Here is a 72089-nt window from a genome sequence, read left to right as displayed (position 1 = left end):
CTATTTTTTATGCAACTTTGTGCACTAAATTGGGGTCAAAGTATATAACATTTTCTACAGTTTTGTGTTCTGGCTCAATGACAGGGATTATTGGGTGGAAAGCCTCTTTTAAAAAAGAGGGAAATACGTATCTTTTAGGAAGTGCAGTGCATCTAATCAGAAAGCCTCATAATCCCTTTCAGGCTGGGAGCTCTTCATGCTCCATTGTCTCTTCCATATGGCTTAGTGGGAGATGGATGTGCCACGGCTGAGGGACAGCACAGCGAGTGCTGCTCACAGCCCTGCCAGCAAGAGCTAACAACGAGCTGCAGATGCTGCTCACCCAACTTTGAAATCAGAGATCCTCTCCTCCTTGCTGATGATGCTTGGAAGAATGTTTGCCTCAAGGTTTTTTCAAGCACAGAGGCCTGATCTTTGATTGTTCCTTGTGTCAATTTTTGCCTCTTATTATAAGCAGAAGATGCAGTGGCTCTATTAGTTATACCGAGTGGAGTAGTGAATTTTTTTTTGTACGAGTTCTATGGTTCAAGTTGCAGCAGTACTAAAAAGGTCCTTGTTGTTGGTTCTTTGAGCTTTAGTGGCAATTTTGAGGCAAAGATGAATTTGGAATTGAGCAGCAGGCTGCAATCAGAGAGTTATATTAGGGCTCCCTTCTGCTGAATTTGCCTCGCTTCACATCTCTAGGAGCTGCTTGTTTCAAACTTGCTGATTCTGTTGCCTCATAAAAACACCATGTGAAGTCCATGGTTCCTTGTTTGGCCTTGCAGGAGGATTATGTGCCATATGGGACTAGAGCAACAATTTATAACCTGACACCAGTTCACATTCTTCCTGCAATCCCGGCAGTTCACCATGTCCAGGATCCTGGTTCTGGCTTGAAAAATTGCTGCCAGGCAGCTGACAGGAAAAATAAGTAGGAGTGATGGATAGCTCTTATATTTATAGCCAAGATTATTTATTCTTGTATAAATTCAGGGTATCATATTCCTCCTTATCCTTGCTTGTGAGGGAATGCAAATATATTGATTACATGTCACCTTTAGGTAAGGTCTGGATTCTGGATTTGTCACTGTAATTTCCATTAATCAGTGAAGATGACAAGCCATGCCTGTTCTCAGGAGCAGCCAGCACATGGTGTGTGTACACATGGGGCAGATTGAGGGCAAAGAAATTTGGCAATGACTCCCTCTGTAAATATGTGATCAATTCTTTTGTGTTATATGATGTACTTTTCTATTTAGCACTATTTCTTATTATATAATTTTAATTGATGTGTTTTATTAATGTACTAAAATGTACTCAAGCTGGGGCAATTTTTGTCATTCCATGTTCAGTACATTTCTTTATAACCATCTACATTTTTTCATTGTGCAATACTTCTCCAGTTCAGAATATTTCACTGTTAAAAAATTCTCATTTTCTGGTCCTGTAAGTCAGTATCTTCCTGCATAATATTAGTTCATATTATCCTAGATATTTCAGGTTTATAAAGGGAGCCTTGCATTATATTGATACATTAAATTAGTCATTCCTTCTCTATTCTGACATGAGCTAGTGCCTTGTTTGCCTTTTTTTTTTTACTCTAAAGCGGTCATTTCAATATTTTCACATTTACTCCCAAATCAACTTCCTGATGATTAAATATAATTTGGAATGACTATCGGGGCTTGCTTCATCTCAAAGAGAGGTTTTTTCTCGACTCCTTTAACTTTTACCCCACCTTTGGAGCTCTATTTATCCAATCTCTGCTGTGATTTAGCCAGGCAATTTAAAAGCATTTACATTGATGCAAATGGGACTGAGAAATGTTTCCTGTTATTGAATTGAAGTAGTATGGATCTAGGAATCATTTAGCAGGTGAGCAGTAGTGGTGCAAGGGTGGAGATTTAGCCCCCAGATGAATGGTTCCAATAAGGTCAGGCACAGAAGGCAAGCTGGGAGCAGAGATCCTGATTGGGAACTGAGTTAATTGTACAGCTTGTTGATTGTATAACTGATTTGACAATGCTGGCTGGAAAAGGAGGCCTGGAAGAGATGGGAGCCTTGATTAGAAAGTTACAGATTTGTGTCAGATGAGAAGATGCTGGCAGAAACTGACCTTGGGTGAGGACAGTCCAAGAGAAACAGGAGAGGATGTTGGTTGGGTATAAAGGGAGGCAGGTGACACACACCTTGGAGTACCCCCTACACCAAGAACTGAGAGTTTCCTTGCCAGACCACTGGAACTCTGACCACATTGAAGTCCCTTTGGGCTGCATTGAGGTCAACACAGCAGAGATTTTCATCTTTCACTCTGGTTGTAATTTTCTTTTTTCATTTTGCCAGTTTTCTCATCCAGTTTCTCATGCTTTCATCTAAGAAAACATATCTGTGTAGCACTGTTTGTGGCAGAAGAGTTATAGCTAGGTGCTTTTTGTGTTGGGATAAACATTTTTCTGCAAGTTGTTCAGAAACAGTATTGTTTCTTGACAAGTCAAACTGCAGTTCCTTCACAGTGCTTCAAATCAAAGGAGGCAGCCTTTAAAAGAAATTGTTATATATGTCTTTAAAGGCATCTGAAAGGCATTAACCTGGTAAAAAATAAAAAATGAATACAAGTAAAATGTGCTGTATGATAGTTGATATTACGAAAGGAATAGTAATGACATTTGAAGCAGAACAGGTAAATCACTCACTACTTTAGTGAATCAGCTCTGCTTGAAGTTTCCTTTTTTTTATAAGTGTATACGTATAGATTTAGAAACTAGTGCTTTGAGAGGAAAAAAATAATTTATCCTTCTAGCTACCTTCAATAAATGTGTGAATGAGTATTTAGGAAAAAAAAATGTATACAGTTGGAGTTACATAATGTGGTGTATATGCAGATTCCTCCATCTGGCCCAATAGACACACTGCTTTGTCCTTTAGAAGGAAAAGAAATTTTCTCCAGCACTGTAACAGTTTTATTGATAGCAGGAGGGGGTGTCTCTGTCCTGCTTTAGACAAGGAGTTTGGTTTGTGAAATTAAACTTCCATTATCTCACGTTATACTGGTTCTGCTCCTTCTTCACAGAAACAAAGAGAAACAAGGGATTGTCCCTTTGTTACATAATCCAGTTCATCTCTCCTGACACGTTGGCATATTTCTTCCTTACAGCTCATCTATTTCTTTAGCATTTTAGTCGTGTTCAACAGCTTATTGAATGTGTCAAAATGTTTTGATATATGTCTTCTCAAGTAGCAAAGCCACATCCTCCCATGTTATTTATGCTGTATAGCAGGGATGGAAAGCTTGACATACATTTAAATGTCCACATTTCTATTTCTTCAGCATTTGTCACTTTGTTCAAACATTTGTTCTTGCTTTGTGCTCTCTCATCATTGAATTTCATTTTTGTCAATTTGAAACATGGTATAAAACACTGAAGTGGAAGATGCAAAAGGGCATGGGATAAGCAAACAAGAGCTTCTCCCCCCTTCTAATTTGCAAATATCTCATTCTTAAAAGAAAGATGAGATAAAAATAAGATTCTTTTTTGTATGGCCTGGTTTGTTGGTTTTTTTGTTTTGTTTGTTTTTTTTTTTTTGGGAGGGGGAGGGGTGGTCAAAGAGGTGGCTTGTGTGAGAAGCTGCTGGAAGCTTCCACCATGTCCAACAGAGCCAGTCCCTGATGGCTCCAGAGATGGACCTGCTGCTGGCCAAAACTGGGCCTGTTAGAGAGGCTGGTAACACCTCTGTGCTGACATATTTAACAAGAAAATCAAAACAAAGCGGGGCACAGTTTTTCTTCTAGCCAGAGAAGAGGAGGAGGTGAGAACAGGTGAGGGAAACAACCTGGAGACACCAAGGGCAGTGCAGAAGGAGGGGCAGGAGGTGCTCCAGGGGCCAGAGCTGAGATTGCTCTGCAGGCTGTGGTGAGACCAGGGTGGAGCAGCTGAGCCCCTGCAGCCCCTGGGGATCCATGGGGATGCAGAGAGCCCTGCACAACCCCTGGGGATCCAGGGGGATGCACAGATCCACCCCCAGCTCCTGGGGATCCAGGGGGATGCAGAGATCCACCCCAGCCCTGGGGATCCATGGGGATGCAGAGATCCCTGCACAGCCCCTGGGGATCCACAGGGGATGCAGAGAGCCCTGCACAGCCCCTGGGGACCCAGGGGGATGCAGGGATCCACCCCAGCCCTGGGGAGGTGCCCATGCCATGGCAGGAGGATCCCAGGAGCAGGCTGTACCCCAGTGGCCAGAGGGGCCCTGCTCCCAGGCTGGAGCAGCCTGTCCCTGTCCTGGCAGCCCTGCAGCCCGTGGCAGAGGGACCCAGGGCACAGCAGCTTGGGCAGGACTGTGCCCGTGGGAGGGACTCACACTGCAGCAGTTTGGGCAGGAATGCTGCTCAGGAGAGGGGATCCATGCTGGAGAAGCTCACACAGAGCTGTGTCCCACAGCAGGGACCCCACGGTGTCACAGGGGAAGGACAGAGCAGAGCAGCAGAAGAAAACCTCAGGTGACAAACTGACCAAAACCCTCATGCCCTGTCTCCCTGAGCAGTCAGTCAGATGGAGGGAAGGGCTAGGGGAACAAAAGGTGTTTTAAGGGCTCATTTTACTTCTCATTATCGTCCTCTGACTCTGTTAGTTATAAATTCACCTTGCAACTTTAAGGTGAGCCTGTTTTGCCCTTGAACTGTTATCTCCCAATCCTTATCTCCACTCATGAATCCTTCATTAATTTTCTTTCTCTTCTCTGCCCAGCCGTGGCAGGGAGGGTGAGCGACTTCTGTGGGTGCCTGATGTTGGGCCAGTGTCAAACCACAACATTATGAAATAAAAAAATTTTAAAAATTAAAAAAAGAAATCTGTTGGCCAGACTAACAGATGAGATTTTGGGTTCAGCTCCACAAGCTCTGTGGTGGGAACCAAAAACATTTTCCCTTTATAAGGGCAGGGGCTCTCTGAACTTACTTACCAGGCGAGGTCCTGAGCTGCTTTCATCTCTCCTTGTTCTATTGCCTTCAAATGGAACATGACAGTTTAACAAATCACAGTCCAGCAAGTGCTGTGCATTAATTTGATGCTCATGCAGTTGTTTCCTGTCACAAGCAAGGCTGCTGTGTCCCACTTGCATGTACAAAGGATTTTTCTTTTGTATGTAATGAATTTTGCAAATGTTAGCTCTCAGCTCCAAATGAATAACTCAGGTTAATTTATTATGTATACACTAGCATTATACTTATAAATAAATATATAAATAAAAATAAAACTTCATTTTCTTGAGTTTTAAGTAATGGTTTGAGAGACTGGTAGGAAAAAGGCCACAGAGCTTGTATAACCTTGTATGTTATCTATTTGGTTTACGTGTTTTTTTTTTCCACTGGCTACATTTTTTAATTGAATAAATATTAATGAATGTTAAAATATATTATAATGGTGAACATAGGCAATATCAATAACCTATACATATAAAATATATATCAATAATATATCTATTTATTATATTTTATTTTTATTATAAGGAAGCATCATTAAATAGCTCTATACTTCTCTAAATATTTTTCACATAGCCTACCAGGAGGAAAAGCCCAAGTAATATGAAAGATAAGCCTGAAGACAGTAAAATGCCATGTAACTCACAGGACTGACTATAAAAGCAAGACTAGCACCACAGAATTTATTTAAAACATAGAAAAAATAATACGTAACTAATAAAAAGCAAACAAGGAACCCAAATAAATTTAGCCTATCAGTCCTCCACTTAGAAACACCGATTCAGCATTTTTCTTTGTCATGAAAGTGATGGAACTGTGAATCTGGCTGAAGTGTACCCACATCTGGGAGCAGCAGCCCGTCCTTAAAAAGCGAGCTGTTTGGTACAAGGGCTCTTGAGTAGCACCATCTGTGTAGATCTGCAGAACAGAACCCATTTGGGCTGCAGCCTGAGGTCACATTCCCTCCTGGATGACAGGAGTGCTAAACCACTGCAATTCTCAGCCAAGGAACCTGGGGCAACATTCCACACATGGCCATTTAATTTAGGATCAACTTAGAAAATTCAGTCCTAGGAATTTTATAAAACCCACTTTGTTTGTGTACTTGCCTCCTGCTTTTCCCCTGTTTTTATTTATTCAGACTGAGAACTGTGCATGCTCAAACACAGCACCTACACTTTCATTAGTCTCTGTGATGGCTTTTGAAAAGAAAAAAGCTCAAAATAGAAAGTAGATATTTTATTACTCTGACAGTGCCAGTTCAATTCTCAATGCTTTCTTCCCTTGAGGCTTAGCTTAATTGTGTATTTGCTAAAGATCTACAAGTATATAATACAGTGACAAAGGTCAGAAAGCCCCACTTTCTGTATGCAAACACTTTATGTATGCACATATGGATAATTTAAAAGGGGTTTAATAGTATGTGTGAATTCTTCTTGAGATGTTTATATGTAGGCTAATCATATATACCTCTAAAATTTGACACCCCATAAACAACTGGATTTTTTCACTTTCATCCACTAACATTCATTTGTTATTGGTGGAAAGGGATTATTGGAACTTTTGTTTTAGAGGAAACACTCATTCCAGAGTGTTCTTCTCCTAAACTTGTCTCTAAACTGAGACAAGCTCTGCTTTCTATACATCCCTATTTTTTTCTCAAGGAAACAAGCATTTTTGCATATTTCTAAAATATTTTCTTCAGGGAAATAAGAATTTGTGCATACTTCTAAACTGTTTTGGTCTGGATTGCTTGTTTTACATTACACTACTTGAGTGTACTTCTATCAATTTAGGAACAGCAAATGTTCCTTAAGTAATTTCTCCAGTCAGAGGAAATGTTTCTGAAATTTATAGCAAGCTATGCTACACAGTGTCAAAGATCAACCATCCTTGTGTGATTCCCACTTCTTCTGGTTCTTGGCACATGCTAAAAAACTTCAGTCTTCCCCATTTTGTAGAAAGAGAACTTCCTTTCTCTTCTCAGTAAAATTCCTTAATTAATCTTGATTTTCATTAATTTATGACTTTGGGTTTTTTAATTAGTACTATTTAGGAAAGGTAGACTAAAAAACTGAAATAATATATTGTCATTGCATTATCATGCCAGCATAAACATTATAAACAATAATTTAAGCCATGAGAAAAAAATTAATAATTTACATGTCTAAAAAATTGGTGTAGTATTTAATATATTATCAAATTGGTGTAATATTTAAATATATTATCATGCATACAGCAACATATTTATGAAACCTTTAAAATGGAGGCTATTAAAAATGCTTCAAAAATTATAAAACCATAAAAGGTAGTTATGAAAATACTTGAACAAGTAACTGTATTTTGAGCTTAACACAAAAAATAAGATTTGTTTCTCAGCTAAAATATATTTCTAAGGTAACACATTCTGCTGAGTTCAACCCTGTTTGCACCATTAAATTATATATTTTCTTTATTTTCTTGGTACGTTAACCATGCTTTAGAATGTGTGAAAAATCATCATTCTTTATACCTAGCATATAGAGATTAACCACTTTGAGCATTTTTGCTTGTTTTTTTTAATGTGAAAAGAAAGGGGAGGTCACCTTTAATGCTAACAAGATCATTGCCTTATTAAAAATTAATACATTAGTGAATTCTAATAGAAGAATCTATCATGAGAAAGTGTCTGCTCCTAGTGAGCATTTATAAATTGTGCTATTAAGATTACTGGTACTTATTCAAATTACTCTTAAATATTTAAAATATTGTATCATTAAATTCTTGTGTAAGTTCCTCTGGCTTGTTTTTGTTCAGGGCTCAGGTCTGGTGTTGCAGCAGGTGAGGTGAGAATTTGGGAGTTAAAGTCTGGTAAAATGATGGAAAGACACATTCTGAGTGAGTCCAAACTTCACACAGTCCTTACAGTTGTATATAGTGTCAGATTAACAGACAATTTGTTTTGTTTTTCATAATCTAAATAATAATTGATGGAGTTTACCACGTGGAAGTGCATTAAAAATGCATTGTGAGTGGCAGAAATAATTATAGGCTCATTTTCTTATCATTATCGTTGAAGATTTATTAGCATTTTAATTTTTATTCCTGTATTTTGTGATGTTTCCAACTCAGGGGTAAAATGCTACCTGATGGTAACTTTTGCAGCAGGAGGTTTTTATCCTTGTGTTGTCTCTCTATAGAGACCTGTGTGTCAGTTACACAGTGACTCACCCAGCTGATTGGAATTTTGGGTTAGAGTAGAATATTTGTATTGTTCTTCCAGAAAAAAAAATACTGAATGGAGGAGGATATGTAAAAGATAATTTTCTTGTTTTCAAGACTTACATTTCATTTTCCTGCTATAATTTGTTAAGTAACAATAAACAGCATGCATTTCAGCTCTTTGACTCTTATTTAGATGGCCTCTCTAAGGATATTTTCATATCTTTTGTCTAATAAAGGATATACATCAAAGAAATAAAATAATTCTGATAGCATTAACTGATCCTTAGAAGACTTTGGAGAAGTAATAACGAGTAAAATTATGGATTGAGTAAATAAAAGTTCAGGAGAGTGTCTCTTTAAGAGCTGAAATCTGGACCACAGTAAATTGTGGAAATGCTTAGAGACTTCAGGGTCCAGAATCTTACCTCAAGACTTCAGCAAAATGCTGATGCCTTGGGTTTTAGCTTTTATATTTTTCGGATTCATTGCTGCTTTAGTGTGCAGTTCTGAGCTTCATATTAGGGCATGGTGAGCTCTCTGCACAAAGTAGGGAGACAAAACAATTCCTGCTCTAGCTGGGGACAGAGGATCCAAATCTCAGGCCCAAGAGCATAAACCATGTGGACTGAAGAGAGAAAAACAAGAAGGATGGGAGTTAACAACCTAAAGCTGTAATTGGACAATTAACTCCAATATGCAAATGGATCAGAACTTACAAAAGTGAGAGACCCTGTGACCGGTTGTCCATTTTGGGACCATTTTGTGACCATTTTGGGTGCAGCCCTGGCTGGGCTCTTGTGCTGCCCAAGGTGGATCCATTGAGGCCTTTTAACAAATCCCTACTTTATTCTTTAACTCCATCTAGCCTCTGTTCTAGGTCAGCCTTCACAAGACATCAGTACCAGGTGTGTCACAGAGTGAAGAGATGCTGTGGAGATGACTGGAAAAAATGACTTTGTAGGGATTTGTGTGGAAAAAACCAACTGTAGACAAGCAGCTCCTTGAGGGGAACTGGAGAAAAGTGAAAGCCTCAAATTAGGAAAGTATTTCTTCCTTCCTTCTAATCTATACTTCCTAACCTTATATGTTATTTAAATCTGCTTTATTCATGTCTTCATGACATAGTAGCTCTAATTTAATGTGGTTTTTAGATCAGTGTGCATTTTTTTTTTGTTTCACTTCACTAGAGAAAGACTTTGGGTGAGTTATTTAGCAACCAAAATATTCCGTGCTGATGTAATTGAACAGAAATATTTTTGAAAAATTTCAGAATCTTAATTTGGGCAGCCTTGAGTGCCTCAAGTATTTGTTGCTCTTCAGTTTGTTCCAGGGTTTATGCATTATTGTTATTCTTTTGAGGTGTGCTTATGATGGGCTTGTGCCAGATGGCAGATGTTACATAGCTTGTGGTGCTCTATGATGTTTGAAGGTCCACAGATATAATCTTCTACAAAAATGCAGTGCAGAACAGTTTCCTTTCATTTCAACATGGATGAGTAGTTGATAGGAACAATTCAAGTATCAAGATAATTCTAAACTCATCTTTTATGGGAACATAAGCTTTACATTGCAGCAGACTCTTGGTTTATACACTTACAGCTTGTCCAGTGTCAGACAACTCAGAGAGAAAGGTCCATAAAACTGTGTAATGGAGTGAATCCAGTTACTGCCTCCTGGGTCTACTTGCTTCCCAACCACAGCAATTAGTACAAGTCTTACACTCATGAAGCACGAAAATTTAAATTCCTTATATTTATATTTAACCTAGAGTTCCTTCAGATACTTCAAACACACAATGCTGTAAGTACGTGTAAATGTAGGGTAATTTTTAAAGCTATTGTATGCTTGGCCTTCTCACTGTCTATTAAACTCCAGGGATTGTATAGCATACTTAGAATTAGATTTTTTTTTGTTTGTATTTGCATTTTTATTTTTTTTGTACTTTTATAAGAAAAGGTAAAGAACATGGAGGTGACCTCTGGGTACAGTAGAATAATTTGTTTTACTGTAAAGATCTACCCATAAAACAGATAAATCTTTTCCTTTTTCATATCCCTTTTCTAAGTATTTTTCCCTTTTAATCCCCATTTCCATTCTGAGTCAGAGAGAGAAAAACAAGAAATATATGCTTGCATTTCTAGCTCTCTTTATCTACATAAATTTTATTTTTGTAAACCCAATTTTATTTTATTGTAAACTCATTCATGTTATCTATAAAGTGTATTGTAATTTCTATTATAATGCTAATAGTGAGGACATTGTTTTCTAAATGTTTATTTAGTTGAAGATGTCCAAGGACCTGAATCAGTTGTGTATTTAAAGTACAGTGCCACATTTATCAATAGGGTCTTTTGTTTTATATTGCCTGCTGACATAGATTTCTTTTGGACCTCCCAGTTGTATAGACTTCTTAGACTTTGTTTTCTGTCTACTGGGGGGGAAAAAAAAAGTGAGACAGTACCAATTTTTTTTCTTTTGGTATGGAATACGTAAATATTTTGTACTGCCCATTCTTCTCAAAAGAGTTGCTGTACTGAGAGATTTATATTTAATTTGTGGTCTGAAATTTGACAGCAGGTTGAAAGAAGGGGAATATTGAGGCTCAAATGCACAGTGCTTATTTCTGAGACAGCCAAGTCTGTTGTCTGCCTGCCTGGGAATGCGGAGACTCACAGCAAATGGAGAGGAAAGAATTCCACTGATTCCAACTGGCTGATTGTGTAGAAAAAGTACTGTGCTTCAAACTCTATATTTTTAGAAGGAGGAGTTTGTGTTTGTGTTTCTGTTTTGGATTCAAGATGGAAGAGTGTTTTCTCTCCCTAATTAACCTCTGGATACCTGACTGTCAAAGAATTCCAGACTAGCTAGACCCTGGAGGAGTAAAATGAAGAGTGAAAAGTTCATTTTCTTGCCAGACTTTAAATATGAATCTGAATGAGAGCACTGAAATTGATTTTCAAAGTGCACATGCAGACAGAATTGTATGTATGAGCATGACTTGAAACATGCAAACATTTTCTATATCTCAACTGGGAGCTGACTAAGCTGTGTCTTGCATGAAGCCCACAGAATTTGCAGGCTTCAAAATGAGGGTGAAGTCTATCTTTTGACCATGTCTCTTTATTTCAAAGTAGTCTTGAGGACTAAGAAGCTCAACATTGCCACTAGAAGTGTCTTCAGGTAGCCTTAACCTCTCCTGAAAATTGCTCATCCTTCTTGAAGTAGTTTTTAATTGGCAAAATTCACAGGTGTTCACTTTTATCTTTTTGGAATTTTTTTAGTTTTGCCATTAAAGCATATGCAACACATGGAAGTATTATGGACCAACATGATGAGAAAGTGCTGGTTGGTAAAGGGGTGCATGAACAGCCACACTGCAGTGGCAGGCAGCCAAATGAGTGCTAGTTTGGGTTAAGTGCAGAACTCAGCAAAGAAGTCCATGTGTTGTTGCTCCCCATTGTTATGAATACTGTGCTTGCACAGAAGCCTGTACTTCCCTGAAGGGAAGCTCTTCACAGAAATGTGTTGGTTTTATAGGAGGCAGTTCTGCCAAGCAGCACTTCTGAGGTCTGGCATGGATTTCTGGAGAGAAGATGTAAAACAGCATGGTCAGCCTCAAAAATTGAGGCAGGTTAAATGGCCTCTTCCCAAGAATGCATCCTAGAGCCCCACACCTTCCAGTACTGCCAGACCCCTCCAAAAGCTAAAATGGTGTTAAACTGCTGGGTACTGAACCAGCCTCAGGCAGTCCTCCAGCCTGAGCATCTGTGCAGACACCCCAAGCTGCTTAGTGAAGTGGTCATCACAAACACTTTATGATTTAATGAAGTTTTATTATTAAAAGTTCCCCAGAACTTGCTCGTCCGCTCTTCAGGGAGCACATGGGAAAAGGAGCATGCAGGAAAAGATAAGGTTTGTCCAAAATTACTAAAGCTGCCAGTGCTTTCAGTACAATGACAGAGGACAAGAGATAAGAGAGCTTTCTAAAATAATTTTAGAGCACTCTGTGTTTCACTTGGGAGTTCTGTCTGTGCCTGGGAAAGTAAATATTCTACTCTGCCTATGCCTTCCGTCCCCACTTTTTACAGTTTATCAGTGAGAGCAGGCAATGAAAAAATGTCATTCCTTGTCTTTGTGCAGTGTGTGAGCCCAGGAGGAGCAGACTGCAAATCTTTCCCAAATCATTTGGGCAGTGTTAGTTAATATTTTCCTGAAAAAAAGAAAAGAAAAAAAAGAAAAAAAGGCAGTAGTATATTCCCTCCAGTGATCAAGGTACTTTTGAACATGTCCATCCCTCTGTTGGTAGTTCTGTTAGACTTACAGCAGAACCTGGGAATGACAAAACAGGATTAAGGGTCAAGTGGTACAGCCAAAATATAGGTGATTTCTCAGCTCACAAAAGCTGCATAAAGCCCCCACATGGACAAGGCAGTGTGTAAAGGCACCATAGCAGGGTGGTGAAATTTGTGGCACTGGGGAGTCACCCACTAACTCTGTGTGACCAGAACAGGGAGCAGAGAAAGCACAGGAAAAATGGTCCTGTTGGACTGAGTGGGTGTGTAGGAGAGGATAAATGCATTTTGGAATCCCCTTAACCTTTCTCAACCCTCACTGTCTCCTGGCAGCCTGCTGATCCAGGTATTCTGTTATTCTGTAAGATCAGTTCTGCAATTTCTGCAAAACTGTATTTTTGTCTTAAAAGCATGGACAATATCCCCCACAAGAAAAAAAAAAAAATTGCTTATATTGCAGAGAAACCCTGAGCTTAAGTCTGTAAAGATCCCCCTCCTCAGATATGAGGAGCAGAAAAACAGGCTTTAACTAGATCAGCCATGGCCTTTTCTGTGTTTGCCTCTTTCTGGTTTATTGAGGGAAATAAGCAACCCACTGAAACAAGGCCTCTAAGGTGGCTTTAAGCTTTGTTTTAATGGGAAACAGGGTCTTCCTTAGCGGCTCACTAAAGGTTTGTGTGGTTACTATATCAGTGCCAGCTGAAAAGAGGGATATCTGTTTTCCTACTGATGCATAGGGATCTCCTTCTTAGGTTAAGAAATACACTTGCTGAGGGTTTTATTGGTTTTCTTGCTAGCTATCATTAGAGTACTCTATTCATTCTGTTAAATCCCATTTGAACTTCTGCTGACTGGACTTTTCACATGGGGACAAATCAAACTGTGCTTGACATAACATTTATCTGGATGAAGTGTTTTAAATTATGTCAGTGAGTCTAATGAACAAAATTTAATGGTTCACTTGAGGCTCTGTTGAGTACATCCAAATAAATTTGCTTTTCTGGGTTCAGATGCCTTTTATAAAACTGTTGACTTAAATTCACTACAAAGTTTGGTAAATCCTTTAAAATAGAGCTCAGCTTTTCAACTAGAGTATAAAACCTTGGCAGGTCTGTTTGAAACCAAGTGCATTTTCAGCAGAACAATATTAACTTTGAAGACTTCGTATTCACACAAATGGCATCTCTATTTTTTGGACATATCCTATCTCCGTGTTACATCATCTTGCAGATGATGCACCTGAAAAATTATGGAAATTTAATGCTTAATGTGTAGGCCCTAACAATTCAGGGAACATGTTGCTAAGTCATTATGTTACCAACTTTTTGGTTTGGTTTTAGTGACAGGTGGTGGGTGACCTGTTCATCTTGGGCTGAGTTTTTGTGCTAGTGCTGCTCACTGAGTTGTCATGCTAAATTTCAAGACTTATAAGCACTTTTTACTTATGCTCTGAGTTAGGGAAGCCTGTCTTTCTGGACAGATCTTTGTTTCCATCAAAAATAGTAAAAAGCTGTGGGCCAGACCTAATGTCATTGTCATTGAGACTGCATCCCAGTTTCTTATCATCATTTTATTGTGGCATCTGCTCTAGTATGAGGAGTGAGAAGATAATAATATTTTTTTCATAATAATAATAATGATGAAAAAGTTGAATTCCATGGCAATAGACCGCCAGTTTTTGCAAAATTCTGCTGTGTAAAGCCATAGAGATGGGTTTGCTGCAGCTTCTGTCCCTGCCTGACCAGGACACCAGTTATCCAGGCAGGTTCTGCTGAGGTTGCTAGCACTGCACACAGCACCCAGCTGGGCTGATGCTCCCCCCCAGTCAGTGTGAGATGTGCCAGTGCTGCCTACTTTGACAGAGAGCTGCTTACCTGGCTCCAAGGACAGATAAAAATCAAACCCCTCCAAGTGAAATAGTTTACATTGGTATCATATAGCTATGAGTGTTATAGTGAATAATAATATTTAAAAACCAAAAAAAATCCCCAACCAAAACCCAACAAATACCACAGTGAAGCAGTCTCAGCAGTCTCTCTAATGGCTTTCAGCCAGGGCATGGCAGTCAGTATCCACCCCACAGAAAAGAAATGGGAATAACCAATACCCACAGTCTTACTGGAAGGAGTAACTTGCAGTGTTTAACTTAAAACATCAAGAATCTAGCACTTTTGAGTGTTTATGTCTTTCTCCTGGCTGTGGAGTGAAGAAAGGTTTATTAGGAAATTAGGAAATATATTTTAATGGCATGCCTACCAGACAAATTGAAGTCTTTCTCATGAGAGGCCACTGAGCAGTGTCTGGAGTGACTAGAACATCTGCCAGGAGAGGCAGAAGCAGACAAGCATTTCCCCTGGGGCAGGGAGGCACAATTTTTTCTTTTCTGTTCCTATGATCCACAATATTCTCTAATTATTAATAATCAGCATTTATGAAATGTATAAATGAATGCCAGAAACTCTCAGAAACTCAAATTACTAACAAATATCAGGCAATGAAAGCAAGAATCAATGTTTCATTCTTGAGGTACTGTGTCATTAGGCATAATTGCCAATTAACTTACAACAGGAACAATTATCCAGTGCAAAAGTGATGAAAAGGTTACTCAGAGGTAACACAAAGTGGTTCATTTCCAAGAGCTACTGTCAGTGCTGTGATTAAAACAAATCATGTTAGGAGATGTTTTCTCTGAGATGGAATATTGGGAATTTGTTCCCAAGTACAGCATGATGTAGAAATAACTGTATAGAGACACTATAGTTAATGTGTTGGGCAGTTTCTACACACATCTGATGTTCCTGAAAGTTACTAGCAATAACACAGGTGTGCTATGAAATGCACCAAACTGTAGCCAAATCACTGATTGTGAGGGAGGGAGAGGCCAGCTCTTCAAAAAGCAGTATATTTTCATGTGACATGTAAGATGGAATTCTTTTCAAAACTCAGTTATGAATCCACTTTGAGATGAGTAAAAAAACCTGAGAACTATTACAAAGGCAGAAGATTAAGGGATACTAAAGTATTCTGCAAAGTGCCTATCAGCTTTTTTTTCCTCTTATACCAGCTGTACATGGCTATGCAAAGTGTGGCACTTGTGTTGTACCCTGTGCAATATACAAAAATAATTTTGTAATAAATGGTAATTATGTATCATCACAATCTTAATACTGAGTATTTGCAATCTGAGTGTGTTGTTCTATTTAAATTTTAAATATATTTGAATACAAGTTCATTTTTCAAAGATATTTTTATGACAAGTGGGTTTTATCAAGACAAAAAGATGAGAGAGACAGAGTGTAGACTTATACAGTGTAATGGATGAGAGAATGCTCTCAGGAAGGAATTGTATTAAGGAACTACATCATTACAAACTCTCTCGTTTCCTTTTTGGTTTTAAAGAGGGACAGTTCTTCATGGACAGTTCTTCATGTCTAAGCATGTAAAAGATGAATACTATAATAAATATTCTTCCTTGCAGCAGGTGCATTAAAGAGCAGAAGTTGATGGGGTGCATTGAGCAGGATTTTTACTCTCTCTAAATGCCAGGTGTTTGGTAAATGGGCACGGCCTGCCAAGGCAGCTCATCACACGAGGAGGTGAGCTCCAACTCACCACGATGCTCTTTGCTCTGAGGAACTGCAATCCTTTAGCCTTCAGTGAGTGTTAGGGGACTGACTGAGAGCAAATCTTTTGTTTGGTGCAGCCTTGAGTACTGTGTGCACTTCTGGCCACCATAATGTAATAGAGATACATCGAGATTTTCCAAAGGAGGCTGGTGAAGAGTTTGGAGGGGAAGACTTTTGCAGGCACTTGGCTTTTCCAGCCTGGAGAAGAGGAGGCTGAGGGGAGATTTTGTTGTTGGTTGCAGCTTCCCCAGGTCAGGAAGCAGAGGGGCAAGTACTGTTCTCTGCTCTCTGGTGACCAGCAACAGAGGGAACAGCTGGAGCTGTGCCAGGGGAGGTTTAGGATGGATTTTAGGAGAAGGTTCTCCCCCCAAGAAGGTGTTGGGGCACTGGACAGGTTCCCCAGGGAATGGTCACAGCCCCAAGGCTGCCAGAGCTCCAGGACTGTTTGGACAATGCTCTCAGGCACAGGGTGAGATTGTTGGGGTGTCTGGGCACAGCCAGGAGTGGGACTGGATGATCCTTGTGGGTCCCAGCCCAGAAGATTCTATGATTTATGTTCTTTACAACACATTGAACATATCCCAAGAAGCAGAGGAACTTGGCAGGTTGAAATTTGCTTGGTCTTGATTCAAATTTTTGGGTTTTGTCCAGCAAATAAATCCCACTGAAGACCTGCCAGTTTTCAGATTTTTCACAAGTTAGCACTTTCAGACAAACACTTGATGAGGCTATTGTGTTCTGCTCCCACCCAACATCCCTTGCCCAGCTTGCTATTAGAACACAGAGCTGCAGTGCCATTTATCTGGGTCCTGATATTCTCATCTCTGTCTCTTCTGGTCTGTCCAAAGATCTGCATGATCTTTGTGAGTTTGACCCTGCTGGGCTCCTCCAAAATGAGGTTCCTGTTTCCTGTGGTGCATTAAAGCTGAGGTCTGCCTTTCGTCTGGTAGTGAGAAACTGCTTATAGAGGGCAGCAAAGCAGACTTTGTTCTGCTCCTTGTCAGACACAATCGATGTCTGGAAAAGTCTTACTTCTATGCAGTGAGTAATGGAATATTTCATCATTTTATAATATCCTGTGTTTTGCTTGCATACAGTTTGAATATTGCATGAAATAAGTGAGTTTGGATAAACAACCTCTCAGCGTCTATCTCTTGGCAGCATCAAGCTCTTACACATACAGAATTACTGTAAATCACTGACTTTTTGAAAACTGAGTGAACAAAGACCATCTCCCATCAAACTGTACGTGCTGAACATCTTAAATGCTTTTTCTTTTTCTTTTTACTTGGGCAAATAACAAAGTCCTTGCTATCAGCCAACTCTTTCTCTCTTCTCTGCTTCTCTGAAAATTTTTCTCTGGAGGAAAATAATATTTTCCTTGTGAACATACACTTAAAACAAGTTTAAAAAATTAGTCAGCATTTTTTGCTAATACACTCTGCAAAAGTAGTAGTTATAGTAATTTTTAAAAAGTTATTCTGAAAGCAAGGAGAAATAAACCCATGCCTGGCCTGGTGTCACAATTTTGACCGGGTTTCGTTTAACTCTGTACGATTCTACAATATTATTCTGGTATATTCTTGATACTTTGTTCAGCAGTACAGCTGATCCAATAGCTACAGCTAGTTATCAACACAAAAATAGACTACTTTTAAAAGGAGGTGGTAAATAGAAAAAGTATTTTTCACACACTCTGGGGAGGTACTGTCAAAGATCTGTATTTTTTCATTTAGCAGGTATTGATTTAAATTATTTTTGCTGTATAATAATACTGCTTTCTAGAGTCATTACAATGTATGCTGAATTTACTATAGGCTAGCTATGGATAAATAGGATTTTAGATGATACTACTGAGGAAAGGAATTGTCATTTTTCTGAATTGCTTTCTGTTGTAAATAGAACTACTTAGATTTTGATTACTTGCATACCTTTCTAGTACTTCAGTGACTTTTCCTGGCAAAATGTGTGGAACATAACTTCTTTAGACACCAAACTGTTCATGCAACATATGCACCAAGTGTTTTTTCAGTCAGTTTTTTGGATGGTGTGCGTACAGCACGATGTTTGTGATGAATTTTATTTTCTCTTTTATTTTGATCAAAGCAGAGTGGAAAGCTCACCCATTAAGTGATGCAGTGCCAGATGGTAAGGCACTGAAAGTGGGCCTAATCTGCTGTCTCTAAAGGTGAGTGCTAACAGCTCTGGAAGGCTGGAAGCTCATGCAATTGGACATGGGCTTGACGCGTTTTCCTTTTCGGTCAGCGACTCACAGCTGATGCAGCTGAGTAGGATCTGAGGGGTGTCACCGTGCTGTGGAGGGCTTCTGTCTGCATCCAGCTCCTGTGTTAACTCCTGACTTCTGTCTGAATCTGCCCAGTGCTGGGCCAGACAATATCATAAGCAGATCACAATCTGACTTGAGGTATCAGTATCAACATCCCCTGTGCAAGGCTTGGGTCAGCAGTGGCCTTTGCTTCCCAAAGATTCTCCTAACAGCAGTGGTTAAATGCCAGGAGCAAAGCAGCTGGAGGGAAAAATCTGTCAAAGGAAAGTAAAGTGATTCATCTGCAGGCTCAACTACAAATCAAGAGGCTTTTTCTTCCCCTGAGAACACTTATTTTCCCATGAGAGCAGAATGGTTTCCATTTACCTTGAGTCGCAGCGAAGCAACTTCATTTACAAAGAGTTGCCAATAAAATATTTGTAAAATAACTAAAAATAAAAAGAGCCAATTATAGTCATGCCTCAAGCATTTATTGAAAGTCTCCATTCCAGGTGACAGACAGACAGGAACCATTAATCTGAACACCCGTCCTGTAACTTTACAAAACTCATCTATGTGCTCTTGACAGAAATCTATATTTAGGGAGGCAAGAAGGGATTACTAACCCAACTACAGCTTTGTGTGGAAAATGTGATTTTAATATTAAAAAATCTCTAACACAAAATTTAAAAAAAACCCAAAAAAATAAACCCTCCCAACTATATTCTACATATTTTAGTACTTGACAAGAGATCTCACATAAATGAAATTAGAATGGCCTGAGCAGTTTTTGGGCTTTCTTATGGTTTTGGTTCCTGTGCTTTTTCTGTGGTGTGACAGCCCTGGGAAGACTCTTCATCAAAGAAAATGGCTCCAAGTGGGTTTTGGATTTAGGGTTTTGTTTGTTTAATCTTTGTTTACCTACCATGTTATCATTAGGAATGATATTTATGTTTATTCTTTGTATTTAGCAGTGTTTTGGCAGATGTTATCTAGACAATTATGAAAAAAAATGTCATGATGGAGTCAGGAAACATATTTTGTGGTGAGAATAAACTATTCAGAATGAAAGTCAAAACAGAAATACCTTTGTTTCACAAACATATAATTTTTAGGAGGCACATAATTTTTGTTAACTTTTATTTTATTCCTAGTAACTATTGAGGATTTCTGTTCTGCCTGGCAGACCAAATAAAGTTGTATATCTTGCATGTTTACACTAGAATTAAATAATTGGCTTAAAGCTCAGATTAAATTGCATAGCTAAACTGTAAAGATAAACTAAATGTACTACTAGAATTGAGACTGAAATATTCTAATTCCAGGAGAAATGAGGGTCCAAGACTTTTTTGCATAATAAAGAAGATAGTTTCCTGCTCTGAATACAAATATTTTACAAACATATTTGGTTGTGGGTGGGTTTTTTTCTCTTGTTATTTATTTGAAAATTTACATTTAAAATGACTGTTGTGGCAGAAATTGACCTCTGGAATAAAATGAAGCTATGGGATAGCACTGAGCTGTAGTACAGAAATAACTTAGAGTAGAAGTTGAATAGCAGCCACAGAGAACAGAAGGAGAAAACGTGAAAATGAAGGCTTTGACTGACTTGTGCCAGGAAAAAGCATTAAAGTCCTGCACAATTAATAGAATTCTGCCAGCTGGGTCTAACCCCTCCCATGCTTTATGGGTTGGTAGAGTCAACCTCCCTGACACTGATTTCTAACAGTGAACGGCACTGAACTTCAAGTAGTTTCAAAGCTTGAAAAAAATTTTGTTCTGTCCAAATCAGTTTTCTTCATCTTTACAAACCATCATCTTAAATAATCTTAATTGTTAATGTTCATGGCAGTGTTGCTAAGCCTGAATTACCAACATATTTTATCAAGTTAAGGTAGAGCACAGAAAAATGGATAGTGGGAGCACTTCTGGTTGGTTTAAACCAAAGCTCTTGATCTTGGTTTGGTTTTGTTTTATAATGGCGATAGTTACCTATGGAGCCTGCAACATGAATTCCAAATGAAATTAAAACTTAGTTCTGGGTTTTTATGAAAGACACTGCACTAATCAATAAAACTGGATGTTTTATTGTTGAAATGCCAGGTATTTGGCCTTATAAAGTATCGCTACTAAATATTACTGGCAAGTGGGAGTAAGGATTATTTATAAAATATGAGTTACAAACAAGAATTAACAGGCTAAGTAGCACTTGCTGAAGAATTAACTATTAAAATGATTAAATTACAATTAGTCATTAAATTAAAATGTAAATATGATAATTAATAATTAAAAGGAGAACTTCTGGGCTGGAAGTACTTGGATGTAAGGTACATACAAAAGGAAAACAGTCAAATATGATTTTCCTGGTTTTATTTTTCCCTAAGTACATTTGAACTGTGCTGAAAACAGAGCAGGGGGGCAGATGGGCTATTTACCAAGATGGGCAATTTACGAGGATCACTATTCTACTTCATGTGCGGGAAGGAAGGAAAGACATTTTTGCCTCCTTTTTTAATTTTTTTTTAAATTTTTATTTTTTCCCTGCTCAGGATGCTCACACACTCCCAAAACTCTCTCTGAAAGAGTCTGTTTCTTCCAGCTACAGAGCCTGAGGTTCCACAAGAGATGGGAAGTCCTGCCACTCCTTCCAAGTCCAGAACTGAGGTGCAGGTAAGCGAATTTACATTGTGATTTGGAAAGGAGAGAACTGAGCACTGGTCTCTTGCCATACTTAGTGGCCCAAGCAGCTTTGTCACCTTGTTTTGTTTTACTCTTGCTGGTTTTGTGGGTGCACTCTGTGTTTGTGCCAGATGCCCACTGAGTGCTGAGCTGTGCCCGAGATGAGGAGAGAGGACAGCAAAATCTGGTGCCTGGTGCTCTTGGTTTGAGCTTCATGTCACTGGATGGCTGTGGCACAGGGGGGATGATCCAGTGAAATAACAACAGTGAAGTAAAAACAAACAGATGGTAGGCTTGTACAGCCTTGTGAGCCTCTCTTCTCCCGTGGTTTGAATCATGTTTATTAGCATTCTGCTGCATTAATATCAATAGTCAGGAGAGATGGCTGGAAGGCACATGTCAGAAAGGCATGAAAGCTCATTCAAATGAGAAGGGAGCTGTAGTCAAATAGCCAAATGATGTATATGTACCAGGAAATATCATACTGCATATCAACATTTGACTCTAAAGGTTCATTTTAGTCAAATGGAGTTTGATTTGACAGCTTAAAAATGAAAAAAAGATGCTTAGATTGACTGATGGATAATAAGTGACAAAGAAAATTGGTTTTTTCAGATGGATTTGTAAGCATTTGATGAATTTGCTTTTACTTTTTCATCTTTTACTTTTGTATAACATTAGAATAGTAAATGTAACAAAATCCTAATGTCTGTGGGAACATGTCCCACTGAAGAACTGTCATCAATTTGAATTGCTGTTTTAAAAACAAAATATTGAATTTTTTAACCCTTAGCATCTAGTGAGCAAAATAGGTACAAAATATTGCTTTTTAATACCAGAAACTTCATGGTTTTCTTAAGAGCAGAAAAATAATTGATTACTCTTTCTCTAGTGACTGAAATTTATTTCTGAGTTTGTTTAACACAAGAACAATTTGAGTTTTAACTGGAAAGGGTTGAGTATGGATTGTTTCCTCCATGATCTAGAACTAAACCCAAGATGCAAACTTTTCAGAATGCTTTCAGGAAGAAAGCCTTGGGAATTAAGATTTTATAGTTTGTTACGCTGAAAGTTACCCCCTACTCCTATTACAAAGTTTTTCAAACTCAGTACCAGTAAGGATAAAAAGGATGCTCATTTTGAAATGTGTTTGGGCTACCTCTGTGTAGCATGATACACAGAAACAAATTGATTTTTTTTTTCTTTTACCTTTAGAAAGCTGTGCTGACTCCCTCTTCTCTCTACCACCTATAAAGTGTTCCCATACAATTAGCTGACCTCCATGCAATAGAAAAATAAAGCCTATCCAGGGAGCCCTAGGTTTTTTTAATGTGGGGAAAAAAAAAACCCCAAACCCAGTATTTCTGGCAGAGTTTTACCTATTCCATGATTTCTCAAGTGAACTTGTTCCATGTTCTGCCTTACTGGGCTCATCTGCCTGCACCTCCCTGCTCTGGAATCACACCTTTGCTTTTGGTTAACCTTCATTCTTCATCCAAACTGGGAAATGCTCCAATGGAGTATTCACTCTCCTCATAAACTGGGATGAAAGGTACATTTCTGATAGATGTGGCTGCAGGGATATTGAAGTGTGAATGGCCATTTTCCACTTGAATATTAAAATGTTCTGTTAATATAGGTTGCATTTATAGACCACTAAAAACTTGGAATTACTTAAAAAAGAAATTTTGTTGTTGCTAACTTGAAATGTTTACAGCTGGTGTAGAGCTATATGTGATCAGATTATTTTTTACTAATTAATACTTTTAAGTAGTTAGGTATGCAAACCTACTACGAAGTTCTCTATTTTAAGTAAGAATACTGTTATTTCTACTTTGTGCTAAGCCATGCTTCTTCCTTCCCTCTCTTTCTGCCCATCACACATTTTCATTGTTGTTTTATAAAAGTTTTATAAAAAAAGTTTTTATTCAATTATTTCTTGGTCTCCTTGTCATGATTGCTCCTGCAGAAGTCTAGGAGACAGGTTAAGCAGCTGGCTTAACATGGCTCTTACAGGTTGTTACATCTGCCTCTCTTGACTCAGAGAAATAAGCAGTCTTGCCAAGTAGAAATTCAGGAGAGTAGAAAATGTCCAAAGAAGAGTTAGCTGGAGTTCTGACTCTGGTATTTCATTAGCAGAACTTTTTAATTCATGAGTTCAACTTTGTGGGAGTAAAACCCTTGAATATGTTGCTATGAATGCAAGTTTTTCTAGAAACTCCTGATACTGAGACAAACTTTCCCTAAACTCAAAATCTGACTGGAGTACTTGTTACATTTGATTTGCCTGCTGCTTAGACCACAACATTTATTTAGACAATAATCAGAACCTCCTTCTGTGTATCACAATGTCCACTGTCACTGTAGCTTTTGCTGGAGAAGGAATGAATGAGGGTATAAAGGAGGTGAAATCTTGGTGACAGCAGTGGCAACCTGACCCTGGAGAAATTAAGCAAAAAGAGCCTCAGCCTGGTTCTTCTGAGGGCATTATAAATATTTCATGTGGGTTTAGTCGGTGTTTGGTGTATTTTCAATGTGTGCATTTTGCCTCATGTGTTCTTTAATCATCAGGGTGCTGAAACCTAAGATGATGCTTGAAAAAATACACCTTCCTGTAGCAGGGAGAGAGGGTGACGTGAACTGAAGTGCAACTCTACATTTGTTTGAAGCAACAGTAAAAAATATGATAGCCATTGTAGCAGAAATGATGGAAAAGGCAGAAAAATTACAAGAACTATTTTATTGCTTTGCTATTTTATTACTGTGGGGAGTAATTAGGTGTTCTCTCCTGCTGCCTGCCCCGCAGCCCACCGTGAATCCAGTGGTAATTTGTGAGATTTCTATTGCCTGGTGGCAGAGAGCAGCAGCCCCTGGAACCAAGGTATGGTCTGTGCAGGTGTTGAGACATCCTGTCCCCCTCTAGCAACATTCTCCTGATTGTTTTCTCTGCTACAAGGTGCAGCAGAGGAATTTAAACTTGAGCATTCTCCTCCTGTCCTGAGAAGCTGAAGCCAGCTGAGCTTTGAAGGTTTCAGAATTTCCCAGTGTTTTGTAAGTGTTCTTAGATTGATATCTGAAACAAAAGTATTATGATATTCATGTCAAGGATGTGACATGAATTTATTTTCTCTGTAAATTGTATTTTAATTTTTCCCTGTGTCTTAAGATACCTTCTTCTTTTCAGAGTTACCTGAATAAGATGTTGATAAATGAGGAGTTGGACTTATCTAATGATTGTGCTATTATCTCCCTAGAAAATGCAATCAGTTTAAAATGATAGTATAATTCACTAGTGAACTACTGCAATTCAGTGAAATAAATCCAATGACTCTTGCTGTCAGAAAATTGGAATGAAGGCAGATTAACATGTGCACCGAAGCTGAAGGTTTTTCAGGGGAAAAAACTTTTTCTGCTCCAATTAAATGGGCTTGTCTCAGTAATGTTTCAATGAGGAGAGACAGAACAGAATGCTTTCTGTGCTATTATGAGCTTTAGGTGAAGAAGAAAGTCAAATTGGTCTTACATTTTCTGCTCATTTCATGAAGCTCTGTATTTGCCAATGAATTCTCTTTCCACAGGAAAGATAATACTGCATTCATTTTCTCTTCAGACCTCAAATGCTAAAAAGGTGTCTCCCTTAAAACAAATTTATTTGAATGCATTTATCTAACAGCATTCATCCAGCAGAAAACAAAGCCAAATGTCACATATGTTTTATGCAGTGATGTTGTCGGAGCTGTGGTGGTTTGAGGACAACAAGCTGGCCAGGGTAGTTGGAGAAGTTATGGCTTTCAAAATATGCAGACTGGCAGCAATGAGTAAATGTTGAAATGCCAAATGTGGCACAGAGTTTTCAGGACTCTGAGGGTGAGGACTGCAGGATGTGGGTTTCCCAGCCAATTCACATCCTCTGTGAAGCAATGTCAGCCCCAAGTGTGTGGGAGCTGTCATCCACCACACCAATTACAGAGCTCTTTGGCTCTCAGGATCCAAAAAAGTCTCTGTCCACACACCAGGGAATCAAACTTGGAAACAATTACTGCACAGAGTTTGGCAGTGGGATTGGTACTGCTTGGTGATGTTCACACAATACTACTGATTCCCCCCTCTACAAACTGGTTTGGGGTTCACTGCACAGGGAGGGTCTGTAAATAGGCACCAGTAATTAATCATGAAGAGAGAAGCAGTCAAAATGGAACAGAAAATTTCTTCAGGCTCTGGTGAATCTTCTTTTTCCAGTCAGTTTTTCTTAAATTGCTTTATTGTGTTATAAGGGGAAGAGACTTGTTAGTCCTGCATGGCGCTGTCCAAAAAGATGCAGGAAAACAATGTTTAAATATAAAAATTACTATTTTCTTGTCTGTTGAAATAGAACTTTCTGTGCAAAGGTCTGCTGGAATAAGAAATTTCTAGAAGCAGATAAAAAATGCATTAATTGAATTTTGTGGTGAATAAATGATCTCTTTCTCTTTTCTGTATGCAGCAAAATTTTGTTGTATGTTAGCCTGTTAAGGATTTATAAACTATAATAATATAGATGATACAGGAATGTGAATGGAAAAAGCAATGGTACTATGTGAATAAGCTCTATAAATACTGTTTTATGAGAAAGTCAGAGGACATAAAATGTTTCTATTGCAACTAGAATTCTCATTGAATGTAATCATGAAAGGTAACAGTTCTGTTTTCACCTAATGTTCTTGCAAGAATTTGGAGGGAAGAAATGTTTTAGATTAAACACTTATTTAAAAACAAAAACAAAAAAAAAAAAAACACAAAACAAAAAGAGGGACTTTAAAGAATAGTTTCGGAGTGGTAGGTGTAAAACAAGTGTTTTGAAAAGTTTACTGCCTACTCAAATCTTGGCCTTATGTGCTGCTGTGCTGAATGGAATAATCAGTCAAGGAAGGCTTGGAAACCAGCATGTTGAATGGGTGTCAAAACAGGAGGGTGATGTCAAGGACCTAGAAAATACAATTGGAATCTGAGGCTTTCAAAGGCTTTCTTAACAATCCCTTTTCTTTCTTTATAATTATATTTAGACTGTTTTCTTGGGTCTTTTCTTTTTTATGGAGAAGTGCCTAAATTCATCCTTTTGTTGCTTCTTATGGTGGTTCTGGTGGAATCTCAAATTAAGAGTCAAGTCAAGGCCACCTCTGACTACAAAGCCCAAGGGTCCCAAGAAAAAAAATTCTGCATGTTAAATAAAATGTGGAAAATAGCACTCAAAAAGAAGTATGCAGACTGCATTTTTCAAAGAGTATTAGGGAAGCTGAACTCTTGGGAAAAAGTGACTGTTTGTGTGACATTGGAGCTGCTGGCTGCATGGAAAATAGAACCTCCTTATATCTGAGTAATTGCAGGCAAAACCTGCTGCACTTCAGATCTGCAAGGACTAACAAGTAGTTTGTCTTAATTTCTTCTTGGACCCATTTGGGGTATTTACTACTTATAAGGAAAACTTTTCAATAAGAAAATACACTTACAGAATAATTACACTATCAAGTCATTGTGCATAAATTAATTTCTAGTAAGAACCACATTTTGGCAAAGTCCCCGATGTGGAATACAACTGGGATTCTCCAGCCACTGTTGGTCATGTTTCCAGCAGCAAGTGCATCAGTGGCTTGCAAGATGGAGCCTAAATAGGGATGAATTCTTAAAATTAGTTTGATAGAAGTTTTTTAGGTATTATTGTATTTGTGGGGACCCTTGTGGCAGGAAGGAATGATGAATCTGACTCCATGTTCTCAGAAGGCAAATTTATTACTTTATGATACTATATATTAAAGAATATTATACCATCCTATACTAAAGAATACAGAAAAGATACTTACAGAAGGCTAAAAAGATAATAATGAAACTTGTGACTCTCTCCAGAGTCCCAACACAGCTTGGCACTGGTTGGCCATTGAGCCAAAATAATTCACAGCAGAATCCAATGAAACAATCTCCAAACACATTCCAAAGGAGCAAAACACAGGAGAAGCAAATGAGATAATTATTGTTCTCCTTTTTCTCCGAGGCTTCTCAGCATCCCAGGAGAAAATCCTGGGCAAAGGGATTTTTCCAGAGAATGTGGATGTGACAAGGTGTCACACACACCGAGCTGCTGATGTAGCAGGCAGCTTAGAAAGGGCAGTGGTGTCATCAGCTCTGTCTCCTACCCTGTTCTCTTTGATCCAGTCTCACTGGAGAGAGTGGCTGCTTGTCATTTTCACCCAGGCTGGGCAGCCAAGGCTCCTGCTTGAGGTCAGTGTGAATTGGGGCTGGGGGAGCGTGAGTAATGGAATGTAGCCATGATATTTTAGTGAAAATTCCTCTGCTAGGATTTTTCCTGTCCTGAGGAGCTGAGAGCCTCAGGAAAGAAATGTAAACAATAACTGTCTGCTGCTGTGGAATGCAACAGGTGCATCTTCCATTGGTCTATGTGGATTGTTTTCAATCAGTGACCACTCACAGCCACCTGTGCCAAGGCTGTGAGCAGTCACAGGATTTTTATTATTGATTCTTATTCTATTCTTGTCTTTGTAGCCTTCTGATCTTCTCTCTCTGTTCGTTTAGTATAGTTTTAATGTAGTATTTTAATATAATATATAACATAATAAATCAGCCTTCTGATGAAAATGGAGTCAAGCCTCGCGTCCTCACACAAGGGGCAGCCTAAACAACAATGGAATGTTGTGCTTTTGGGATTGCCAGGAAAACTGGCAGCCTGCCCTGCTTTTGATCACGTTAAATCCTCTTTTTAAGGAGCAGTCAGTGCCTGATTGCTCTTCACTGCTGTGTCAGTCAGGAACCTCCTTTGGGACTCTGAAAGGATCACAGGTGCTTTTCTTGAAAGACAGAAATGACAAAAATGTAAAAAGCTATTTTCTTGAATTACGGGATTTGGCTTGTTGTAATGTTTCACCTAACTGATGTTGAGCTAGAATATGAAGAATGAAATTACTAACTTGTTGAAAATGGATTCTAGTTATTATTTTCTGCCCTTGACCATGTTTGATACATATCTGCTTCTCGCTAAGAGATGCTAGGTTAAAAAAGAGCAATGAATTTTTAAACTGTAAGTGTATAATACTTTTATGAATGTTTTACATGCACTTTTATTTTCATAAGTGTAAGATTTTAAAAGTCCCTAGAGAAGAAAATTTAAAAGCCTAAAAGTGAGATCCAGACCATTAGGGAATCCAGCATCTTTTTCAGATGTTGTCAAGTTCTCTATGTTCCCAAGCAAAGGCATTTTAAATTAATTAATTGTTTATTTATGGCATATCTGTTAGTGAAACAAGATGGCATCCTTTCTCCTAACTCAGCAGCTTTAGATTGTCTTCAATTTCTTTAATTCTTTTTTTTTTTTCATTTTGAAAGAGAGCAACAAATGTTCAACTTCTGTGAAAGGAAAATGTAAAATTTATCTCTGGCTTGGTGATTTTAGGAAATGGGCACTGTTTGAAGTTGCATCTGGCATGTTGCAATGACTTCAGGGGCCCCTGTGTTATCAGGTGTTGGATAAAAATGTGAATTATAAGTTTTTTTTAGAGAGCACTGTGCAATTTATCGCTTGGCCACAGGCTTTAAAAGAAATGCATTTCTGCATGACAGAGCACAAACTGGCCACCAGTACAAATTGCATTAATATTGAGCATACAGGCTGCTGTATTTGGAATTATCATTTAAAATACATTTGGATGCTGTGAAGCACCAAAGCAATGCATTTGGATTTCTTGGCTGGCTTCTTGCTCTTTTTCTCCCCTAAAATCACTAATTGTTGAAGATAAGTGTTCTGTAAATGTTATCAGAATATGGAAGAGGCACTTTCAAGAGGTCAGAAAATAGTTTCAGTCAGCTGGAACTGTAAAAATCAGTTAGTTTTGCAGACTAGAATGAAGTAGAAAAATTTACTAAACAGACTGGTAATGCACTTATAATTACTGTAGTACAGTGTATAATTACTGTAGTACTGAACTCTACAGTAGAATGTAAAGTTTGCTGTCCATCATTGCCTTTTACAGTTTCCAAATAGGTATTTTTTTTTCCAATTGCATAATCTTCATGGCTTTTTTCCTGTGTTAGCTAATCCCTAAAAAATTGCGTTGTTGATCTGTCCTAATACCTCTGACTCTGGTGGTATACAGTGAATACATAAAGGTTTTGGGTTGGTGTGGGGGTTTTGTTGCATGAAAATACACACACACACTCATCCCCACCCCCACTTATTAGGGACAAAAACAATCAAAAGTTCTTTTTATGCAACAGAATAGATTCAAACCAAGACACTCATAATGTATTTGAGCTACAAACATAATGACAACATTTTTTGGAGGTTTATTAGCAAATAAATATTTGGGGAAAAAAAATCTTAGTACTAATACTTATTTTTTTTCCCAAGGGAGACAATAGATTAGAATCATATTCCCTTCACTGTTAGTTTACTAATATTTCATTAATTTTAGTGGTTTGATTAGTGAGTGTCCTGAGACTTTTTTTGTTTTATCCTATGTCTTATATTTCACTACTGTAGACGAGATTTTAAAAAAGATTATTATAATACTGATATATGTTTCTACATATTTATTAATTTTAGAATGGGTTGTGCCATTCTAATTTTCCTGGGTAGAAACACCAGTGAACAATCACAATGGGCCTTTTGTCTCTGAAATACAATGTATTCAGTGTCCTTGGCTGCCATTGAAATTGCTATCTCGAACATTCAGAGAACGGTGGAACGGAGAGAATAACAGAGTAGTTTCATCTCTAATAAAAGAGATGCCACATTTGGGATGTTCACTGGTGCAGGAAACAAGGGCATTTCATTTCAGTTCACCTTAATAATTCCTCTCAGCTGTCAATAGGTATCCAGCTCTCCTTGTAAGTCTCTCTGTGAACCGCTGGAGTACAAAGGAATCAAAGCCGATGAGGAGGGAGAGGTTTGAAAGCTCCTTTCATCTGGCACGTTACTTGGACACTGAACTGTGTAAGCCAATTACTTTGCCTTGCTGTCACCTCCAAACCTGGACACCCCTTAATAATGTAGAGTCCTGGCCTTCCTTTAGTCTTCACATGCTCCAAAGGGATTATTGGCTCAAATTTAGAGTATCACGTATGTAGGGTCGGAAGGGACTCGAAAGGGTGTCTTGAGCATTTGTTCTTCAAAACCAGAATCTTATTCCATCCTGATAGATCTGAAATTTAGACCTCAGTTCTGTGTTGTTCCTCTGTTTAATTGGAAAAAGGTGAAAAAACTCCTCTGGTTAAACATCTGTTTCATGGTGCAGCTTTTGAGAAGTGCTTGCATTTACATTTTTTCTTTCATACAGCTCAGGTCACTTCATTTGTATCTCTCATAGGCCCTTTTGAAACAAGAACAATGGTCTGACACTGGCAGGCTGAGCTACTAAAAACTTAAATGCTTCCACTTTTGTCACAGAGTTATGGGGAGTGGCTGTGAACAGAACTTGATCATTATTTGGACTGAAGGGTGGTGGGTTCAGTACTGTGAGCTGAAAATGTTTAAAACCCTGGTTGATTTTCCAAATTAACTTCTCATATATATTAAAAAAGCAATTTAGTATGCTCTGATGTTATTACTGATATCATGCAGTGAAGAGGACACAGTTTTTACCTCCCCAAAATCAAACAGCACCATAAGGGCCTATGAGGCTGTGATTGATCTCAGCCTTGAGAATGCCAGAAAAAAACCAAGATGCAGTTCTTCAAGCTCTTGTTTCATAGTCCCACTCCCCTACCTTGATTCTCTGTCTCAGATTTCCTATAAACTATGATCAGATTTGTAGTTAGAAGACTTTATAGCACTAAAAATGTCAATAAAGCTTTGCACATCTTTGAACACTGTACCCATGAGCTGACAGTGAGCATTATGCTGCAAAGTGGGTGGCCAAAAAAGCAAAATATTTCTCGCAGAAAGGGAGAGAGAAATTTTTTGCATTTTTATTTTGATCAAACAAAAAGAAAAAAATAATTTTAAAAATCTAAGAACTGTAAATGACTAAGCAGTGTATTAATTGAATGCAGCTGCAGAGATAATATTCATTTATCTCTAAGACAGCTTTTGGAAATAGGACCCTATTGCTGCTTTTTGTCTTTTCTTCGAGAGTGGGAAGGGTTAGAAAGAGAGAGGATGACAGTGCTGTAAAAAGAAATCTTCCACACCTTAAATCAATTACCTCCTGTATTTGTCTGGATTCCGAGTGCTAACTAAAACCTCTACAGAAAATATCATCAATGAAGTCTTGCCACCTGACAAATTTCCTGCTAATTCCTGAACTGATAATTGATACTATTGTTTGAAATAATTTTCTAGAAAAGACTTGCTTAAAGATATAATTTCCAGCTTCCTATCCTGATCAGGACAGCTTTCTGAATCAATTAATCCTAAATTAATGAGCAGCATGCTTACATTGCAGTCAAGTCCCATAGCCTTTTTCTCTTTCCTCCCCTTTTGACTTTCCTTCCCCTCAAATGGATCCTGATTTTGATGGGTCTTGACTGATGATAAAGAGCCAGTGCTAGGATCAATACCAGCAAAAACTTTCCTTGGTGTTAGACAAAACAGTTCTCTATGCTGAAGAGTTATGGCATGATACACTGCATTCCTTCTGGCCTTTAGACCCTTATCCACTTGGGAATATTGGCATAAGGGTTTCACAGAACAGCAATTTTTCCTCTGGTAAATAGAAGCACTGTCTCAGGATAGGACGACACCAAATTTTCCTACTGCTCATTGCATTTCAAAGACTGGGCTGAGGCCTGTGTACTAAAACCAAGATGCAGTTCTCCTTTGCAACTCTGTAAAAGGAAAAACATAATTAACCATCATTATAATTTAGATAATTTACCAGATTTGAAAATTGTGCTTAAAATTCACTGTTCCCAATGCTCTTGCCTTATAGTTTTGATTTTAAAAATTACATTCTTATTTGCAGTGTGTTTATATAACAGAAAACTTTATGTAGTAACAAATAAATAGGACTTTTAGCAAATATTTTTGGAATCTTCAAATAATAGAAGACATTATAGATTTTAAATGTAAGCAGCATTGTAGAAAAAAAATTTGCGAAGAAATGTGGATATTTAAGATGTGTTTATAACTGCTCTTGTCAAAGCATGCTATATTGTTACTAAGTTTCATGTTTCATAGCAACAAATTCAGGTACTGCATGTAAAGAAAAATTTGTTCATATCAGTTCAACTGGTAACATTGACATACAGCCCCTCTTCATTTAAATAATCTTCATGAAAAATTAATCTCTAAGTTGAAGTATAAGGTGATTATTTTACTTAAAAGTACACCTGAGTGATGACTTTAATAAAAGTCTTTCTGTCACAAAGTGGAAATGTGGACACTTCCCTTTTGCTGCCTTTGTGTTGGAGAGACAGAAGCTGTCTCCTTTATCTCCCATCTCCAGTTTTCAGCCAATTGCTTGAGGAACAGAAAAATTAGGGTACTGAAGATGATGAGAAGGTGATAAGTAACACCGTCTTTGACCATAGCTGATACTCAGGGAAGGAAAATATTTTTGGAGAAATGATGGGAGTGATATTTTAGCTGGTATGTCCTGTCATCTGGGGCTCCTTGCACCAGCTTGTGGGTATGAACAGCCTATCCCTGAGGGATTTTCTTTCATTTACACTCCTGGTATCCAAAGCAACGTGGGGCAATGAATTCCACAAACTAATAAACAAAATAAAAACAATAATTGCAATGTAACTACTCAGTTGTTTATATAATGAGAGAAGGACTTTCATATTTCAGAAACAAAGCTTGTGTTTTCATACCTCATGTATTTTGATATACATTTCATATTCAGATATATTCATCATAAAAATGAAGCTGTAGTTTCAGAAAATGGAGTTGTCAAGTAATAAAATGCATTATTTGTTGTTTTTACAGCCATACAACAAATTGCAAAATGAGTTCTCCCCAGACACTGAAATCTGATTCCAAAGTCGCCTTACCTGAAATTCCACTTCATTTGTCACGGACAATATTGTGATGTCTATGTAAATAGTCTCTCTAGGATTTTTAGTTTATTTTATGACAGTGGCTATATTTGCAATCAGTGTTATAGCCCTGAAAAATACCATATGGCAGAAATGCCCATATTTAATTTAAAGTGATCAGGTTCTATTTGTTCAATCTATTAAAGTAGCTGCCATATCAGCTAATCTGACAGCTGTATTACTCAACATCATTGCGGGCAATGGCATATGGTGAAGCATAAGGAAAAACATGCAAATATTCATTTCATCAGGACCAGGGCATTGTCTAAGCTTGAAAAAACCCTTTGTTAGCAAAGCTGTATTTAAAGCAGACATTAACCTCTGTATTTATCTGCCAGGGTTTGTTCTTAAGTGAACAAATAAAAGTTCCCATCTTGAAGTGAGTAAAATGGTTGACAAATTGTGACATCTGATTGCTAAGAAGGAAAAAAGGCTCCAGTGACCTCGGTGAAAATGGTGGTAGCTCAAAAATATATTGAACAACAATGATCAAGTTTTGAGGTGAGGGAGAGAGGGAAGGAGGGAAAGAGCAAGAGGTTAAGTACATTGCATTTGTACAGTTTCTGAGTGCAGCTTCCTTTTTATAAATAAGCCACAGCAGTGTTATGGGACCCTAGAGGAAAGATTAGCCTCCAGCTGTGAGGTAGCATCAGGTATTGGTCACTTGTGGGAAGACAGAGGGAAGAATATATCATAGTATTACAGAATGTCATTGTTAATCTCTTTCAAAAGGGGGAGGGGGCAAAATTTACAAAGCTAATTCCATTTTCTGATTACAAAATAATAAGAATCAAATGTGGGATTTGAGGTTTATTTACAAATGCAGAATAGTCATAGACATTTAAGTTACAGCTGTAGCAAGAGAGATTATTGCATTTCTGAAATGTCATTTCAGAAAAGACCACATTTTAATTCAAAACAGATTTCATGTTTCAAGTATCTTGGAGAACACTGTTACCTGTTAAAGGAATGTACAATAAAGTATATTCTCTTTGACAGGAGAGAGTATTAATTAACTCTTCAACTGAGAGTATTAATTCTCTTTCACTGAGAATGAGAGAAGAGATTTTTGGCTTACAATTCTTAGTTTTGCCAGTGTTTCTTCTCAAGAACCACCAGGAATAATCCATCTTTATGTCCTGCCTCAGCATCCCATGCCTCAGCATCCTCCTCCTCAGCATTCCCAGGCAGAACAAGCCCTTGGTGTTGAGCCCCTGGAGGGTGCAGGGTCAAATTCCCCTGAATTCAGCTGGCCTCCTCATTCAGGGGCCTCTTCTGCTTTCCTGCTCACCCCTTTTTTTCCCTTCCTAAATGAGGCAGCCCCCAGGTGCAAGATGCAAGTGCAAAATGCTCCCCGTGCCTTTGAGACACCAGTGTTGTAACTCTGCATTTACATGAGTCAAGGGACTTGGGAGAAATTACAAAATGGCAGGGGCAGGGACATTCTCATGATCTTTACTCCAGGTGTTTTTTCTAAAGGAGAAAAAATACCCACTCTTGTTGTTGTTATTCTGAGTGTTTCTCTAGCCCTGAAAAAATGGCTTTTTGTCTGATTTATGCTATCAAACCAGTGCAAATCAGCTGAACAGGGATTGCAGCCTGGTCCCAAAACTACATCAAATTCACACTGTGTGCTGGTTGAGCTAACATGAGAACCTCCCTAATTATATCAGGAAAACATTAGTGCTGTGTAACTTCTTAACCAACTAAACAAGATGACTTGAGCTTGTGCTCTGTTCTTTTTCTTCCTCCTTTATTGAATAAAGATCACATGGTCTTAAAAATGGGGATTGCCTTCAGAGGGTTCCAGACCAATAAGGAAATAATTCAGTATTAGTACCCAAATCCCTGTGGAAGCACAAGTCAAGCTGAAGGATTATGCATGAGTTGGTAGATCTTCCATATGTTGTTTGTACTCACTCCCTGAGGCTTTGTGCTATAAATAACAGAAACTGGAATGCAAAGTAGCACTCATCAGGGACAATAAAAGTAATAATTTGGAGATTCATTTATAAATACAACTGGAGGGGACCTGTTATGATTGCAGAGTTTGGTCTTCTACAAGACACAATCTTTCCTTGTGTTAATGCCTGCTGAAAATAGGTACAGCTTTTTATTTATGCAAATAGCATAAATTTGGAGACTTATTTAAAGGAGTAAAAAACCCAACCCTGTATTTGAAAGTCTGTTTTACCACTGAGCAGCTAAGATCATTGGCTAATTTTATAATAATTGAATATGTAATTATTGGCGATGTCGCGGAGGGTTCCAAATTCTTAGGAATAGTTCTTACTGCTAGGAAAGAGTATGATTTATAACCTACATAGCAGCATCCTTGATATGAGACTGGTTTGGTGTTGTTTCCAAGGTTTAAGGTGTCTGCAAGGCATTTGAGAACATTCCCAGCATGATGATGTAGGTTTTGGAATGATTTTAAGGGGCTTTTGTGGACGATGTCAAGAACATGTAATGTGAATTTCAGTTATCCTGGGAAAAGCTGCTGAGTGAATACGGCCACAGAACATGACTGCACTCAGACACCAATGTTCTTTCTAGGTTCTTCTGTAATCATATTTTGTGCACTGAGAAAATAAACTGCTGTACTCTTGAAATTTTCCAGGTGTGGATGAAAATATATTAGGTAATAGACTGTCAATTATTTGCAAAATTTTAATCTGTTACATCCTTATTCTGTGTTTAGTACTTGAGGAAAAGAATAGCATGCAAATGGATTCATTAATAATAGCTAATTAAAATGCATTAATTTTACATCACCAAATAATCATCACTAATTTAATTTCAGTACACCATAAAATGTCTAATTCCTCTGCAGCCAGTCCACATTTAAATTGATAAAGGACACGACAGTAGTTTAGAAAGTCTCATTAAGTTCTCAGAGATACAGTTTATTTTTTTGTGTGTGAAGTTTATTTCTTTAATCACTTAAAATGCAATAAACACTATGGTAAGAATGCTGAAAATACACAGGCAGCCAGATGATTAAATGCCACCTGAAGCATCCCCTCTTGTCAGTGCTCCTCCCAGTTGGGAAGCACCACGTTTATTCCTGAGGGGCCATGCTTTAATCCGCTGTGCCTGTGCCCAGCTACTAAATCCTCAGCAGAACTAGAGTTGTACCTGTGGCTTTAATTTACAGCTGCTGTATTTTATGGCCTGTACAAATTAGATAGTGTTCTTATTAGCTCCATTGTCACAAACACTTTTTAAATAATCTGATTATCTTTTTTTTTTCCCTGTAATAGTTCATACTAATTTTCTGTCATGCCAGTTTTTGAAAGTCCTCCCTGAGACTTTCAAGTAGCACTTTCTCTCTAGCTTGGCAATTGTGCCAGAAAAAAAAAAAATCTCAGCTCTTCTAATAATGGTTATTTATCTACTGGTTCCTACCTTCCATTCTGTTAGAACACCCAGTGTTTGCTCATGAAATAGGGAGTTAATCGGCTTAATGAGACATTCTAAATGGTTTCCATAGATCTAATTTATTAATTATTCAGAGGATACTCAAATGGCTGCCATTAGTTTGCTATCTCATCCTGCTCTCTGTGTTCTGTACTGTAGCTGCTGGGTGGTGAAAATATCACTTGAGGGCATGGATAGAACTCCACAATGATTCTTTAAAAATAATCTTTTTGGAAATATTTCACTGCTGGTGTTTCAGGAGGGAAACACGCAGATAGTTTGCTCCAGCCAGAAACTTAGAGACTCAAAAAGAGTGGAGTAAATCCAGTGTTCAAAAGAAACATAAGGGTCTTTAGAGTTCCTAACTGCTCATTCCTGTGTATCAGCTCTGTGCATGTGTTTTTCTATTTTTGGGTGGAACTCAGTACATTTGAGGGCTGACATCTTTGCCCCTGAGGATGCCCCTCCTTGGCAAGCAGGAGTTAAAGTGGGCTGTGTGTTCTGAAGACATAGATAGCACAATTCGGGTTGGATGTGGCACATTAAGTTATGTAGAAATCTAATAATATATTATAATTAAAACCCACATGGAACCTTCAGCATTTGCTTTACGAATTTGTGAATACTTTTGGGAGCATTCAGACATGCTGCCTATTTCTGTAACTTCCAAAATCTATTACATGAACAGAGTTTCTTGAATTTATAAATCAGAGTATTTTAATTCTTGTAACAAAAGATGGAAATGGGCAAGGAGAGGTGGAATATAAGGAACGGGTTTTTAAAAAAATTCAACTATTAAAAAAATAAATAGCTTTTGTACCCATATCTCCATTGTTATATTTCTAAATATAATCATAATCCAGTATTACTTATTTATTTATTTGATTATTTTATTCAGTCTGTTCAGTATTCTTCTTTTTGGAACTTTGTAATCTCTCTTCCTACACCATGTAGGTGTTGCACTTTTTCAAAAAAGGAAATTGCACTTTTAAGTAAAAAAAAAAAAGTGGTGTTTTTATCAATCAAAATAGAATGCTTTGTCATTTTATTCAACCACATTTCTATAACTACACATAAAATAGCAACAGAGAGAGAACAAATTGTACCCAGCCAAGGATTTGTATAAATTCTCTGATCTTATATTCATCTGCTTCTCCATGTATTAGGATCATATATCACCACAAGAATTTAAAGATTTTTTTGCAATGCTTCAAATAAAGACACTGAATTGGAGCAACTTATAGACAGAATCTGATGCCATACAGAAAATTTATTTAATGTAATATGAAAAGCTGTACCTTATGTTGCAGGAAACAGTCACATCGTTAACCAATTTCAAAATATGTTACATATATGAAATTGGGATATGACACCCAAAATCTCATCAAGCATTCCTATTTTGTCTTTGTAACATCTGTCATTATCAAAACCAGATTCAACAGTCACTATTGTAGTTGCTGTTACTAGGGAAAAGAAAACCCTTTTACATTTTAGTGGTGCAGTTAAAAATCCCTGTAGGGAATTTAATTTGGAGCCTTTATAGCAGCAGCATAGACTAATATATTTCAAGGAAGTTAGATTGTCTGTGTCTGCTCCAAAAGTATGTTGGATAAATCCCAAAGTTCACCTCTGAAAGGAATCAAAGGCCGTGGGTTGCAAAGCTGGAGTGAGAAGTGCATCTGAACAGGTCTGTGACACTCAAAGCCACCTTGGGGTGTTTGTGTGTGCCCATGGATTGTGCACAAGGCATTGGTTCACATGGATGCTGGGACTGCACAAACTCAGGAGCCTGGTATCCTAAAGGCATTAAAAGGTGCTTCAAGTCTTTGTATTGGCTGCACGTGGGATTTGTTTGCAAATCCAAAGCTTTAGGATCTCCTGGATCTCCTCAGCCATCAGAGCTCTCTGGTGGTGTCGCTCCTATTCCAGGCTCCACAGAGGCTGCCAGTGGATGCAGGTTATTGTGTGTGAATATCTGATCTCTTCCTGTCAGAAATCCCTACACAGCAGTCTGTGTAATTATTTTCTGGAGGCAATTCTCTCTTGCCAGCTTCCCCAAGCCTTTTGCTGCTCCTCATGTTGGTACCATAGGATGTGACTGACAGTGGCCATGGTTCAAGTGACACTGGTGGAGGTGTAAACGTTTTGTCCAAATCAAAGGTTCAGGTTTGGCAGATCTCATTGTATCTCTTGGAGATGGAAAGACAGACAAAAGCCATTGTGCTTGATAGAAAGCAGGGGAAAAAAAAATTAATGAATAGTTTTATGGATGTGTCATGAAAGAGAAAGTGAAATATAGGTAGGCACCAGTGCTCATTCCATATGTGCACTTTCCTGCTGGATTATTTTCTAATATTTGGTGTTCACTAATGTTTTGGTGAACTGAAAGCATGGGTTTGATTGGTCTAAACAATTTTTTAAAATTATTATTATTTAAATGCCAATAAGGCAGAATATCAGTTTTAACTGTAAGTCTTAGGAAAACAATCACCAGGTAGCAGAACTCCTGAATAACACAGAGTAGAATCCAGGGAAAGACAATTTATCCTCAGATTTTCTGAATATAAGGGTTTCTACAGTGTATCAATTTATTCACATTTATTACCAAGTGAGATGTGTTACAATGAATTTTTCAATATTCTTTCCTGGTATGTTAAAATCAGATGTTGAAGCATGGACATCCTAAGATGGAAATGAGGAATGGCCACTAAGCACAATCAGAGGCCTCTCTGGAACACAACTGAAGCTGTGGTTTTATTGATATTGCTGAGAAAATGTATCTACCACACAGATTACTAGGCCATATAAATCCAGTTTTAAAGTAACAGGAAGCACAGGAGGAAGCTCTGATTTGGCTGCTGAAGTTATCACTGTGGTCCCTTGTTCTTATATGTGGAAAACCAGGTGGCCTATGTTATCTTCTAGGTGTTGAATATCTTTTTAGGATTTCTCCCAACATATCTCCTACTATCAGAAGGCATTATATAGTCAATTAAAATAGAGGCTGTTTGTTTCCTCCTCTCCCTCCCCTGTCCTGTCCTTGAAAAAATATTTGTGAGGGTTTTTATTTTTGGTAGCATATTTGTTCTGAAGAACATTGATTTAGTTTGTCTGAGAAAGAAAAAAAAAAAAAAAAAAAAAACACAACCAAAAAATAAACCAAGGAAAACATTACTTTTGCTGCATCTTGCTATTAAGGGTATTGGTTTAGAAACACATTGTTTTAGAAACCCCCAAGGGGGAAGAATATTTTGTGAGCAGAGAGGATGAGCAAGCTTCACTTGCTGACTGCAGATCCTGCAGGGATGGTGCCTTGCCAGCAAGAACTTCCCTGCAGATGTTGATAGGTTATGGCACATCAGTTTCAGAAACACATTTTAGCAAACAAATCAAAGATCAGCACACAGACACCCAAATCCACCCATCTGAGACTTGTCTCCCTGTGTTTGACTTTATGAGTTCTGAGCCTCACTCACTGGCTGCTGCAACCCAGAGCTGGCAGTGGCTCTGCCTACTGGTAGCCCCTCTGAAATTTGAAAATTCCCTTCACTGTGAGCTAAATAAATACATACATAGGATGGAAAAGCAAGAAGCAATTCATAATAAAATGGCCTCTTCCATTATTAACTGGCAAAACTCCCAAAGGCATTAAAATAAATGAACCATAGCATGAATCAAAAAGGCAAAAATGATAACTTGGGACTTATACTTTATAAATTTAATTAAATAGGAATGGATTGCTGAAACAGCATATGACTTCCTATACTATTACTGCTAGAAATAATTTTAGTGATTTAAAGATAAAAATTGAATGAGAGGTTTGACTGTATCTCACCTAATTCCATTATTCATGGCTACTTTCCTGTTTTCCCTGAACTGCATCAGTTTTCGCTTTAAAATTTCAGTCTCTGCAGAGTGCATATGCAATTCTCCATTTAGCTCATTTTCCAGCTGTTTATATATAAAACCCTGTGAGTGTTTCATTTTACTGCTGTTGCTTTGCAGAGCCTTTCATCAGCATGAAATGAATAAGGAAATAAATTTTGAGACAATTGGAAGAAAAGGAAAAAACATCTTCAAAATGAGCACTGAGCAGCTTTCTTCACCAAACCACAAACTTGTGGAAGTCATACTAAGAAGTTGAATCTGGTCTTTCCCTACCTGAACTTTACACTTAATTCCCTGAGTAAATTACTCCAGCTAGTACAATGGATGAAACAAAGGAGAGGAATGTAATAGGCTTTGCAGTTTTGCATTATTTTAAGCGAAAAAATACCATTCTGTTTTGAAATTTTTTTTTAAGGCTTTGTGATTAAAATCTCTGTGTCTGTTTCTGAGGCTTTTGCTGATATATACAGAGTATTGTCAGAAGAATTGTGTAGAAAAATAGAAAACAGAAGTAAATTCTTCATAGGTAAATACAATAAAAGAAGAAAACAGAAATTGCATAAATATTTGTGGAATTTCTACCTCAAAGCTGAATTCTGATCATGAAAATGATGGTGCTCATAGCTAACTGAATTTTTAAATTTTTCTTAGTAAAAGGAATGGAGAAAAACTGCCAATGTCTCTTTGGGTAAAGTGCTTTCAGTAGGCACAAAAGTGCTTTTGGTATGCAGAAAATCCAGAAAACACATAACTTTTAAAAGTAGTACTTTATTTGTATTTGATAGTTAATACTGTACTAAAATTTTTTTTTAATTATTATTTAAAATTATTTAAATTATTTAAAATCATTTAAATTATTATTTAAAATGAGCTCCTAAGCCAATATATTTTAAGTCCTTTCCTGTTTAACTACCTTTAGAAGAATAGATAAGTGTTCCTCTGTATGTGCTGTTATCTCACAAACTGATGTAATGCCTTGGTGGTGGAGGAAATTATTTGGCAAGCCTGCCCTTCCAGGGGAATTTACATTATTGAAGGAAATTGAGTTGTATTTGAGAAGAATTTTGTGAAGCTCGACCCTCACCATTCCCTCTCCTTTCCCATTTATGTACAAACTTCACAGTAACAGCCAAAATTTCTGTGAAATGTTCTACTGCAGCTGTTGGCCATGTTGGATTATGTGGGTGCAGAGACCACTGTGCTCCCACTTTGCACCCTTACATGCACAAATATCCATATCTGCTCACACAAGTCTAAAATCTCTAGACTGTAGGTGGCAAGGAGAGATTTCCAACCAGAAAAACATCAGAGAAAGCAACACTAAAGTGTACCTATGAGAGATCCATTATTCCATTTATTCTCATACAAGTCTTTAGTTATTCTTGCCTTTAATTCTCTTACTGATTGTTGGCTGAACAACTGTGTTATCTGTCTTCAAGGAAATTCCATCAAATTCAGGGTTAAGTGATGAAGGCCAAAGGTCCACCAGGAATGTACATATAAACCAAATTTGATATACATACAAAAGTCAAAAGTACAGAAGTGAAGAAATATTTCTCAAAAGAACACAGAAATAACTGAGAGATTACATGAATTGAAAAGTCAAATGAAATGCATCATAATTCTAAAGAGTTATGCAAAACAGTAAAACAGGAAAGATCATTCCAAGATTACATTTCCCAAGAAACAAATATATTTGCATGACATTTCTCAAAATAGTTAATGAAACTATTCAAATATGCAATATTGCACTTAATAGAATTTAAATGAAATGGTAAAAAATAATTTCCATCAATTTATTCTATTGGAATGGGATGAAAATCAGGGAAGTGCCAAGTAAAAGAGCTGTGATTTTTTTTTCTTTGTGTTGGTTATGAACGTGGTGTACTTTTGCATTCCTTGCACATGCAAATTCCTACTGAAGCCAAGAGAATTTCTAGGTGAGGAATATATCTGAATCGACCCCATAATTTAATCACAGTGTTGAAGTGCGAGCATTTCCCAAAGTAAGCTGTAAATCAATGTGACACAAGAAAAAGAATGTTCTAAAAGCGTAGAGCCGTGATGGAGAATAGGGATGGGAAATCAGAGCAAAAATAGTGTGACTTCAGTCACTGGGAGAAAATCTGAAATGTAACTTCAATTGCACTGAATTAAAACTAAATCAGCATGATCAACTAAATTGAAACTGAAATATGCTGTTAGAAACATTTCATAATTCATAATTTTGTCCTGATTATTGAGAATGGCAAATACACTTAAAAATAAAGCAGACAGTCACGTAGATGTGATTATTCCTGTATGCAAATAACAAGATAACAGCTTGGGAATGAGCAGAGCCATTAACAGGTACATGGGATACAAACCATCACTAGGAAAAGGACAAAATATCCAAAGGTATTCTGCTCTTGTGCTTTGTATTGGACAGATGGTCATTGACCCAATTCAACTCTGAATTGAGGCACTGAGCAGCAACACTGCACTCTCAGATTTGATGATTTTTGCAGGGAGTTATGAGGAATGAAATCTTTATTTCTGCCCTTGGTGGACACTGAAATTTACCTGCAGTGGGTGCACGGCTCCTGTTTGTATCCATGAACCCAAAGTTCAATTAAACCAAGTTTTAGGTTGGCATGCAACATGCAAGTCTAGATTTGAGATTTTGTGCTTTTCCAGATGAAACAAGACACAATGCAAGGCTTGACATTCAAGTTAATATTGTTATAAGCGCATTTTTAAGGTGGTGGGTACTGTCTGCAGAAGTTGGCAGGGCCATAGGTGTTCATACACTGAACCATAAGTGTCATCCAGTCTCTGAAGTGGGCTAGGACACCTGTAACTCCTAACAAACAATGGGTGAATGTCCTTAGAGCTGGTTCTCACTCTCTGAAAGCCAATAAAAAGCACAACTAGTGGGAACAATGTCAGGAAGGTGCTGGTTGGTCCTGTGCCATGCCTCTGTGTTCCCTCTTCAGAGATTCCTTATATTCACAGGTTAAAAGACCCCTCCTTCCTCCCCCACTCTCCAGACTTTGTTTTAATTTCTTCTCTTCATTTTGAAAGGGTTTTGTTATTGTCCTTATATGAAAAGTACTTTCAATCTTTTACATCCTGTGTGGTGTCTTCAATTTTTGCAGGTTTCTTTATTAATATTAAAAATTCCCAAAGCTTACTTTTCTGCTCATGGTTTCTTATGCTACCAATGCTTCAATTTACACTTAAAACTCAAAAACTTGCTGCTTTTGCTAATCATTTCAAAACAAAAAACTGTGAAGAAGGCTGCAAACATCAAAATGCTTTTTTTTTTTTCTTTTGCTTAGATAGTTTGCAACCTTGATAAGATCAGAGAAACAAGCGTGGGAAGCTGTTGCCTGCGATACAGAACCATTAAACTATTCTCCTCGCAGAAAAAACAGTGATCACAACATCTCACATCTGTTCTTGCTGAACCTTAGAGCATGAAAGGAAATGAGATATTACAGGGGGGAAAAAAAAAAAACCAAAAAACCAAACCAACAGCTCGATGTGCTTCTGCACTGGGTTGCAGATTCCACAGTTTTCTTCCTGCTGTGAAATCACTTTCCATACTGGCTTAGAAATTACAACGGATGTAGCAGTGCCCTAAATGTGTATTTAAGCACAAGGCAGATATAAACTGCTGAGAAGATTGTCTGAAAAAGTGCTTCCCCAAAGAAGTCACAGCTTCCTTATGGCCTGCTTACCCCTGGTTATACCAGTGACTTCTGCTGACAAGGAAAGGAAAAGGCTTCTATATCCCTTTCTTTTAAAGATTAATTCCATGTTGGATCACCCTGCTTTCCTTGTTCTCTCAGTGTCTCTCACTGACCTACCTAGAACATACCCCAGGAATTTATATTTAAAAAAAAAAAAGTATTAATTTTGCTTGATTTCTAGGGTGCAGGAAGGGGCCAGCAGTGTCCTCTGAGGCATTAATTTCATCAGTGGTCTATTTTAAGGTCTGGGGAGAGGGTCAGCACCGCCTCGATAGAAAACAGTTAAACTCCAGACACCAAATATCTTGACTTTTGCTTCTCAAGTTACTTGGCTGTGGAAGTCTAATTAATCCCCTAAAATTACAAAGACCTGCTGGACATATGGCCAGCTTCTCTGCAGATCTCACTATCACAGGAGCATAGAAATAATCACCAGCCTCCTTGAGAGAACACAGTAAGAACCCAACTGATTTTTAGGGGTAATTTTTTTGCACTGTCAAAAGTATTTTGTTAATAAGTATTTTGTAAGTATAAGTATTTTGTATTAAAGTTTACTTTAGACTGAAATAGGTGGCACATGGAGGGCAGTTTATTGGGCCTGCACCTGTTGGATAGATTTTTCTAATTTTTAACCCCAAAGTAGAGGTGCATTGTGTTACCGCAACAAGGAACTGCCAGAGCACAACTTTTTGATCCTCCTGTATGCCAGAAACTTCACAGCCACTGTTTTGTTGTCTAATTGTTTCGCCCACAACTGTAGTCTGTGAATTATTCTACCTAGTTCTTATTAACATATTTTAAGATCTCCCATTTTCTGCTCAGGGGAGTGTTTTATCAGCTGTGCCTTCATTCGTCATGGGGTGCAACAGCTGAACTTTGGGGAGGAAAGCTCTGGGCAGGGAGCAGGTCCACAGTGTGTTTTTCAGAGCATCCTCTTTGCAGTGTTCTCCTCTGGCTGTACATAAACTTTGTAGGTTCCAGCTGTTAAATACTGCCAGGTAAACCTGGCCCCACAAAATTTTCATGGGCTCTGTAGGTAGAATTGCCTAAGAAAGAAATACAAAGACCAAAATGAGCATCAGTTCAGTTCTTTGGTGTGATTAATTGTTCAGCTTATTGGATATTCTACTTTTCAGAGGTGCCAGACATCATTCTGTGAGCAGCACAATTTAACAAAGGAGGCTCAAGTGCTTTACCTCACCTGCAAAGGGAAATCAGCAGTGGATTTTGACTAAATTATTTAAATTCTTTTGAAAAATTTGCTATTAAATCTAAATTAGCATTTTATTATTGAAATGTTTAAAAACTGTCATTTTGAAGCAATGCTTATTGTTACTTGAAGACATTTTGTTTTCTCCCTGTATCAGAGGGCGTTAAATGTCAAAAGTACTCACTGGCTTCTTAAGAGCAAGGAAACATTTTTGAACATGACATTTATAATTAAAACATCATTCAAAAATGACAGCCAAAATTATGCAACAGCATGCCTCTGAACAGATAGGACAAGGTTTTAGAGAAAAATGCAGTTAAGTATTTTTGGGGATGGAAAAAAATCTATGTTTAAAGCTTCCCTGTGGTGTAGCTTTCTGCTGTACTGTAGCTGGCTTCTGAGGGAAAAAAGCAGGAGCTTGAGATGCTAAAGGCAAACATAACTGAGATTCAAGAAAAATGTTGAATATCTTTAGATAAATAATATCATAAAAAGAGAATTAATTAAGATCAGCAAAATAATGTATATTTATGGATGCTAGTGAGCAGATCTGGGTCAAACAGGGGAACAAGGCTGTGCATCAGCTCAATAGCAAGGAACTGAATTCATAAGCAGTGGGAGAGGGAATGCAAGAAGGGAAGAACAAGTCCTAGCTTATTTTCATACAGAAAGACAAACCTAATGCCTATTTCCTGCCTGGGTTGCAATAGATAAAAGCTGAGGAGAGCTGCCAGTTATCTGAATTGATACACGCTCGGCTGGAATAAAGAAGAGTTTTGTAATTTATTTTGTTGAGCTCTTTTCCAGTTGTTTGTAGCTGCCACATCTAATTGTGCTTGTGTAGTCCTTTAATTTGCATGAAAGAAGATAACATAATTGAAAAACTCAGGAGTAAGACAAGTTCAGATTACTAGCAGAGGCAAGTTAATTTGTTATTCATTAAATGCTAATGAACCTGGCACCTATGTTTTATTTGTTTCACTCAGTTTGAAATTGGAAAGGTCTTGTAACACAGCTAAGTCTGTGATAAACAGAGATGTTAAATTAAACTGCTGTTTTCCCTGATGTTCCACTAGAATAAGCAAGTTGGTAAAACCAGGCAGCTATAAACACATGTGTGTGGTGAGGCATCAAAGACAAAACTGTGAGGAAGTCATCCACATATTCAGATTCCTTTGAGAACTGGAGCTAAACCTTTTGCCCCCTCAGGGCCCAGTTTGACATATTTTCCATACAGAATGGACAAAATGTTGGTGCAATGAGAATTACACAGTGATCTTGTCTTTAAATCCAGGTGCAGAGCTGGGGTTTCTGCATGTGCCTGCAGTTGTGCTGCCATTACAACTGGGTGCAAGCATGAGGAGAAGCCTTTAGTTGGCCCAGATGTCTTTGATAATACTGCAGAAATGGCTGAAAAGAATTCTAGAAAATTAGTTATTCTCAGAAGTGCCAAAGGCTGGCAGAAATCTGTGACTTATTTTCCCTTCAGCTGCTAAAATTAGTTTTGAAACAACAGTTTATGTTCATGCATGTTATACTCATTGTTGTGTTTCATTTTGGCCTTAGTGTCTTTGTTGCTCAACTCTCTAAAGTTGCAATAATGGTACTGAGCCTTAGGGGCCAAATTTCATTACTTTCAATACTAATTTATGTTATTGGGTTATTTATAGTATGTTTTACTGAAGAAGGTAGTTAAACTCATTTTTAAAAAAAATCTGAGGACAGTTTAATGTTGACTTCTTCTGAAAAGTTCTTTTGATTTTGTGTAATCTTCTTTTACAGGATTTTAAAAACATGCGCAGCCTGAAAAGAAAATATATAATAGAGCACATTTCTAATTTCAAATTATTGAAAGATGTTCACAGATTCAGGTCCCCCAATCATCTTACCTATGCACAATACACATTCTGACATTTGAAAGACAGTTGTTTCTGAATATGGTCTAGAAGGAATAAAATACAGAATTAAATATTCTGACAGCATTCTAGTTTGATTCAAGATTAACAGTGTGCATGTGCTCAAAAATATTCTTGTGGCAGGTTTTGCTTATATTGGAATAATTGTAGATTGAGGGTGGAACAGAAATTTGGTTTACTCAATTTGTGCTGGTCGAGTGAGAGAGTATAAAAAAAATATTGTATGAACTTATTTACATTTTGAGGTGGTCTTGTTTGAAACAGGACATTTAAAAATTTAAGGGAAAATAATGTCTCTACTGTATGTGCTGCAATTCAGGCTTGCTATTTAGATTTGCAGCAATATCTTATAAACAACTTGAACCTTTTACTCCTGACTTTTGAAACTACATCTCCACACAAGCCATAACTTCATGTTCTTGCTTAAAATCTGTGCTGGCAGAGGAGGGGAGAGCCTGAGCTGTGAGAATCCTGCTGGGCAGAGGGCTGGCTGCTCAGGTGAGATTGTTTTCCCTGTTGCTTCTCAGTACAATCAAAAAAAATTTTTTTTCTACTCACAAGCTACATAAAGATCCTATTTCCTTCTTATTAATCCACTTCTGCTACAGAAAGAGTTAATTTGAATACTAAGTTAAATCTCTAAACACGCTGGCAAGCTGACAGTGGAAAATATTGAATAGTTCCATTTCAATTATGATGGATGCTGTGTTAGGAAGGAAAAATAAAGCAAAACAAAACAAAAAACCAACAATAAAACAACAAACCCCAACTTTCTTGTGACAAGGTATGATGTTTGGATCTTTAAAAGATTGAAATTCTCCAGACCTGGTTCCCTAACCCAGAGATGTGAGATGTTTTTTCTAAAGCAAACCCTGGTCTTTTGAAGCCCGTTCTTCATACCATGTGTCTCTTAAGTCAGCTAAGCTCTGAAAGCATCTTTTTTATTTGTTCCACTTCAGACCCTCACTGGTGTACTGCTGTTTTGTATACACTTGCTTGCTACATGTTTTTATCTCTGCTGCAGGGAGAGAATGGCTCTGGTGGGGAAAAGGAGAATCTGTTGCTAAAATGAAATGAGGAAATGGTCAAGTTATTGTGCTGAATCAAGGAAACTACTGATATCTTTGCCCTTTCTTATAGTGTGGAGTAAAACCTGTGCAAGAGCTTTTGTGAAGAGAAGAGCTCAGCTCTTCATCATGAGTTTCCCTGGATTCAACACCAGTTAACACCATAATGTTATTGTTATAGTCTCTGCTCATTTTCTGACACACTCTGCAGTAACCTCATTTTCTTCTGAGACCAAGTAGAGACTCAGGCAGCCTTGTCATAGCACCCTGTAATTTTTTATCACTGGTGTTGACTCTCCTGTGCTCCCCAACCTCCTTTCTCCTGAGGGTAACACTCATTGTGCTCAAATCATTATTTTAAAATTAACATAAAGACAGGTGATGACAATCAACCCTAAATGGGCATCTGATACTTCCTGCACACCAACTGAATGTCAAAAAACCCACACAAAGATTATTTAAAGACATTTTATGGAGCACTTTTGTTGGTATTTCTTTCAGATTGTACTTTTGGGCTCCTTGAAGCAGCAGACCCTGATTTTGTGTAGCTGTACACAAATCCTGCACTGTCCTACCTGTCACACACAGTCAGGTGGGACCTTGGCTCTCTTGGTCACTGGGTAATATTTCCAGGAGCCCTAGACAAGCATCATATCCTGCTGCAACTTTTTAATTAGGTTTAATCATAATTCTAGCAAGCAGTGAAATGTATGACCACACCAGCATCTTCTAGATCACATCTGCTCGTACAGAAAAGTAATATCTGAACAGAGCTTTTCCATGAAATTAAATGTGTTATTTCTGCCAGTTGGCATGTGTTCTGCTCTGTTTCAGTGTCAAAATTAGGCTTCAAAATTCATCCAGGATGTAATGGAGTGGATACAATAAAATCCCTTGTAGGATTTTATAGTGCATCTCAAATAAAATAATAGCACAAAATGCTAAAGGCCCAAATTCATTGTCTCTAGTAGATTATTTGGCTTTTCAGTCATTAGCTCAAAGGAATGGGAAGAGTAAGGAAGTAGTAAGGAAGATCACTTCTTCAGGGGCAGAAAAAGTTTCTGAGCTACTTCTCAAGGAGTGAGCTATGCAGTGAGATACTTTGAGATAAAAAATAAGGCACTGAAGTCTTCCAGTTGTGTCCTGATTTAATAGTGCCACTCAAGAAAGATCCCCCATATCAGCTCAACTGCTACAGCTTATAAAAATAGCTTCACCTTCTAGGTCTGTTGCAAAGAAATTGCATCTCAGAACTGGTAGAACATTTCTTATGCCAACACCACTTGGTAGGCCAGTATCTGAAAATGTATCTAAGCTGTATTAAATTTTCATCTCTGGTCCTGCAGTTCCAGTGATTCTTTCTTCTTTGCAGACAGAGTTTTGTGAGTATTTGAATTAAGTATTTCAAATTGCAAGATCAGAAATCAGAAGCTAAACTTGCCTGACATACTTGTCATATAGAAAAAACTTTGAAGTAGATACAAACTGCAAAGCAAAAATTATATCGTATGGGTGACTTGAGAAATACAGTATTTTTTTAATGCTATGAATGCAAATTATTTTAATTTTTTTTTCCAGGTTCTGAGTTTAGGGGGAAAATGTAAAAAATTGGGAAAAAACCCCATTCTCTTCCTGGCTCTTTTTTTTTCTTTTTTTAGTGTGTGTCTCTAGATTAAAACTGTGATGTTATACTTTCAAGCAAGTCTTTCTGAAATGTACCTCTTAGACTGAACTAATGTCAGTAAACGGCAAAGTAAAGCTTTGCAAATTAATTGCAGTATACACAGGTAATATAATATCAGTATATAAAACTAGATAAATTAATTGAAGGAAATATGCATGCTTGGTAAATAGAGAAAATATTACATTTTCGGAATGCAATATAAAATTTTTTTTAAATGCTGCAGGATTGCAATTATTCTTTGGAATTCTAGAAATAAAAATAATCTAGTTTTATGTTTTAAAAATTCTTTTGATCAGCCTTGTGGAGTGGAAGTCTTCAGTTATCTGTGTGAAAATTTGATTAATTCAAATTGACAAACAGGTTTATCAGCAGCTGTCAGCTCAGTGTGCCTGTCAATGACTGAGAAAGAAAAGCAAGCAAATGTATCAGATAATATATTATTATACCATTGCACATGTGTTTCATTAACAAAAATCTAGACAATTAGTACTTGATTATTAGTGGTCATGAAAAGACGGATTGAAAGTGTGGTGGTCATGAGCCTCAGTATTAAAATTAGGGGTTTTTGCAGCTTTTGTCCATTTTTCTGATCTTCTTTCTCTAATGATGACTCTGGAGTTATTAGAACATTAAAGAAAAAATAAAATTATAAAGATTTTTGGCATTACCACCTGTTAAGGAAAAAAAATAGCGTTCATCTCAAATCAGACAGCTCTCATTTACCAGCTGAGAGTTTAGAAGTATCTTCTTCTTTAATGTGGTCTCATGACCGATGCTCTGTTCAGTTACTCTGTCCTCACAGGAAGGTCAGGACCTGGTATCTGAATGAATTCCAGGAAAAGTAATTTCCAAGTAAGGAAGAGAATTTAAGATTCTACATGAAAAAGGAGTGATGAACACAATTACTGCTTCAGTAGAATCCATCATACAGAGCTTTCAAATCAGCTCTTTCATCCAATAAATCCACATTTTTAACAAGTTAATTACAGCTCCAGTCTCAAACATCTCATAAGGCATCTGAGATGGATAAGCACTGGTGAGCTGATGTGCAGCTTTAGTAAGGAGCAGGTCTTTGCTGGTAGCGTTCCATGTGATTTTTGAGGTCAAATTCCCTAAGCAAAACAGGGAAATACACAGTTCTTCAGGAAGCACATCTGTTGAATTGCTTACATTCATCTCTTGTGACTGGGAGACCTCCCAGTTCTCTTGGTACCGCCAAGAGAAGAAAAGGAAGAGAAACACCTCATGAAACCTCTGAAAACAAAGAACATTGTCACTGCATCTCACGTTGTGCTACTTCTCTGTGGGGGATCCATTTGTTCATTTTCTCCCAAGTCCAAATACAAGTCACTCTCAAAGGAGGCATTGCTTTTATGAACAAGATATAGATGACATGAGAAAAAAAATGTTGGTTTTTTTTTTGTTGTTGTTGTTTGTTTGTTTGTTTGTGTGTTTGTTTTTTTTACTGTGGTGGCTAAGATCATGGCCTACTGGCCACTATGTAGCAATGTAAAATAAAAATCAACTTTTTAGCACTGAGATGAATGAGCAGCTTGTGTTCCATCTGCAAAGAAGCAAATGCACCAATCTCTTGAACTCCTTGGCTAGTGACTGAACCAAGCCCTGATGGAGTGGCAGTCCTAGGGCTTTGTAGCACTGTACACAGTGACCTCTGTGTTATTTGAATGTGCTTGCACAATTCCTGTCTTTTTCCAGCAGCTTTTTGATCTGTGGTGTTAGGTCCTTGAGTGACCTTGCTTGCTCTTTGGGCTGCCCAAGCTGCTGGCTGCTGTGCAGCAAAGCCTGCAGTGCTGGTGACAGATTTCCAGCACAGATTTCTGATGTACTGGTGTGGCTTTCTGGGTATAACTCTCTTTCATTCTCTCTCACTCGGAAAGGCTGAGGGCAGCACTGAATACAGGATTTTGACTAACTTCAGCTCTGCTAATGCTTCAAAAGTGTAGATGTGAAGTTATTTATATCATATAGGAATACAGAACATTTTCTCCTTGTAGGTAAGGAGATTTCACATGGTGCTTTGAAATGAAAGGCTTTACTTAACCTGCAAGATCCCAGTCATTAAACACAACCAAGGTCACATCTGCAGAATGGGAAAAAAGAACTTTTTAATAGAACATCGACTCACTAAGCAAAGGCAGAATAAAACCAGCAATAGCTTGTTGCAGAATGAAAGTTCTAATGAAAATGGCATGTGCATAGGTAACAGAACAAAGTATGCAGTCCTCAGATAAACTTCTTCCATGTGCACATTTATTTAATAAAACACTTGTCTCTGTTAATACAGGAAACAATACAATAAAGCTAAGTAGACCCCAAAATATCCAGGACTTCTCCAAATTAGCAGGTGTAACCTGGAAAAAAAAGAGCAGAGCTCAGTCCTCCTTCTCCCTCAGCACTGACAACTCCAGCTCAAGGGTTAGCAGTGAGACATATTTGTAAGTTTGAGAGGTTTTTCTAGTTTTGCTCCTGGAAAGAAAATTTTAATTTGTTTCTGTTACATATAGAGCCTAAGTAGGACCTGGCTTAAAATGGCCAAGAGTTAAAAGGTTTGAGACAGGTATCCATGTGTGTGTGTGTGCACTGGCATGGCAGGGATAGAAGCAGATCTCTGTGCCTGTGTGAGTGTGTTGGAGTCCTAGATGCTGAGAATATTTAAATATTATATTTATATTTTAATATATATATGTTATATAATGTTATAGATATATATGCATGTATACATATGTGTATATATGTTACATATATAACATATTTATAATATATATTTATTATATATAGATATATGTATGTATATATGTGTATATATATGTATATAACTTATGTATAATATTATATATATATTTATAATATATATATTTATTTAATTAGATATGTGTGGTGCTTTGTATGCTCAGCTTGCCATTCACAATTACTCAAAATTAGAAATTAATTTTATTCATTTCCTCAGACACAAAGACTGGCTGCAAGGATCTGAGAATGCACCTCTGAAATAACATGTGGACATCTAAGCCCTATACTGTAAACTTCATCTAGGGTCTGGCGTTCAGAAGCACTTCAAAACAGATGTGCAACAACATTCTGCATTATAAAACTGTAATCATCCTTACTTCAGTCAGCATTAAAGATTTAATTTTAAGGAATTCCTTTGAGGAAGGAAAAAATATAACTAACTCAAAGGTCGAATAATTCAATTACCTTTATGCATTTCTGTTTCCAGGAAAATTTCCTTACATGTCCTTTTCTTGCTTATTTATATTTTACCAAAAGAATGTGCAGGTCCAGTATCATTAGGTAGAATCCTTCATTATCTGTGGAAGTTCAAGAGCCTGGTGTCAAAAAGCTGGAGTTTCTTGCAAGAGAGTTCTTTTTATGTAATGACTTCCCTACCTAACAAACCTTGAACCATTTAGCATTGGAAGCATTCTCATTTTTCAGATAACAAAAATTCATCTGCAGTATTTTCTCCATAGCCGTGTAATGAGGCTTGTAGAAACATGTCACACAGAAATAGAATGAATAAATCAAATTGTGCAGGAAAAAAAGAAAAACCCTCAAGGATCTGGCTGTAGAAATGACAAAGAACAGGGAGCTCTGCAGCTCTGTTGATTGGCACTTGAAACCTACTTTTTTTTTCTCTGCTCCTTAGGAGAATGTTTTAGGTAAATTTCCTCTTGCCATTGTATTGCCAGGGCAGGTTAAGGATTCTGTGAAGAGACGCTTGGAAATATCCAAAGTTCATTTGGAGGGGTATATTGGAGAAGTTATGGAGGTTGGTTTTCCTGAGGCTTCACCTACCTTATAGGTGATTGTTTTTCACCTTATAAAATGCTTTGTAAGTGAAAAAAAAAAATAAATTAAAAAAATGTTCATAATAGACTTCCAGGATAAAGAATCCACCTTGGCAAGTTTGTGAGTGCTGAGTTATCGGTGATATTTCGCCCAACTGGCAGGAAGAATGATGAGGAGGACTCCATGATATCAGAAGGCTAAATAATTACTTTATTATTCTATATTATTCTGTGCTATATTACACTATGTTATACTACATCCAAACTGAAACTGAACAAGAACGCAACTGAACAAAATCTCATGACTGTCCTGACCGACCTCCAGGACACAGCTTTGAGATTGGTCAAAAAACCAAAACACTCACACCAGAATCCAGTCAAGCAAATTCCTTCAGGTAAATAGTCTTCCAACACATTCCACATGTTCCAAAACACAGGAGCAGCAAATGAGATAAGAATTGTTTTGATCTCTGTGTTTCTCCAGGAAAAACCTGAGAGAGAGAATTATGTGTCTCTCTGTTCAGAGAATGTGAATGCCACACTGGGTGACTCCTCCTCAGGAAGGGGAAGAGAATTAAAGAGTACTGATCTGTGGTTTATCTTTGGTGCAGAGAGTTTGCCAGGACAAATGTCAGTGAGGAAGCATCAACCTTTGTTTCCAGCAGCTGTCCACAATCTCTCTGTTTTAACGAATCTGAGCTGAAATACAAATGTTGAGCAATTTCCTCACTCTACCAGGAAGGCTGGAAAAAGTGGGGGGTAGAGTGATGCTTCCATATGGTCATGGTGTGCAGCAGAGCTGCTCAACTGCACTTTAAAGGAGGTGGGTAGGATGGAAATGAGAAGGAAATGACCCAGAGCTATGGAAGAATTAGCTCCAAGCACATCTCGATGCATTCCAGCTCTGAACATGGCAGGTTTGGCCATGCTTCCCACACCTCTGAGCAGTGAGCTGCCTCTCCTGCAGGGAAAGGGAGCTGGCAGCCAGGGCTGCTGTGCCTGGCTGCTCCACAGGTCACTGGCAGCAGCAGCAGTAGCCTGGGGAGCCTTCTGATCCACAGGCTATTTTTCTGAGATGATCTTACAGTTGTTTAAATATATTTTATAAGTACATGGGAAAATCAGTAATAAAAAAACTGCACCCAATCTTTTGGTATTTGCATGGTTACAATTATCATTAATGCTTGTCCTGGCTTGTAAAATAAGCATGTATTCTATTTTGCCATCTGTTGGGGGTTAGGCAGTTTTTTCTTATCTCTTTCAGGAACAATGACACTGCCCGGAAGACAATGTCCTGCTAATGGGCTATATAATGTCCTGGCTTGTAAAATAAGCATGTATTCTTTTTTGCCATCTGTTGGGGGTTAGGCAGTTTTTCTTATCTCTTTCAAGAACAATGACACTGCCAGGAAGACAATGTCCTGCTAATGGGCTATTGAATCACTCACTGTGGCTGGTAAGATTAGTTACATCATCCCATTGGGAGATGCTCCACCCAGAGGGAGGAGCCAAGCATCCCTGCCACCATAAAACAAGCACTTCTGAGACCACAGACAGCCTTCTTCGCTGGATTTCCCAGAGGAATCAGGAACCGAGGCCCAGCTGCTCCTTCGCCCCATTTTCGGAAGGGATCTACACCCTTCTGCAGATCGCCGCTCCAGGAGGAGCAGCCACCATTTGGCTGGACTGCTATCAGCACCCTGACTTCTCAGGGTGCCAGGTTTTTCTCACTCTGCCAGTGGTTGTTTTGCTTGTGTTAAATTACATTGTTATTTAGTTTTTTTTTTCTTCCAGTAAAGAACTGTTATTCCCGTTTCCCATATCTTTGCCTGAGAGCCTTTTTTAATTCTGAAGTTGTGATAATTCGGAGGGAGGGGGTTTACCTTCTCCATTTCACAGGAGGCTTTTGCCTTCCTTCACAGGCTCCTGTCTTTTCAACCCAAGACAATGCTTTACTATCAAGTCTTGCCACTGCAAACTTTGTTTTGAGTAGTATTTGATTTAATATATGAGGTGACATTCCATGGGGGTTACAAGAAAATTTGCCTGCTGTTACAGCCAGTGGGAACAAAGGAAATCAACCCAAGGCTTGAGTTCTGCACGTCAGTACAGAGGTTCTGCCACTGGAAAACATATTCAGGATTTTTTTTTTCTGGTTTGGATGCTCTAACAATGTGAAGTTGCACATGTAATTGTATGTGTAGTAGAGGACGTATAATTTTTCACAAAAATTAAACTTTTGGTCATATTTCATTTAGACTTTTTGCTTTTAGGTAGGTTCTGAAACTCCTTTGACAAAAGAATATCAGGGCTTGTGCAGAATTATGTGGTTTTATGCACATGCCACTATCAGTATTTTAATGTGTTCATTTTCTGAGCAGTAAACCCGGCATTTCATATCCATAAATTTTAAACTGGAAAAAAAAAAAAAATAATGCTTTACTTTCTCTAAAGCTTCAGTTAATGAAAGGTAAAAATGGAAAGCTGCTGCTCCAGACATGACAATTGCTGGAAACTGTTTTATGCAAAAAGCAAGATCCTTTGTGGAAAATTGGAAAATTGCAAATGGGTACTTTTTTATTTTTTTCCTAAGGGATGAACACTGAAAAAACTCCTAACACTTCAAGTGACTAATCACTGCCTACATTGCAAAAACATATCACTTATTGTGAGTCAATCAAACAGATTGACCATTTCATAGTGTTTACTTAACAAGGAACTTTTTATAGGTCCTCATGCAGATATAGAGGTTTGTGTCATCTGTGAGATAAATTGTGAAGAATTGGATAGTGAGGGCAAAAATTCTGTGAGTTATTTGATACAAGACAAATTGAGTGGTTTATCTTGAAGCTGGAAAAGAAATTATGTATTTCATATGATACCTGGAATCAAAAGAAACCTGATGGGATCAATGATACCTGATCAATGGAAATTGAGAAACCACATTTAGAATGGAACATTATTTCTGTGCTAATTGTACATTGAGATTAGGTTTTTACAATTTTTGATTGGAGGATAGAACTTGAGGTTTTGGTGGGGGGGAAGTGTTTGGGTTTGGATTTTTGGGGAGGTGGGGTTTTGTTGATTGGCAGGTTTTGCCCCATTTTTGCTTTGTTTTTACTTCAAATAATGCAAATTTAACATGTCACATTCTGTATGTTTATTACTGGCTTAAAACTCTACATCTTTATGCTTTTCCACATAATTTCTTTTGTTCAACAGCAGCACATGGGTTGTCCCCAACTGGTGTTTACACAGAAAGTTCCTTTTCCTTTCCCCTTCCTTCTTCTAAACCATCTAATCCCACTCTTCACAGTCCTTATTTTCACTTACAGTTTTCATTTCACTTAAACTATTTTGGGACACTTTGATTTAAACAGCCTCTCTGAGTAGCACTGCCAGACATACAAGCAAAAGGAAAATCTGTGATTTTTTTTGTGACTCGCTAATACAAAATACTTAAGGACTTCAGAATACATGTATATTAATAAACAATTCAGGCTTTAAGGATTAACATGAATATGAATATGTATAAATTTACTGTAGATGAAGTATTCCCCTTTTTATTTTTTGCATGTATTTTTGCTAACAAATGGTTTAAAAATAATAATGTTCAAAAGGAGCACTTCATGTTCTTTTTAAAATTAGTTTGGACATTGAGGAGTTCCAAAATGTGTCTCTAATGTTCTTCCTATAAAGCAGCTTAATAAGATGTCACAATAAACATGTAAAATTAGATTTATTTTATCAAGAGGCAAAAATAACCTCATTACACAGAAAGCTTCAACAAACTCAAGCTTGCCTAATATATAATCCAGTAGTTTAATTTGTAACCTGATTATTGCTCTTAACAGAATTCATTAGTACCTCAGAGTCCTATAAGTTGTTTGAATGATACTTGTTATAATTAATATTTAGTCTTTAATACTGTTCAGAGTTTCCCAAACTTTCAGAATACCTCTTGTAATGGCTTTTTTTTTCCCTAATTTGCCAGCTGTTCTGACTTCACCTCCACAAGGATACAGGGAGGCTTCACAGATGGAATTTGGCCTTGCACTGATTAAATAACCATTTGTCTTCTTCGACAGTAGAAGATGGGAATGCCCTGTCTGAACAACGGTGCTTCCTCTCATTCCCAGGTAGGTTTTATTCCATATATCTGAATGTGCCCTGTATCCATGTTTATGTCATTTAACTAATCTACAGTGAGCTGGTTTGGGCTGGGATAGGTTTGCCACAGCCCCATACTGTCTTGCTGTGAACAAAAGGAACTTTTTCTCAGCCAAACCCAGCGTGTGTGGGCTTGGACTGGTTGTCTCCAAAGAATGGCACTGGGGCATAAATTCTGATTCATTGCTGAATTTCAGGGAGTGGAATTGTTAAGCCATGGGCAAATGAAGGTAGCAAGTGTACACTCACCCAGATAGGCGTGTGATTTGTATCACTGGTGTTCATACAGTCGAGTTCTAAAAGTCCAGAACTCCTCAGGTCTAACTCTGGATACTTGTGGTTTGCTCAGCTTCAAAGTTTGAGCTTAAAAGATCAGATCTAAGCTACTGTCTCTGTGTCATTGCTTAGAAACAGGGAACGAACACACTCTCATTCCTGTGGCTGCTGCTCTGCTCCTGCAGCTTCAAGTGGAGTGGTTTCCTGCATTTCTGCTTGCTCTGCTTCTTAAGAACTGCTCATCAGCCCAGCATTATCCCCTTGCCTGTGCTGTTTTTCAGGCTGGAGTGCCCTCCAGCTGCTAAGAGCCTTGCTGCCTCTGGCTTGGATTGGTTAGGATGGGGCAGCACTGCTCCCCTGCAGGGCTTGAGCTTCGTGTCCTCACCACAGCACTTGGTGCTGTCACGAGTGGTGTGGCTGACCAATATGCAATCACTTTAGGATGCATCCTCAGCTTGGTGCTTGCTGCAGCTGGTGTCCTAGATGCTTTGAGAAGGCTCACTAAAGCAGTACAGAATGTGAAAAATAGAAAAACTGAAACCTAAGGCATCGCATTCATGGGAGTTGTAAAAACTCATAAGAAAAGTGCTGTGTAGGCAACAGAGTTGTCTTCTCCAAAGCAAGGAAAAGGGGAAAAATCTGAGGGGATGCCATGGGTGGTCATGCATATACTTATATTTCAGATAAATATCCAAAAAATCTGCTTTCCCTCATTGGCACAACACAGATGCAGAAAATCTTTTTTACAACTAGAGGACCTAGGGACACAACTTTTACCTGAGGTGGTGTGAAATTGAGAGCAAGGAACAGGTGCCAAATTCTCCCATTCCAGTGGTGGTTCTCATCCAGTAGGTCCTGTGTTAGACATGAAACACCATGGCACTGTTAGTTTTCTTGCTGCATATAGCCCATTAAAAATTTACTTCAAAAGGAAGTGGCACTTTAAGTTATTTTGGTTTTAACAAAAAAAGATGAAGGAATACAATTTGGAATTTATAAAGCCAAGTGTATTTTCAGATTTCACAATGAAATACTTTGTGCATCAACACAAGAGCACGAGGCTCAACTCACAATTCAGGTATTGAGACATCCAAGCCTCTGAGGTTGAGTTTTCACTAGCAGCAAACAAAAGAAATCTTTCAGCATAATTTGAGATAACCACAACTGATTCGAAAATGCTCAGAAATTTTAAATGTTATTAGACACTTACAGTAGTTTAAAGTAATTTAAAGTTGACAGTAGTTAAAGTCCAAATTAAGTGGACTCAGGGTTTCATTCAGCACATGAAAGAAACTCAATATCAGGTTCAGCGGAACACTTTAGCCTGCTGCTTTTGTTTTCCTTTGCACAGATAGAGGCAGTTTGAAAGGTAAACACAGCACTCAACATCAGCTCTGCTTAGCAGGGAACTGAACTTGGACCTCAACTCTTTCTTAGACTGTCTTATAACAGGTCCTGTAGAATACAGGGTTGCCTGTTTTTCCATTTAAGTAAATTCTCATTTTCATTGGCGTACAGGAAGCCTGATAGGAGCAGGAATGTGCTCCAGTTAATTTGTATGATTTGATATATAGGTTTTCATAAGGTTCAAACAAGCCACGGGAGGTCAAACTGTGCACTGCTGAGAATCAGTGTACTTGAGTTGATAAGATGAGCAGTAACATTTCTCCACAGTGTAGAAGGAGGATGCTATCAGTGCAGCCCTGCCATTATAGCAGCTTGAGTGCTCACTGCTGCTGAGGGTGTTTTTTTCCCTTTACCTCTCTCATTCCCAAGATGACAGCAGCAGCCACATTCAGCAGCTCTTATCTCCAGGCTGCAGATGGGGAAGAGAAGCGTGTGGCATGCTAAGGGTGAAATTTTCAGCAGAGATTAGGAAGTTACTTAGGTGCCTAACTCCTGTTTTCAGGAGTGATACAGGGCCTTTTTAAAGCAGCTGTTCTGTTCACAAGAAACTAATCTACTTAGTTACTGCAAGAAACATGCAGCTTTATATTAATCATACAACAAAGAGGATGAAGGGAAAGTTCCACAGAACAGACAGAAAACAAGAGTCAGGGAAGAAAGCAGCTCTATCCCTTATCTCTTTGGGCAACTGGCTGACTCTCTGTTGACCCCTGTCTTATTCCCAGTTTGTGAAGAAAAATATATTTATGAAGTTGTTTTTTTTTTAATTTCAGATGGCAAAGGTTGCTTTATTTTCTATTACCTTTTACCCTCTGGGTCTCTCTGTTCTGTAGCTTCTCCTGGTGTCTGGTGCTGCAAGAAGGCTGAAATCCTCCTGACTTCCTTCTGAACATCATTAGTAAAAGTAAGGAACTCTTGAACTCCCTGTCACTTCATAAGCAAACCCTGTCCTGACGTTTCCTTGTAGTTCAAACATTAGTGCAATGCTCTTTGAATAACAAGGATCCAGTTTCCCCCAGAATGATGCACAGTCTGCTGGAGAGAGCAGATAGCTCATGAAACAACTGATGCAGATCAAGTTCTTTTGCCTTAACTCTTTATTTGAAGTAATCCACACAGACTGATTTTGAAAAGCCTGTTTTACAGTTCTCTCACCATCTTGGTTTAAGATTAAATCTCAATGAGTTCTTGTCATCCTTGCAACTCAAAACTGGTGAAGGTCTGCTCTTGTCAGAGCCCATGGAGTTAGACATCATCTAAAAAGGGAATTGACCTGTCCAGACTGTTTTTAACTATTTATTCACCACGCTTTTAAAAAAAATGTAGGATCTGGATGGAACGGGGATGTTTGATAATATTTTGTTCCATTCTTGTTTGATAATATTTTGTTCCATTCTTATTTCAGGGGAGCTTTAGAGACTGGGTATTGCCTGTGACTGACCCTCTAGAAGAGCATATTTAACAAAGATTTGTTTGAGCTCTCTGTTGGAGATTGGTTGTTTGTCAAGTCCTTTCTGTGTCCTCCTAAGCCCCTGGAAGATGCAGCTGCCACTAATAGAGACATGCAGAGTCTATCTCATGGCAAAATTCAGGCATTCATGAGATCAAAGGGTCACCAGGATTAAAGGCTGCCATATCTAACACTGCACATGCTGCTTTCTCCATCTCTGTGCACTTATCAGCTGTGGCTTTCATACACACAAAGCCATGTGGCTGAAGTGCAGATAACTCATCTTGTCTGGAGAGTTCAAGATGTCCCACAGCCCGTCTTGGTGTCACAGCTCTGCTCTGGTGCTCCTGCCCTTGCCCCAGGAGCTCACAGCACATGCTGCTGCCTTTGAGCCAGAAAAGAAGATAGAGAGGTGAAAACACACCCTTTTTTGGGCTATTTTTCATGTTATGCTACAAAACTCTCCAAGCTACACAGGATGAACGAGACAAGATTCATGTTTTCCCAGATTTATATATGCCAAACCGTGTTCCATGTGACTGACATTCATTCATGTGCCATGAGCTTGTCTTTTATGGAAACAAGTTTCATCTTTCCCTTGGTCCTGCAGCCTGATTCTGTGCTTTGCTCTTGGAGGAGCACCCAATGTTTTCTGACACTGAGTCCCACCTGCCTTCTGTTTTCCCAGTCCCACCCCTTATTATGCAGATATTCAGCACCACTTCTGGTTGAGACCATTGTCAGTCCTCTCTGCAGCAGCCTGGAGAGGTGGGATTTCCATGGCTGTGTAAAAAATCCCAGAGGTTAATGACAGCCTAGTGAGAGCACAGCCCTTTCCTTAGAGCACTCCATTTCCTTCACTTCTTCTCCAACCTAGCTGCTGTATGCAGTAAATTTGCACAGGTAAAACAAAGTTGTCTTCTTCTGGGCTGCTTGTCTCTATCAGTTTCCTCTGAGGTAATAAACAATTTTGATTTCAGGTGTTTCAGCTACACCTCATTCTCCATGTGACCCCTGAAATTCACATTATGCCCTCAGCCTTTCTTTAGAAGAGCTGAATAAACACAGAGGAGTTCTTGAGTGTGTGCTTTGTATGGAGCTGAGATCGAAAATTCCTTGTGGGTTTGTATTTTTGCTAAAGACTCTTTTTTTTTTTTTTTTTTTTGCTTTGGGGGTATTTGCAAGAGGGAAGAGATGACTTAATCAGTGAGTCAGTCCTGAATTTACAAATTCTTCTCAATTCATCCACCTATTGCTTTCCACATGTAGCCTAATCACACAGCAGCTGAAATTTCTGTACCTGTATCCATCATCCCTCTGCTACAGGCAAGAGCCAGCCTTACACCCCTTTAGCATCTGGCATGTATCAACTCCTCTGTGTGTTTCAGCTTTGAAACCTAAAATACTCAGAGCTTTTTTTCACCTTTAGGGCCTTGAGTTCATACCCTTTAGCTGAAATATTCTTTGATGTGTGTTTTAGCATTTTCTGCCTAAATACCCTTGCTTGAGGCATTTAGTTATATTTGATGCTGAGACATTTTAATTTAAATAACTGATTAGATGTTAACTCTCCTGTGACAGAAGCACACATTAGGAACCAGGGGCTGCTCTATTATGCTTCTGCATTTTCATTCCTTTGAGCTGTTCTTACTATGGGGGTGCAAATCTTAAGTCATTCAGTGCTTACAGGGTTGCTGTTAATCATTCTGCTTTAAGGTAGCACTTCTAATTCTGTTTACAGATGCAAAGAGGTGCCTGAGCTCTTACCTTCTGTTGCTGCAGAAAGTGTTACAGGAAGATAAGGGAGTCTTAAAACTCAAACATGTATCTCTCCTTTAAAAATCTAACCCCAAGAGCTTGTGACCCGCAAAAGAGCATCCCTACACTTCCAAAAAATGTGACAGTGTGTACATTTTGTGGCAATAAAAGATTGACACTTTTCACAATTTTCCACAATTTGGAAATTACCTTTAATTCTTTAATATGTGATTCCTGAGAGGCCACAGTCACTCTGGGTAACTCCAAGGTGTTTTAAAGAGCAATTTAAAGAAGAACCTGTTTAAAGAACAGGTACTTCCAGAGATGACTGAACCCTCTCAGCATCTCTGCTGCCTTTGGTACTCTGATTAGGGAGGAACCAGTGCTCCTGAATTGTGACTTATCACTCATGCTTAAACTCAGCTGGAATAATGTGAGACCTAACAGATTCATCAAAGTATGGAAATCCAAGACTCAGGTGGGATAAAGTCAGACCAAACAGATTTATCAAAGTGTGAGAATCCAAGTATGATGTTTGGAGATGAACTTGGAATGAAATAAATCTCCATTCAGAAATGTGCTCCCCACCATATCTGAATAATAAACTGGTGCATGATAAATGTGCCTTGTTAAAAGGTTATTGCACAATACTTCAGCATTCTATAATTGAGGTTTTCTCATTTTTTTCCCCCAAACATGAATAACTGCTTGCATTAACATACAGTTTTGCATGCATGGTTCTGATAGGATTTCCTGAAAAAATCCCTGAGAAATACTTGACTGACCAGACAGATTGCTTTGCAGAGATGTGATGTGCTGTCAGTCTACTGAGGAAGGAGACTTTTGACTGATAGCTAGAGGACAGTCACATACTGTCAAATGTTTGTCACATGAAAATGGATAAGGGGAAGGGTTGCAAAAATTATCTAAAGTAGAATCTAAGAGCAGGTGTTGAGTTTGTGGAGACACAGAAGCAGTTAGTAATACAGTAATATTTCTTACCTGATAAAGTACTGTTGTTTCATTGTGTATTAATTTTCTTTCACTCATTGCATGGCTTCTTTAAAAAGGACAAAAAAAAGATTAAAAAGTTAGTTTTAGAAGTTTACAGAAATCTAGTTTTCATCCAATATTATGTTTAAAAAAGTTATTTTCCTGTATGTAAAATATGCAGAATGCATTAAAACTGCAAAGCATATGTATTCCAAATGTTGCCATACTTATTTAAAGTGATTTATAGACAGCCTTGCCAGTTACATTTTTCTTCTTTCCCCTTTCCAAAAGAGAAATAGCACAGGCAAAAAAAAATCTAAAAACTCTTTTTCTGAATAGACAGGCATTGTTTACTTGTGCTAGGTAACTTCCTTTTTTTTTTTTCCTGTGTGATTTTTCCTAGAGGAGGCACATGTAAGGGATGCTTTACCTGAGACTGTTGTATAATATCTGCACAAAACCATTGACTTCAATGGAAGACATATTTACCACAAATAATTCCTTACAAGAATGCTCAAAACAGCAGAGTTGGAAACCTAAACAGTAAGTTCTTTGAGGCTCCTTCCTCAACTGAAAAATGCAGGAAATTTCTGGCTGGATGCAAATTAATCAGAGAGCACTCTCTGTTATCTAGGAGGAAAAAAAAACTAAATTCTGAAATGCCAAGAAGAATCCTGCCCTCAGGGTTTCTTCCTTCCAAATTTGATTTCTTGTTGTTTCAGATAAACTTAGAATAAGTATCTAAGCTATTGGATGTCCATAAAAGGTCATGCTTTTGAATGCATTTGATATTTACAGAATTTTTGTACGTGGTTTGGTTTTTCCTTTGCTCTTTAGCACTGCTGATATGCCTCGTGCATCGCTCTGAGCACACTAATCCACACAATGGAAATGACATATTTCTGATGTCAGTAATTGCATTGTTCAATATCAGGTGCAATGATCTCTGGAAATATTTCTGCTTAAATATCAACTACTGCTCTGAAATGTCAAAATTTTAATTAGTTTCTGTTTAGACAACTCACACCAAGTGTACACAAAGTGGATCTTGTTTCTGTACCGTACAGAAACATTCCAAACCCCAAGGAATTCTGCAGGAGGCTTTTCAAAGCAGGTAAGATCAACCCATTTTTGCAGTTTCAGGACATTCAGTGCTTTCTCTTCTTCTCTAATTCGGGTAATTTTTTCACGTGGCTGCGATTTTCAAGTCCAGTGGATAAAAATTAAAACCAATGAGAGGTTTATTTGTGCACTTGGAGGAGCTCAACGCTGTGCAATTGTTTGGAAGTTTGGATTGCCTATTCATGGCAAATAGCATCTGTGCTCAATTACACTCCATCCATCAGGAGGTAAGGCTTTCAGAAGTAATGAAAGCATCTAAGAGATGGTTTGCACTAGAGAGTAATGATTTCTCAAAAGGGCAGACAATTGGGCTGATTCACAGGTACTGCACAAGGGAAAATGCTCCAGATGAAATGGAAATTATTTCATGAAACATCTCAGGATTTCACAGAAAGAAGGGGTGTTTTATTACCAATTATTCTCTATGAAATGAATTTGGTAACACACCATCATCTAAAAAGGAAAAGTGAAAGGTTGCTAAATTGGATATTTAGATTTTGCTAATGAGAATGGAAGGAGTTGATGAATGTTGAATCACTCCTTGGCAGTTTTTAAACAAAGATTATCATTCATTCTCTTTTTTTGAACTGACAGATGATGTTTTGTGTTGAAATGAAGCTTCATGACTTTTGATCAAGGCTGCTGAAAATAGCATTCTGCTGCCTAAACTTCATATTCTGTTCTAACACATTGCACTAAGAGTCATGGGATGATAATTTGGGATGCTCTGCAATCCTCTGCCTTTTTGAGGGATTTGAGGTTTTTTGTTGGAAGAATACGTGCCATGACATGGCTGCATCACATTACTCAACAATGAGTTCAAACTCTTCAAAACAAGAATATTTTCATTTATCATTCTTTTGTTTGCTTAACACTGTCCTGAGAAAATGCGTGGTACATGTCTATGCTGAGCTTTGTGTACCATGTTAAAATCAGGCAACTGCCTTGCCAGATGTTACCTGACCAATATTTACCAATGATCATCACCTCAAAGGTGTTGCAGAGCTTGATGACAGAGATAGGGAGCTCCCAGGACATTCACTAGCTGTACATTCACACTTTGGGATGATACCAAGGGAAATCAAGGCTCTTGTTTCCCTCTCATCAGTACCAGACCAACTGATTGATGTCTTTTGTGGAGGTGTGTTCCAAATATAGCCATTAGTTCACATTTTGGACAATAATATTCAGAAGAGACCAAATTCTTAGCTTAAAATTTCCTCTTGGAATTACAAGCTTTTGAGCAACTCATCAAAAATGAAATGCTCTGTTTCAGCAATCCATAATGAATTTGAGTGGCCTTTCCCAGTGGAAAATTAAATTAGCCAATCTGGCACAGCAAATGAGACAGGATAAAGGTGATATTCCCCCCAGAGCTGGGAAGTAGGTGAATTTCTCCTGCCCTCAGCTGCATCATCGCTTGTTCCTTCCTTGTGGCTCCTTTTCTTGACATGGAATTTGCACTCTCCAGATAATAATAACCAGTGTGAGGAGCTGTTAAACTCCTTCCCTCACTTCCCCCATAATTGAGATTTGTGGTGGCTGGACTTCAGACTGAAAAGAGCATCTAGTTATCACTGAAAATCTCAGATGCATGCAATCTTAGGAAAAGCATATGTTCTTTTTTGTGTGTTCTGCGCGTCCGTACATAACTGTGGAAAGATGGTAAGAATTTAGAATTGAGGAGAAGTTTTCCTGCCAGGAGAACAGAGTTGCAAGGCACAAGCTTGGAAACGGCTCTCAGGTTTTTTGGAGCAGACTTTGTGGATGTGGGCAAATGCACAGGATTATCTGGTGGGCTTTGTGTGTCTCGTTATTGACCAAAGAGGAAAGAAAATACTGAGGCTACTCATTCATTTATAGGAAATACAAGATAGACAGTCCAAAAAGTGCTTTGGTCACTAGTCAAAAGGACAAATGAGAAGGGAACAATTAGCTGGGTACTCAAACTGTGATATTTTGCTGGTGTTTCTTGCAGGAGCACATTGGAAATGTTGTTAATTTAACATTGAGCATCCAAAGATAGTGTTAATTCTTATTACATCAGCAGGCACAGAATGATAAAGCTGCCAATGACCTAAACTAAGAAGAGAAAGAAAGAGATTAAAATGTCTTACAAAGACAATCAGATAGTAATTGTGAAAGAAAAAACATAATCCATTAGCCAAATTCGGATAAGAGCTAACAGTTCTGTCCATTCACTCTGAGATTTAATCCAGTGTTTTCCATCACTAGTCTGAAAGTTTATGTAACATACAAGAATACTAAAAGTTTTTCTGCCATTAATTTTATTTTTTAGGATGTTATTTGTGCTACTTTGCAGTATCTGAAATGGCAAACTTTTGACTTAAATTGATTTCTGAACACAGATGTCCTAAAAATAATACATAAGAAAATTATCGGAGTGAATAATTGATTTCCTTTGGATATTATCCTATCTGTGCCATGTTTAACAAATGAACTGTCACCTGCTGAAATATTTTCATATATGCGCTGGTGGATTTTGCAAGGCAAGATAATAATCACTTTTCTTCCAGCTCTAAAATAGAAGATACCCTTTTATTCTAACTGAAATATATAATCAAGTGTGCAAAATAGATGAGTGCTGTTTAAAAAAAACCCAACGGGTTGGGTATGGCTGCCTGTCACATTGCTTGGTCAATAATAGCTTCCACAGTGAAATTCCTGCTTCTTCTCAACTGTTCCATCATCCTACCACATCCTACATCTTCTCTCTCTTGAAGTAGATGATACACCAGAGGCTTTCCACACTGGGATTAAGTCCTACAAATCAGACAATGCCATAATGTGTAATGCACACAAATGAACTGGGTATGATGGGAAGCCTTTTCCTTGAGAATTTATCAGAATGAAGAGTTAACAGCAGCTCAGGTGTTCCATGGGGGGTGGCTGTTCTCCTGAAAGTAATACAGCTGGCCCCTATGCTGTTGTTTGGGAACAGACCTAGGTTCTCAGGAAGGTCCTGCATTGTGGCTGACAAACTCTTCCTTCTGTCATTTTTCATCCTCACCATAATGTGGAGTTTTTCCAGAATTCTTGGGTTAGTAGTACCCTGATATATAACCCCACAGTATGATCATTCTCAAAGGTATGGACAAGGACTGTTCTGGATGCTTTCTATGGAAACATGTGTTTTGTGTTTTGGTAAAATAAATCTTTAAAGAATGGCAAATCACAGCGGGAAACACCAAAATATAAGATGCCCAAAGGAAATTTAGCAGAGAAATTTTAATAAGAGACCCCTGTTGTGTGCTCATGGATGGTCTGCCTGATCTTGTTCCTTGCATTCAGTTAGAGCTAATTCCTGGCTCATAATTCAGTTCAGCATTGTGTCTATACTTCACTAACAAAAAGTCCTCATGGAGAACAATGTTTTCTATAAACACAGTAGGCTAAATTCCTGGATCATAACTAAGTCTTTGCCAAGCAAATCACACTTACCAGCCTCCCCTCTTTTTGCATGGGTGTTTGCTTTGTAGTCCCATTTTTATTGCCCCCATACATTCCTGGCAAAGACTCCCACTCCTCATTTTCTTCTTCCCAAGTTGCAGCCTGCAGAAGCAAGTCCCAGACAGTGCTCCCCAAACAGCCAGCAGGTAACTCACCTACTTTTCAAAGCTAGATTATGAGAACTATGCTTTCATTATTGCCCAATTTAGAAGCAAATTTTCTGGTCTCTCTGTTTGACTAGGTCTTGGACTGCTTGCTTTTTTTTTTTTTTCCTTCTAAATATAAGTATTAATTCTTTTTCTTCTTGTTTGGGAAAAAGAGGGTGGGGGGAAAGCATATATCTTAGGAAACATTGGAAATGCCCCTCTGTGTTTTGTTGCCTTATTTTGGAGTGATCATGCTGAACTCCAAGTAAACTGGTGAGAGGAATCTGTTTATGTTCTTTTCCATGTACAATGTTTTTTTCCTTTGGTTTTGAGGGAAATGACATCCATTTATCCAGAGAGCTCTGTGTGGGCTCTTGTCAATGAGCACATTCTACAGTCAGGAAAGGAGCCAGACAGGTATTTGTATCCTTCCTAGGAACAACTTCACTGAGAGCTCTCATGGAAACACAGCTCCTGACAGTGTGGAATAGCAGACAGGAGAGCAGCAGGCTGCTGATTAATGAGCTGTTGAGTGGTGCTGGATGCCTGTGAGTGTGCTGCACATCTCTGGGAATGTGAGATAAGCAGGTCTGCAGCGATCAGCACACCTCTCACACCTCGTTATTTGATCTCTAAACTGTCAGAGGTGTAGGCAGCAAACTACAGATTACAGGCATCGCTTGAGATGTGCTAGGGCACATATTTAAGGGAAAAAATCATAGCCAATGCCTTCCAAATAAATACATTTGCTCTTTTTTTGTGGAGCTCAGAGCAAGGGCAATCTCTGTATGCACTGAGATCACAGGGCTCATGGAAAAGCTGGAGCCAGCGGTCTCAGTAGAAGCCCAAGATGGCTAGATCAGAAATATGACATTTGATTACAGGAAGAAATATTACACAAATTGATAGAGCATTGAACAGACTTATGTCTGTCAGCTGAGATGATTGTGGAACAGTATATCAGACAGAGATAATTGTATAATGGGCAGGCTGAAAGCAGAAAACCCTCTCATTGCCTCTGCTGGCTGCCTTGGCCACATGGGAGACCCTCATAAGCAATTTGAGAAGAAAAGGCATTATATCAGCATCACTCAGGGAGATGAGAGCAGACATCTATTGCTCCTTTAAGCAGCTGTTGCATTCCATACCCATCAGAGGATCTCTGGATGGATATGGAATGGATATGGCACTTTAGCTTGAAATTTCAATCAGGAATGGACAGCTGCTAGCCTTGCCTCTGGATGTGAGCTGCACAGGTTATCTGGACAAAGGATGCAGGAGATTTGGTAAAAGGTAAATATTTTAAGCCAAGTCTTCATATAAGAACAGTCTGTAACAGAGTGCCACAGTGTTTGTAAATACCACAGTGGGAACGCTTATTAACAGAGCACATTTGTTCAGCTGAGATTAGAGAGAGAAACTATTAACTGCTATTTTTAATTTACTAGTATCTGTGTAAGATTTCCAGGCTGCACTGGTACAGTAGTGGATTTTTAGTACATTTTCCAGTACATTTTCCAACTGGACCAAAAGAGGAATTAATAAAGTAGCACATCATTAAGTAGACTCTAGCTTCAACTCATAAAAGACCATTAGAACAGACTAATCTAATTTTCTTCATAATAGAAAACATAGAACTTGAAAGAAATAATTTTAATGGGAAGATATTTTTATAGAATCCACTGCTTCTGGTTATTTGTTTGAATGATTGATTTCCTTCGACATTTAAAAATATTGCACTCTATTTCTAGTCTAAATCATGTTTCAATTTTCAGCACAGCTTCTTTCAGATTAAGTAATCACTTTTACAAGATTTTTTCAGTAAGAAGGTATACTTAATTTTAATAATCTCATCTTTCAACATGATCCTAGGGTATTTTGACCCCCACTATAGTGTTATAAGCATTTGTGTTTCTTTATTAGTTCCATAGCTTTGCTCTGCACCAGCTGCATTTTCTGTCCCTGAAACACACTGAAGGGTGTGACAAGGATCTTGCCAATGGTTGTAAAAGAAACCAACCTGTCACAGGGCAAAAGAAGCTGCATTCTCCAAAACTGAGAGCTAATTTAAAGTAGGAAACAGTCAGAAGAAATTATCTATTTTTGCAATGAAATGAGATGTTAGAATGATTGCTTATTAACATATTTCTGCATGATGGAAAAGAGAAGAATGGAAAACTTTCTGCTGATGGAGAGCATCAAAACTGAGGATGCCATAGGCCATTGTCCTACCATCTCACAGTGCCCAGCAAGGAGCAGCTGAAATTCAGTATTGATCAGTAAAAAGCCATGCACACAGGGGAAAGCAACCAGAAAAATAAAAGCCCTTCATATATATCATAGTAGTTCTAAATATGCCATTATGGAAAGAGAATTATAAGCTTAATTGTAGTTTCCTGTAAATGTTAGCTTGGTCTTTGTGGGCAGGAGAGTGAAGGTGTTAGGAAATACTGAAAAAGAAGAGATGAAACATCACTATGCAGCTCCGTATGGTTTGGGGGATCTGACATTTCAATATATTCTACAAGCCTGCTCACCTCACTCTAGAAAAGGATATAATGACCTAGAAGAACACAGAGAATAATAATTAGTAGTACAGAATGTCTTCTGTATGCAGAGGAAGTGAAATAACAAAGACGATGTAGCTTAGAAATTAAATGAGTGCACATGGTTATTATAGAGGTTTATACCATCCTGAGTGACACAGGGAAAGACCCTTATCTGTTTACTGCTTAAGGTTTAATCATTAATCATTCAGTAGCCTTCTCCAGTAAGTGTTCTTATCACCCACTCTTCCCTTTTGCGCTGCTCAAACCCAAACCATGTTGTTTGTTTACAGTTTTTGGTGGGTTTTTAAAATTTCACATTAACTAGAAGGAATACAGAAAGCCCACACTGTGGTTTGGGTTTTTTATTTTTTAAATATATATTTCAGCATTATTTTTGCATTAAATTAGGTTAGGAAAGCAAAGAGTATTTTGTGTACAGCTGTGGCTCTTGTCTCTGCTCTGTCTTTATACTATTGACTGTTCTGGATGGTTTTATTCGACTATGAATGGGAAAGGCCTTATGCTGGTTTGTGTTGTCCCTGTGTGTTTAAATTGTATGTATTTCTGGAGGTCCCACATGTGTTCCCTCACCAGTGCATTGAACCTCACGGGGAAAACTGTTTTGTGAGTTTTTGTAACTCACACCTTTCAGGTGTAGTGTTCAACAGCAGCACATGTCTCTACTGAAGCTTTTCGGTTCCTCCTCTACTCATATTAATATTTGTTACTGTTATGTACTTCAAGATCAAGAGTCCTATAGGGATTTACATCTGTTTATCTCAGCTTTAAGATTCTACCTATTGGGTAGGAGAGATTATCACATTTATGATAAGACAGCAGACACTTTTCTACATCATTAAGTTCTCTGTCAGCTCTCAAAGACATGGATAAAGATGCAAAAGGCCAAATAAAATCAATGATGTTAATGGGTCTGCCTGCCACATATTTGGAAGTTCAGTGAAACTTTT

At 38.1% G+C, this 72089-nt stretch overlaps 1 long non-coding RNA gene across 1 annotated transcript; it reads left to right on the top strand.

The window, feature by feature from the left end:
- Window positions 1-16936: 16936 nt before the first annotated feature.
- LOC135309411 (uncharacterized) lies at window positions 16937-62234 on the top strand. Its single transcript, XR_010369682.1, has 7 exons — window positions 16937-17123; window positions 20948-21018; window positions 23834-23908; window positions 23984-24078; window positions 57774-57918; window positions 60466-60536; window positions 61038-62234. It is a non-coding gene; the product is annotated as an uncharacterized LOC135309411 (long non-coding RNA).
- The last annotated feature ends 9855 nt before the right edge of the window (window positions 62235-72089 follow it).

Source organism: Passer domesticus, chromosome 10 (assembly GCF_036417665.1).
Source record: "Passer domesticus isolate bPasDom1 chromosome 10, bPasDom1.hap1, whole genome shotgun sequence".
Lineage (NCBI taxonomy): Eukaryota > Metazoa > Chordata > Aves > Passeriformes > Passeridae > Passer > Passer domesticus.
The sequence above is the reverse complement of the archived record's forward strand: the minus strand, read 5'-3'. Positions and strand labels throughout refer to the sequence as shown.